Genomic DNA, 72,089 nt, shown 5'->3' with positions numbered 1-72,089 from the left:
TAGATAGATAGATAGATAGATAGATAGATAGATAGATAGATAGATAGATAGATAGATAGATAGATAGATAGATAGATAGATAGATAGATAGATAGATAGATAGATGAAAGGCACTATATAATGGAGTGATAGATGTGAAAGGCGCTATATACCAGATAAATAAACAGATAGCTGTGTAGCTGTGATACTCTCCAGACTTCAGTGAAATGCTTTTGTGTGTGTCTGACCATCATGCCACTTAAGACCACTCTCTGCCACCAAGCTAGAACCCCCTGAAATAGCCAAGTGAAACACAGCATAAAAACAAAACAGAAATAAAACCCAACACAACACATGAGTGGCTAAAGCCAGGGCTACATTGTTGGTGTTTAGCGCCCCCTGCAGAGCAGTTTATGCCTCTGCTGGGCTCCTAAAGTGAGCTCTGATGTCGCTGGTGTTGTCATTTGACAGATTGGTGGCACACATGATGTGATGACACTCAGGATGTCCTCATACACCCGATGGCAGTGTCGCCACCACTTGACGTCACTGGGGGGCTCCCGCCCTCACCTACCTGAATTAATTAGTTCTGAAAGAAGCTGAAGGAGGAGGTCTGTTTGCAAGCCCCTCTCTGTTGACTCCTCGCTCAGGCCGCCTCTGAGCAGGTGGTCCCACAAGCTGACCTCTGTCTGTTGTTCAGCAAAGGTTGCCTTCAGGACTTTTGACCTTTCCACAGGCCATCTCCATTCAGGGAGTGTGCTTAGGCACAGGGCTGCCATTGTGAGAGAGCTCAGCCCAAGGGTGGCATGCATGGTACGAGTGGGTGACATCTAAACGGGCTTTTCATGAATGGCATGGCGTGTGTCGTCATGGAAGTACAATGAAGTAAGGCCATGTGTGAGGTCTAAGGAGCCTCTGTAGAGCCACTCAAAGAGGGCATTCAGCCAAAATGTACCTACTGCACTTGTGACCTAAAATGAGCTAACTGGGAAATGTCACAACAGATGTCCAGTGTGACATCCATTTGGCTTGTGTGAGACAGCAGTTCGTGTTTCAATTAAACTTACACTCCAAGTTTTGTCAGATGGCCACCTCTGGCCCCGGGGTCCCAGTTTGTAACCCTGAGAGCTGAAGGTCAGAATGGTGGGCACATTTGGATTTTTGTTTCAGTTTGTGATGAGCCATGTGCCCTAAAGGTATTAGCGCCCAGGCATGGACATCAAGTATTGGGGCTGAGAACCAGTGGAGCAGAAAAAAGAGAAGAACAGCAGAGTGCACATCAAAAAGTAAGGACTTTATTGAGCAAAAATCGAGGACACAGACAGTCCAAGTGCGCGGATTCAAAGTCTGGTGACAAATACGCAGTGAGAGTTGAGCATGACAGAGTGGACAGTCCTGTTCAGGTGGGTGACAGGACAGGGCAGCAGTTGGTGACACCATTTCTGTCTTTTTCATTAGAAAGGAGAAACGTCAGCATGAAGAGGACTGACGTCACTCCCGCTCAGCCACCAAATCTGAAGAGTGAGGGCCCCACGTCACCTGGGAATGTCACCGTTTGACTGATGGCACTCTTAAAGGAGAAGACTGCAGTCCAGCCTGTGGCTTGACCAGATGTTGGTGTCGCTCTTCCACTAGTAATTAAAGGGAATCCCCCAGATGAGACCCCAAACATTTCCTGGTCTTGTGTCTGTCAAATTAAAATCTTAATCAAATGAAAAGATTAAAACAATAAAGCCTTCCTTTGAAAGTCCAAACCTGGAAGCTCCTGAAAATCCCTCTTTACTGTTACGGCTCCTCATTCACAGCATCAAGCGACCAAAAGTGACGAGTGAAACGATTCGCATGAAATTGCAGGAAAGGCCGCGGTTCTCTTCTCCAGAAAAACAAAAAAAGTGGAATAAGTTCCGTTTCGCTCATCAATTCCGGCGAATTCCCGTGCACTGAATTGTCCTGAGGAGACACCCCAGTAATGCACAGGATGAACTGTTCCGGTATGTCTTCAGATGGAACCCATGCAGCGGGACACATGAGCGACACACAGGCGGACACAGAACTGACTTTACCGGTGCGTGTAAATGACACGATTCACCCAGCTGCAGAAAAGAGCTCAGGTGAACACGGACGAGCAGCGCTACACCCCAAAAAAACTTTAAAAACCCCAAAATCCTTTCAAGAGTCTTGTGTTTCACAATTGCACAATGAATTTTAGAGTCCATTTCACAAAAACTGCATGCAAATTTAAACTTTCCAATGTCAGTTGTCACTAGCGACCGTCCATCTCTGAAAAGGACCACATCAGCTGACCACCTTCTTCTTGACCCCTCCTGGCATAAACTTTAAGTGACTAAATTCAAAGGGAGGAGCAGCTCTCGTGGGTGCTGCTGTTTAATGGTTTCATCATCATCATCATCTCACACACACGGACACACACACAGCCTCTGCAGGGCTCCTCAGGATGGCCCCACCCCTTCTAACATCATGCATGTGTGTGTGTGTGTGTGTGTGTCACTCCCTCTCAGGCTCCGCCCCCACTGACAGCAGCTCTCCCTCTCAGGCTCCACCCCCTCTGACAGCAGCTCTCCCTCTCAGGCTCCACCCCCTCTGACAGCAGCACTCGCTCCCAGGCTCCGCCCCTTACGACAGCATCTCTTCCTGTCTCTCAGGTCCTTGTGGCTCCACCACAAGTATTCATGCCAGTAATGCCACTGATTCCTAGGATGCCAGTTTTGAACTTTATGGAGCATCCAGGATCAGAAGACATGGACACTGTGAACACTGAGAACTTGCAGCCTTCTCCCCACCCTGAGTGATGCATGTCAGACTACTAAAGATTTAAAGAAATGGGGCTAACTTACCAATGATGAGGGCTGCTTATAACACTGAGGGACATTTCAGCAATCAAATGTGACAAACTAAACATCAAAGCCAACTTTAAGGGGACTCTGAGGGACACAGCAGGTAAGAACAATGCTGACAAAGAACACCAAAGATGACCAGTCACTTAGCAAGAGAAATGTCTTCTGGAAGCAAACAAATTACCACAGCATTACAAAAACATTGGCAAGTGCTTAACAGAGAGGCCAAAAGAGGTACTGCAACACGTGATGCCAACTACACCATGCCACCAAGTGCCCGGCACTGACTCTGATTCAGTCTGCATCAGAATAAAAGAGGAGTGGAGTGAAGCAGAAAGACAAAACTAAAGGGTCCACTTTTAAGACTGGCAGAGCCCAGTCTTGTGTGGCAGTTTGGAAAGATGGGCAGGAAAGACCCAACGGTCACCACCCGTCAGTTTATAAGTCCAGACAGCTTGGGTGAGCTAAATAAAAACCTCACAACGGCGGGTGTGGACTGCACGGCCAATTAACATGGCCACTTGCATGTGGCTTAGCACACAGTGGGTGGCACCATTTTAGAGTGGTGTAGGTCACCACGTGATATGTGCCAGCTTCATGTGCAGCTGGTGACCCTGGCATGGGCTCAAACCCGTCAAGCAGCCCAAAGAAAAGGGAAGCGGGGACAGACGGCTTATTTCCATCTTCCGGAAGGCGCCTTGGAGCAGCGTGGATGAACCGCTGAGCTCCACCAGGCCCGCCACGTCTGGGTGACATGCCAACGGGATTAGATGTTCTTGAGAGGAATTTCCCTGCCAGGCTACAGATGGCATACAGCAGGAAGACTCAAGAGATGGCAAGTCATCAGCAGGCAGTTGACTTTGATTTCTGAGAAGACGTTTATTAGTTGAAGTGTCTGTTCAGGAGCGAGGCAGACGAGCAGATATGCAAGTAATGGTCACCTTTGTCACCTCGGTCAACTTTGCCTTGATTAAAGGGGGTCGGCAATGAAGATTAGAAGCAAGGTGTGGACAGACAGACTGGTACTGTAGGGTTTATGACAGCATGGCATATTGAGTGGCACAGTGGTTAGTGCTCACATGGCATGGAACTCCCATGTCCTCCTCATTATCTTCTTGAGCTTTTCAGGTTAATCAGCAGCTCCAAATTGATTTGAGGCATGTGAATGGGGCCTGCAATGACAGTCCTCAGGGTAAGACACAGCTCACCCATGGAGCCATACTGAGGAATGGAGGTGGATGTCATGAGTGTTGGATGGTCCATGGACCTTGGCGCTAATGATGATGGTGACCGTCGATGAGTAAGTGTGACGTGTTGTATGCACAGCGGGACGCCTTCACTTCATTCAAAGTCAAAACGACTCTCGGGCTTTGACCCTCACCATGCTGTGCCCTCTCTCAGACGGCGTAAATATGAAAAGCGGAACCGACATCGACGCTTCTGAGCCAAAGGGCTGTGAACACAAAAACATTTTGGACCAAAGAGCCTCCAGTCCCACTGTGGTGCCCAGGTCACCTTTAAATTGTATAAATGGAAAGTGTGGGCACAGGTAAGGGAGTCGGCCTCCAAGCTTCACTGACATTCACACGGCTGGGTTTTCATTTTAAAAAACGGCGATTTTAAACAAAAATGACCTCCGTCCACTCCGGCGTTCTCACTTCAGTCATGAAAGTGTATCAGTGCACAATAAACACGCATATGACGAAGACATTCGCCAACACGGTTGGCACACACGCATCACTACAAAAATCCTTAAAGGGCTGGTGATGCCCCCGGCCACAGGACGTCTCACAGAGCGGTAAATGATTTGTCTTTGGCGCATGTATGGGGCACTCAGACTGTCGAAAACGCAATTTACACGCATGTAGGTAAGCAACACAACATAAATAAGGTCAGGGAACGAGATGTTAACACGCACAGACAAATCACACACTGCGACGCTGAGACGGCTTTTTGAGATTCTGGGGTGTCTCCGTTTTGGGGGTTATAACTGCTAGGGTTGGCGTTAACAGAGGCTAAAGCTGGCATTTTTAAATGAAATGTAGATGTGCGGACGTACCCTGAGGCTTGTGCCCAAACTCAAGAAGCAGGCTTCTGGCCTACACGGGTCCAACTAAGAAGGGTAACGGCTTTCAGTTCAAAAACTCTGAACTGGGGGAGAGGAACCACGAAAGCTCTGGCCCTCAGAAACCAAAGCAACAACTCTTTACAAATGAAGAGTTTATTAGCAGAACATATTCAAAAACAAAATAAAAAAAAAGGTGGCCTTAAAAGTGCAGATTTATGTAAATCTTAGTCGAAAAACAAAACCAAAGTCCAAAATCCAAAAGACCAGAAAATAAAACACACATACTATAAAAAAAAGGAATAATCCCGAGTCCAAAAGTGTGACGTGATGCCAGAGCCGTCACTGGGGCCGCAGTGCCAGGGGGTCCCGCCTCCCCAGGCTCAAAGCACTGAACTTCCAGAGCATCACTTCAGAAACAGAACACGTTACAGGAAAATAACGAGGACGTAATTACAGAAAGCCCAAAAGTGATAAAGCCAATGACATCAGACGGAGAGCCGGGCAGAGGCCTAAAGTAAAGTCAAACACTTAGAAGTGGCAGTTTGTCAGTCACCAGAGCACTCGTAACTGCCATGTTGTAACCAGAGGTGGTGATGTGTTGCGTGAGATTCTCTGTGACAATAAAGACTCAGACATCACAGAGGACAAAGAGCTGCAGATGGCCAAAGCCATCGGTCCTGGAATTCCGTCTTTTTATATCACGAGCCAGAGTCCCGCATTTTTACAAACGTCCCAGTGTGTTGGCGTACAGTAGGGCTGCCACTCTGGATGAACATGACCTCACTTGACAGCTGGTCAGCCGAAAGGGCGATGCCATCCACTTGATGACTTCAGCCCTCCCTGTCATTGCAGATATTCCAGGCCCGGACCACCCCATTGTTGTGCATCTGCCTATGCTCTTACATTAGACGTTGTTTTAATTGTGGAGGGAGTCCTGAAACTTACGGGAATCTTTGCCCTGTGCCCAGTGCCACCAGGCTGGATAAGAGGAGCAGTGCTGCCACCTCATGGACCCCCTGTTGTGGGTTCAGATCCTCCTCCTGCGAGCTCTTCCTTGGGCCAACAATAACGTGTTGTGCCCCCCACCAACCTCCATGACTCCAAGCTGGACTAGCAGGGCTTGAGAATGTTAGAATAATAAAATAGTCATACGGGACCACTCCTGTGGACAGTTAATGGGCAGTTTGGTGGGGATTTAGAGGTTTAGAGGCTCAGAAAAGCTGATGGAGTGAACATCTCGAGCAGAACATCTGATTGTTCTCTTTAACCCCCTCATAGTGTCCGTTATATGAAGTGAAGACTTTAAATTATGTTGCTAATGGTGGGCTCACAAATTGTGCACAATTTGTCAGCTCACCCACCACCTTCCTCCGGTGACTTGGGGTGGTCTGGCGGTGCCCCCTTCTGAAGAGCACACTATCCTGCGCATTAAAGATTTCTGTTTTGTCCTCATCTTAGAAACCTTTTCAAAGCCCAAAGAGCCAACCGTCACAGAATGCGATCTCTTTGTCAAACAACAGCAAAGTGCCCTCACAGAGCTGCCATTTTAAAGGAGCGGTGAGCTCGTTGGCACGAATGGCGCGTCTGCGGTGGTGCGCGGCCTGGCCGGGACGTCCGTTCATCGCAGGTCCGCTCATTTGAATTCAGGTGGCTGAGCAGTGCACCCCAGTGCCGCACCCCCACACACACCCCCAATTTCAGACTTACTTGTAATATTTCACACTGCACCTAGGCCCCCGCTTTGCACAAACTGTCGCAGAGCAGTGACAATGGCAGCATATTAAACCGCAGAGGGCCGTGGGCGGTGCCAGCCGTGCGAATTCTCGTGTCGGCACAAGTGCGGTTTCCAGATTCTCCGGCTTGTTTGTTTCTGCTTTCCAAGAACTCCGAGGCACCCGCACGAAGAGAAGCAGCTGTGTGGCTGCCAACGGCCGCGGCAAATAAATCACCAGAAGAGAGAGGAGCGCAAAAAGTGACACTGAGCTGTGACGGGGGGGGGGGGGGGGCGACAGGGAATAAAAAATACGACGGCCTCCGCACGTGTCGCTCTGCTCGTGGTGACAAACAGAGCCGGGCGGGCGGAGATAACAACAACCTTAGCGGGGGGAGCACAGCACGGACGACGAGCTCCTTCTTCTTCTTTTAATGACAGTCGTCTCTGGAGCTCAGCGTCATGAAAGTCAAAAAAGTGAAAAAACAAAAAGAGACTCGCAATGTGAGCTTAATAACAAATTATAGATACAAACTCCAACTGACGGGATGCTGGAGGTCCGGGACCCCCTCCCTATCGAGTATGCTGTGACCCCCCTTTACCCATCACCTCCCTGAAAATGGACTGAGGTGTCCGGGAAATGGTGGATGGGTGACAGCGAGGTGACACTCGCCGGATGTCCGGGACGGACGGGGCAGGGGTAGACTGTAAGATCGGTGGTCTCTGCTGTCGTCTCGTACGTCACTCGTGGTATAGGCAAAAGATCTTGGCATTGCTTTACCAGTCTTGGATATACTGGCCGGGATGCCCAGAAATCTTATTAAAATAAATGATATAATACTGCCCAGTCTACCTGAGGGTCAGGGTGGAGTCCATCTCAGCAGCACCGGATGAAAGGCAGGAGCCAAACCCCCGTAGAGTGCCAGCCTAGCACAGGGCACACTCAGGCTCACACCCTGATGGCGTTCTTTTATTTAAAAATAACTGGTGGGCTTTTTCTAACGAGTACATGTCGTGATTTGTGTATTTAATATGTTGATTCTGGACATTGGTGGTCGCACTGTGTTGACTTTTGATTGTCAGTTTTGTTGGTAAAGTGCGATTTCTGGAAGGGGGGGGGGGGTGAGGCGCACGTTAGGCGAGTCGTGCCCTGCAGATGGTGGCACCGCACACGTGCTGCACCCAATTAAGATGTTGTAAACTGGACACGTGACGACACATTGGAGCTTGACGCTGAATCTCATCTAATTAGGGCCGTGTGGGCGGGGCCACATTCATCATTGACAGCCCACTATAATCCTTTACGGAACACGAACTTGAAGTGTAATTCGATGAAAAGACCTTTCTGTCTTTAGCCATCTTCTGAATGTCATATTCTATCATCGCTTCGAGTTTGGCTTACGAAGTTTTTCTCCTTTAAAAACATTTTGAAAGAAACTATACACAATAACTTTAGCTTTGGAGACCCTCGTCCAAATCTTACCCGGTACTTGTGATTTCATGATAATGGCCTGCCTCATAACATATGTATAATAATAATAATAATAATAATAATAATAATAATAATAATACATTGCATTTCTATAGCGCCTTTCCATTGCTCAAAGTGCTGATTCTGTAAAAGGAGCTATATATCAAAAAGGCTGGTAATTCTTTTACAAAAGTTACATCCTATCACCCTTTTCAGTTTTACTTACATGAAATGGACCTTTATTGTAAACATCGTGAAAGGCGCTATAGAAATAATTTTAGCTTGTCCAAACCTTATCCCACATTTATGATTCCATAACAGATGTTGGATACATCCTGGTTATCTCAGTACAACAAAACTGGTGATCGTTTTACAAAAGTTTTATTCCATCGCCACTCTTTTGTTTTTCTTATATGAAGTTGGTCTTTATTACACACACCGTGAAAGGCACTATATACAATGACTGGGAATGTTGACATTCTTGTCCATATTTTACATTCTGTCACAGCATCGATTTACGATATTCCGTGAAAGCAGAGCTCCCATAACAAGTGAGTCCTGCTTTTGCTAGCCACGCACCAACGACTGTTTCTGTATTATTAATTATGATTATTGTTGGTTTTATTTTCCGTCATCACACCTCCTTCTGGTCTTACAACACCGGACGTATCTTAATATACAGGACCCACATCACCGTCTGCAGCTTTCAAACCTGCTTAATTCATTTCAGTTCGGTCAGGACCAGCCCTGGCCGGGAGGCCACTTCATCACACACACGCGCGAAGCTCGTTTAGAATCTCCGGCATGCCTGACGTGGGGACATCACGACGTTCATCAGAGTGCGACTGTCGCCTTCTAACTTCAAGATTCCTGCTCGGCCGCTGTTAGAAACGGGAGGAGAATCTCCGATTGCTGCGCACAGCGAGAATTAAAGAGCACGGGCGCAGTTCAGTGCGTTCAAACGTTAAGACTAAGAAGGCGCAAACTGGAGCAGAGGTGAAAGGCGCTATATAAAAGGCAAATATTGTAACCTTCGAGAGCAAAGCTTAAGCTCTGTACTTCTTAATTAAGCTTCAACTGCTGCAGAAAATAAGACAAGTCACAAAACAAAAGCCATGAGTTGGTTAATCCGCGTTGGCCCCCCATTCGCCCCTTCCGCTAGCCACGAGAGGCGGCGTTCGCGCGCTCCTACCTTCCAGCTCAGGCCCGGCTGCCGAATGTCCTCACCATGGCGTCGTCTCTCAGTCCCCAAGCGAATGCCCGCTGGAGCGTCACATTGTTTTCTTATTACTTCGGGGGGCCTGTACCAGGACACAACACCCCCCGTATGCAAATGAGGCCCCCCGCTCGGTGTGACAGGAGGGGTCATTCATAAATTCAGCACAAAGGCCGCTCTGTGTTGCGCGTCCGCACGGCGCTGTAAACATCGGAGGGGACAGGAAAGGCGACTTCATGTGATGAGCTTAGCGAGCGTCACGTTAGGACGGCGTGGGGTGAAGTCCGCCGGCCGGGGGGCTCAGCGCGGAGACTAATGGGCATCGAGTGTTGGGGTCTTTGTCGTGTCACCTTTTGATCCACTCGGTTTTGGTTGACTGTTCGTGTAATCGAAGTTGTATTTGAATGGCCGTCCGCTTTGTGATTTGCTTCACACCTCTGAACTCGTTAGGGCGCCCCGAGTCCGCGCTCCCTGAAGAAGACACGGAAAGAACGGAATTCAAATAAATGACAGCGCCGAGGGTCTGAGGCTGCCTTCGGACTGGGGCCTCTGTATATAGCGCCTCTCAAAGTCTTCAGACCCCTTCACTTTTCACACAGTTCCTCATTTTTAAGTCTTGTGTTGAAATAATTTTTCTCTCAATCATAACCCCAAAATGACCAACTGAAAACAACATTTTAGAAATTTCAGCAAATGTATTTCAAATAAAAACCTGAAATATCACAACGACTCATTGCTTTTAGCCCTTTCAGCAACCTGACGTCTTCTGAAATCTAAATAATCAACGTACGCCTCAGCATTAACATTTTCAGTGCACCATGCAATGCAGATGCCTCTGCTATGTGCCATCTGGTATGGGCTTTATTAAAGCAGTGTTAATGTTTGGGATGCACCATCTGTTGGAATGACAAATGCAATGCATGTGTCTATGTTATATGCCATTTGTTAAGGGTTTGTAAAGTCGGTGTTATTGTTTGTAATACGTCATCTGTTGGAATGACAAATGCAATGCCTTTTATTACTACAGATATCTGTGATGTGCCATCTGTTGGAATGACATTAATGTGGCCAGCAGGACACACAGACAAGACACACAGACACCTATCCTTGTATTACGGTGGATTTGTCTTTTTATCATTTATGTGAAATTATGTTTTTAATTGATTGTTTTCTTTTCTTATTTCATTTATAAATACTGTCTCCCTGTGCCCCATGTGTCTTGTGGGTGGTACCCCAGGAGACAGGGCCCCCCAATGTCACCTCCTCTGTGACGAGCCCGGGCCTGGTGCGCTGAAGTTGTTCAGGACGTCTTTGTAATTCTTGTTTTCTTGATGGGTCTGATGAGTGTTTGATTATTTCTGGATTCTGGTTTGATAGACTTGGACTACGTGGGTGGCCTTTGAGTTAACTCCACTTTCCATTTTTTAAGCATTTCTTGATTTTTTCAGCTCTCCTTCCTAAAGATTCCTTGCCTTGGTTTGTCTCTTCACACCAAATTGTTTGATTTTTTTTTTCTCTACAGCTTCCACACCAGAGAGAAACACCAAAGATCTTGCAGCCACCTCTGGGGTCCAAACATGAGAAGGAAGACCCCTGAGAGGGACATGCTCCTCCTCAGGTGACATGGACTGCCCAAGGGGCCAGGAATACCCACAGAAGCCATCTATAAAGGAGCTCATGAACAGCAGGGGGCACAGCCTTGGCACTTAGAGAGAACCTGAGACATGTCTTCTCACTGCTGGAGTCCATCAGCTGGTGAGCCTGAAATTTTGACTCTGGGCTGGCATACGGGGTCACCTCTGACCTCAGGTGAGCAGGGTGAGGCATGTATGATCGGGCAAAGAGATAAAGTGGCTGGACGTGTCACCGCTGGCAACCTGAGTGGCATGGTGCCTGATCAGTGCTGAAGAAGCCAATGGTGCTTTTAGGGCCAATGACCAGCAATGGATGTAAAGAGGCCAATTCCATTCCTCCATCATGGGTCGTTGCTGCATTTTAGAAGCCATCTGAAAATCTAAAAACCTAGTTAGGCCACAGCCTGCAGGTGGGAGCTGGGTGGGCTGGGCGGACCCCTTGAGATCGTGACCTGCTCTGGTGGCACAAAGCAACAAAAGGGGAGAGGCCTCCAAAATTGCCCACAAAACAAATCTCACCCCAGAGCAAGCCAGACCTCAGGAAAACAGGAGGCTTCAGGCCTGACGAGGCCTCAACATGAAAACATGAAGGTGGTGGAAAAAAAATGGTCATCGAGGGCATGGAATCAGAACTTCAGAACAAACTCGGCACACGAGCCATGGCGTCTTTATCAGAAGTGGAGCCGTCTGGCAGTGCCCGCGGGCCGAGCTCTTCGTGGTGTTTTGTCACCAAGCATGTCTGCCATGTCACGAGGACGTTCTTCTCTACCTTGATTTGTCTCTAACGCGCCTTGTCTGGTGGAGTTCGGACTTCCCTACAAATTGGGTTATGAAGGACCCACCTGCATGCCCACTGCAAGTACCAACGGTCTGTCACAGTCCACCCCTCCCCCAATCCTCTCATCTCCTTGCAGATTTTCTTCACTCCACAAGAGAACAACGAGACCCCCGGTGTGAGACAAGGAGCCAGCCATGACACACACTTACATCACACTTGTGAGTCAAGTGAGGGCATGGCATCATGGTGGCATTAGTGACCAGGAGGGCGCATGAAGCAGAAGTGCTGTGGATCCATTCTGCTGCTAACAATGAGGATGTGCCCGGCCGTCAGCACATTAGCTAATGTTCCACACAAAGAAGCTGCCAATTGTTTTGCTCTCCGCGGCCCAGCAAGACAATTATTTATGTGCGGGACTCGCTGGTATCTGGCCGGCCGCTCAGTGACAGGCCCCCGATTGTACCAGCAGAGAAGTGACAAAGAGCCCTGTGTGCGTGCGGCACATCCACCCGAGACATCAACCGCATTGTTGAGAGCTCTGAACGAGGCACGCTGAGGCGAGGGGAGCGGGCGGAGCAGGACCAGTACGAGGTGTGTGTGTGTGTGCGCACGCTTGGGACGGTCCGAGCCCAGGCCTTGAACCCAGCCAGGGCAATGAGGACGCAACATTCAGCAAGAGTGCCTGGCGCTTTTATTAACCAATCCAAAGTGCAGTGTGGGCTTCTCCACTTTAGAAATAAATCACTCCGTGATAACAACAAGCGCTCTGGGGGGCTTGAAAAGTCACAATCAATAAATGAAAATCCAAACCTGAGAGGTGAACTCCAAGACGGTCCTGTAAGCTCATTGCCATCTGCCCCATGGACCCCTGGCCATCCCGACCCGCCAAGTCCTAGGGCCCCATGGCTACTCCCAGATGCCACCGCGTCACAATCCCTCTACTTCTCTCTGTTCCCCCGCCCCTCTCGCCAGCTCCACCTTGTGGCCTGTCAGTGGACATGAGTGGCGCCACCTGTTGGAGCTCCTCCGGCCCTTCATCTCACTCCCTATACATAAACAGCGACATCTCCCACTGTGTCCTCGTGCCGCTTTATCTCTCGCCTCACCCCGACAAATGCCATGGACCCTCTCAAAGAAATCGAGAAGACAGTGGAGAAGGAGCGATGAAACCAGGAGTCACAATTATAACTCACGTCTAAGCCCAATCGTTAAACCAAAAGTCGCAACACCGATCGCTACGTTCGTAAAGTGGGGTCCTATGGAAAGCACAGACTCTACGAGGATAAAGGACTACAGCAGTCATGGACGACGTCGCTATGAATTCAGTCAGACACGCCCCCTAGCAACCAGTCATCGCATCGTAGTAACGGGACCCCAAAATGGCGACGCCCACAAGAAAACAAAATGGCGGCATAGGATTTCCAAAACGTAATGTTAATATAAAACGACAACTGTAAATGTAGAAAACGAAGGTCCAATCAGATCATCCAAAAATAAACATTAGAACAAATTTAACAAATGGTGTCAGCGTCAAATCAATTAAAGAAACAAAGGCTAACCTGATAAAATGTAAATAAAGAACAAACGAGGGGGCAACGCAAAATGACAAATACAAACTAAAACATAACAAAAATGAAAACAGTGAACAAAGAAACACGCAGTCCTGATAAACGGCGTACAACCTGTGAGAGAAAAAGAATCTGCAGGGGAAGTTTAGTCTGAAAGTGGGAGTCAAAGCGATTTGTCGTCAAGAACGCCGAGCCGTCAACCGAAGATCGATGAACAAATGACTTGAATCCAGAACTCGGATTAGCGGGACGTCTCTGAGGCGACCTTTACACCCTCTGACTCGTGACGTCACAGGTCATGACCTCTGCTCATCCTGCATAGCAACGTGCCTAGCAACAGTCAACACACACTAAACTCAAAATGGCCGCCGCCACAGAAAACAAAATGGCGTCACAGAGAGACGTTCAAATCTGTTGTTTGTTTACAGCCAAATGTTACCAAAGTAAAGCTTAGCAAACATCAAAACTTGCAAAGCCACCAAGAGTTGATGTTATTACTTTATCAGCGTCAAGTGGACAGGACTGGACAGGACCTTCTCTTGGGCTGAGCGGCCGCTCCTCGTCCAGATTGTCCAAAAGTCCAAGAAAAGATGAGAAAGAAAGCTATAAAAACGAGTTACAAACCCAGCCATGGCGGTTTACGCCTGACTTTGACTTCTGGTCCCCACTGTGATTCGTGTGTTTTGCGACTGCAGTTTGTCCTCCTTGTCCTTACGTCTGCTTGGGGGTGTCTGCTGTGCACCTTCCATTAAACCCAAACCCTCAGACTTGGTGGTCCGTGTTAGAACGAGATCTCATCACACAAGTTTAGGACTGACGCCCGTCTCTGCACTTCTTTACACAAAGAGTTGTGGGGGTCTGAGAACAAACGACCGAGTCATAGGGTTGAAGCGAAAACCTCTGGAACCTTCTAGAAGTATCTGGATGGACTGAGGGGTCTCCTCTCCTTGATCACATTTCTTAACGTTCTTATGATCCACATCAGGCTACATATCTGTGGGGGTCAGTTTAGGTGGGCTCACAGGTTCGCTGTCTGGATATCAGCATCAACATGTGGACATTCACAACAGAACTTTGTGACCCTCCAGATGCGATGATCGAATTTCAGTTCTTTCTCGTTTCAGAGCTACAAGGACTGCAGAAGACCTGAACTCAGGCCAAGGCGACCGTGCAGAGGCCCACCACTAACTTGAAATCACATAAAGAGTGCAAATCCCAAAAAGAGAGGAACACGTCTGGGAACAGCTGGATGGTCAATTCACAAAAGCAAAGAAAGAGAGAAGCGACAAGAAATGGTGGAGATGCCAACCTCATAAGGGGTCTGCCAGGAGAAAGAATAAGCATGTCCAGCTTACAAATTACGTGAATGTGTACTGAAATGAACGGAAATCCACCCTGAAAGATCATCACCATTAAGAACAGAAGATGTCTGCCGAGGCTTAGCCTGGACCAAGGGTGTCATTACAAAACAGCGCTGGCATTCCTAGTAATCAGCCTTGGAGTTACAGCCCTGGCATTGTCACGTGCCAATCTGAAGTGACTGCATGACAGTCCAAGAAAACAGTCAGCTTCATAGCAACACAAAGAATGTCACCAGTCACCGGACATGCGGCCACCTGAACACAAGTCCAGAACATTAAGTTACATAACATGACGTCAGATTAGCCACCCACTCTGTCACCTTGAATGGGAGTGGTGGCCTTGAGGATGTCATGTTATGTCACATTATTCATTCATATGCTAAACATACCTGTTCACATAACTGGGGGGGCTGAAGGCTCTCCTGACGAGCGTCAAACGAGAAACGGCACTGGAGGGGGTGCCAGCCCACTGCTCAGCACAATCTATCTATCTATCTATCTATCTATCTATCTATCTATCTATCTATCTATCTATCTATCTATCTATCTATCTATCTATCTATCTATCTATCTATCTATCTATCTTATATAGTGCCTTTCATCTATCTATCTATCTATCTATCTATCTATCTATCTATCTATCTATCTATCTATCTATCTATCTATCTATCTATCTATCTATCTATCTATCTATCTTATACAGTGCCTTTCATCAATCTATCTATCTATCTATCTATCTATCTATCTATCTATCTATCTATCTATCTATCTATCTATCTTATATAGTGCCTTTCATCTATCTATCTATCTATCTATCTATCTATCTATCTATCTATCTATCTATCTATCTATCTATCCATTTCTTATATAGTGCCTTTTCTAGCTGTCTCCAGTCTGTTATGTAGCGCCTCACCAGTCTATTACATCATATCCCCTCTATTTAAGTGTCCATTATATAGCGCCTTATCTGTCGATCTGTAATAGCCCAGTCCCTAACCCTGATGTAGTGCCTTTCCTAATGTGTGTGTATCCAAACTCTGAGACTGCTTTGTGTTCAGGGCCCCCCCTTGCTGTGTCCACTCTATAAAGCGCCGCTTGTTAAAGTGCCACATGAACGTATTCAACAGCAGTCCATCTGCTGACATTCAGTGACCACCGTTACCTAAAGAGATGTCTTCTTCTGTTTTCCTGCCCCACATTCACAGCTAAGTGTGCCGCCCCCTGAGCTCTCCATATTTCCTCTTTTTCGGGGGTCATTCAGACCTGGACTCGTATTTTCTTCCTTCCTTTGCCTGACATCTCATACCCCGGCATGTCCTCCCACGTCCCACTGTAAGGTTGACCCCTGAATCGACCATTCGACTGCCCTCCCGGCTTCGGCCTCGTAGCGTCCAGCTTTCTCTTACCTGAGCTGGAGGTCTTGCGTCGTCTCCCTTCTCCGAGAGCAGAGTGGATGAACGAACGACGCGCCTCAGTGAATCTCACACGACATCTGCTCCTCGCCGCTTGTTCCTGCTGCTCTGTGAAGCCGCTCTGCTCTGCTTGGCTTGCCTTTTGTTTTTTCCGTTGTGCCGCTCTGCGCTTCTTCTCTTCTCATTAACTCTCAGGATGGTCACCCCCAGCCAGCCAAGACCGCAGTGAGGCTCAGCCTGTCGGTCGATGAGGATGATGGCAGAAGACGAGGGGCCCTCAGGTTGGCCCAACTTCCTCTGTGATGAGAAGAAATAAAACACAGAAAACAACAATCAAAAGAAGAAGAAGAAGGAGGAGGAGGAGAACGAAAGACGTTTAGAAACCTCAAGGAGAGCTTCTGTAAAAGGTGAGCACCTCCTGTTACTTTACATTATCACTGGCAGCCCCCAAATGTCAGTGAGGAGGTTGTAATGACCACCAGGCTGTAGAGCACCCACTGGTGGGCATTGTCCAAACTGCTCCTCTCTTCACACCCCTCATGACCCTGCCAGTGCCACTCCAGTGCCACACTTCAAGCCAGTGCATTAGGCTGGCATTGCAGTGGCTGGTTTTAATGGCTGTGTGACGTTATCGAGACACTGCTGATGGTTTACAAATCACAACAAGCAGAATTCTGAGCTGGCCAGCCTGAATAGATAACCCTGTCTAGAAGTGCGGATCTTCCATGAGACCACTCAAAGTGCTAACAGACCAGCAGCCCAACTGCACAGACCACCCTCACTGGCTCCCTCTAGTGGGCCCTCTCCATGGTAGACCCCAGCTGTCTCTCCTCTTAAAGGGGCACCTCCCTGGCACATTGGAAATGAACCACCAGATTTATAGGGATGAGGGCAGTTCCTGGTGGGAGACCACCCATAAGACACATGGAACATAACCCTGGCAGCTCACATAGACAAACAAAGAATAAAGTACGTAATCAACACAAACCACAAATGAACAAAAGAGACATACAGTGAAGGAGGAACCCCGGCTGAGACACTTCTGTGGTGGGACAGCTCCTAAAGAGGGACGGCGCAGGGGGCCGTGTGGAGGATCAGCCTTGGGGGACAGTCGAGGAACAGGCCACGGTGTTGGCAGGGAACTTCCTGGATGGAGGGACATTCTTTGCTCTCCACAACACACAACTTTTGGAGGCTCGTTTGGAGATGTTCATCTTTCACAGCCGAGAAACTTCATGCAACGCGGATTTCAGGGGCAATTGAGTGAAATGGAGCTCTGCTGGCGGTCTAGCAGTGCCAGTGCCTTGAGGGGTCGGCCCACTTAGTCAAATGGCTGGCCAGCTGACTCAGGACGGCCACCATTTTATTTTCTTCGAGGCCATCAAGGGGCTTCTCTTGCCTCCGATTGTTTCTTGGCTTCCTCCTCTCCGTGGCGCCGCTCGCCATTTCGCATACGAGTTAAATTAAAGGCCGTCTGCTAAGTGAGCCTGAGCGTCAGACGAGCCGTTAGCCCACATAGTGCACACGCTCGATGATTATCTGCTCTAGCGGGCTGTGATCTGCCAACGTACAGGGCGCTATAAAGGCCTCGAGCACACCGCATGGGGGCACCAAGCAGACGTCTGCTAACAAGCGGGGGCCGACTGTCCGCTCACAACATCAGCATCAAAGCAAAGCCGCCAAGGAGGCCTCACGGGCGTCGCCTTCAGCTGCTGGGGTTGGCACAGAGGGCGCTCAGTTGAGGGGGGGGCAGCGATGTTTTTTTTTTCTTTTTTCCAATGCAGATTCTTCTTTTGATCTTTTTTAGGCACATCAAGTCTTCTCACGGCTGGCAGGCCAAACAGATTTGTGTGCCAATTTAAGCAACTTAAAGTCCTGAAGTGTTGGCTGAGGCAGCCTGAGCTAGCAAAGTGCCTAGTGGGTGTATATAGCGCCTCTTATGTACTGTGCCACGCAAGGCATCCCAGCCAGGCATTCCCTTTCCTAACTGGGACACCAGTACAATGGAAGGGTGGTGGGAGTAAGCCGGGTGGCAGCACTGCTCCGCTGGAGCTCCCATTTGGATGTCTGCAGGGCGGCGTGGGAGTTGGAGCCTCAGGAGGAGGACAATGACGAGGCTCCCCTGTCGTGTGCAGGTTCCACCTGATCCGGACACTGGACTGAAGAGGAGTTGGACCCGTGCAGGGGGTCAACACTTGGCTGGAGAGGAGGAGGAGGAGGACAATGAAGGACAGAAGGATTTGGGAACGGTTGGTGGTGGGAATGGAAGGCATCTTGATGGGCAGAGTGGAGCTGGTGTGTGCAATGCCCCTAATTTGAGATGGAGTATCGCCATGACTGCTGAAGGCCTGTGCACTGGAGCTGGGGAGTCCTCTACAGTGCATCTTCAACCTGAGCCTGGAACAGGGGAGAGTCCCGAGGCTTTGGAAAACATCTTGCATCACCCCAGTCCCAAAGGTATCACGTCCTAGTGACCTGAATGACTTCCGGCCTGTCGCTCTGACGTCACATGTGATGAAGACCATGGAGCGGCTGCTGCTCACCACCTGAGGCCACAGGTCCGTCACGCCCTCGACCCTCTGCAGTTTGCATACCAGGAGAAGGTGGGAGCGGAGGATGCCATCATCTATATGCTACACTGATCCCTCTCCCACTTGGACAGAGGCAGTGGTGCTGTAAGAATTATGTTTCTGGACTTCTCTAGCACCTTCAGCACAATCCAACCTCTGCTCCTTAGGGACAAGCTGACAGAGATGGGAGTAGATTCATACCTAGAGGCATGGATCGTGGACTATCTTACAGAGAGACCTCAGTATGTGCATCTCAGGACCTGCAGGTCAGCAGTACAGGAGCGCCGTAGGGGACTGTACTTTCTCCGGTCCTGTTCAGCCTATATACATCGGACTTCCAATACAACTCGGAGTCCTGCCATGGGCAAAAGTTCTCTGATGACACTGCTATCGTGGGCTGCATCAGGAGTGGGCAGGAGGAGGAGTATAGAAACCTCATCAAGGACTTCGTTAAATGGTGCGACTCAAACCACCTACACCTGAACACCAGCAAAACCAAGGAGCTGGTGGTGGATTTTAGGAGGCTCAGGCCCCTCATGGACCCTGTGATCATCAGAGGTGACTGTGTGCAGAGGGTACAGACCTATAAATATCTGGGAGTGTAGCTGGATAATAAATTAGACTGGACTGCCAATACTGATGCTCTGTGCAAGAGAGGACAGAGCTGACTATACTTCCTTAGAAGGCTGGCGTCCTTCAACATCTGCAATAAGATGCTGCAGATGTTCTATCAGACGGTTGTGGCGAGCGCCCTCTTCTACGCAGTGGTGTGCTGGGGAGGCAGCATTAAGAAGAAGGACACCTCACGCCTGGACAAACTGGTGAGGAAGGCAGGCTCTATTGTTGGCATGGAGCTGGACAGTTTAACATCTGTGGCAGAGCGACGGGCACTCAGCAGGCTCCTGTCAATCATGGAGAATCCACTGCATCCACTAAACAGGATCATCTCCAGACAGAGGAGCAGCTTCAGTGACAGACTGAGGAGATCGTTCCTCCCCCACACTATGCGACTCTTCAATTCCACCCGGGGGGGGGGGTAAACATTAACATTACATAAAGTTATTGTCTGTCTGTATACCTGCATTGTTATCACTCTTTAATTTAATATTGTTATTATCAGTGTGCTGCTGCTGCAGTATGTGAATTAATAAAGTATCTATCTATCTATCTATCTATCTATCTATCTATCTATCTATCTATCTATCTATCTATCAATTATATAGCACCTTTCATCTATCTATCGATTATATAGCACCTTTCATCTATCTATCTATCTATCTATCTATCTATCTATCTATCTATCTATCTATCTATCTATCTATCTATCTATTATATAGTGCCTTTCATCTATCTATCTATCTATTTATCGATTATATAGCACCTTTCATCTATCTATCGATTATATAGCACCTTTCATCTATCTATCTATCTATCTATCTATCTATCATATAGTGTCTTTCATATCTATCTATCTATCTATCTATCTATCTATCTATCTATCGATTATATAGCACCTTTCATCTATCTATCGATTATATAGCACCTTTCATCTATCTATCTATCTATCTATCTATCTATCTATCTATCTATCTATCTATCTATCTATCTATCTATCTATCTATCTATCTAATTTACCACGACTGCTTTTCAAATCTCCTGCCTACAGAGACTTCCATGCACATTGGACTAATTAACATATAATAAGAACTTGTACGTTTGTTCACGTGTCATTTCTTTCATATTGTCTTTCATATCTAATATATTTATCACATAAGCACCTCGTACTCGCAGGTCACATCTGTCTGTGTTTGGCCTTCTCCATCAGCGTCTCCAGGCAGCCACATCTGGACACTCTGGACAGGAACAGGCCATTCAGCCCGATGACGCTCGATGACAGTCAGTCCCATCCGCTTAGTCCTTCAAGTCGAGTGTTGGGGGTCCCTAAAGTCCTCCTGTCCGCCACACCACCTGGTCACATGTCTAGGGTTTTCTGTGATCCTCTTCCTAATGTCCCCTTAACACGTTTCTAGCTGTGTCCCCATGTAACTCATTTTCAAGTCACCATCTCCATCCGCTGCCCTCATTCCCTTCATAATTTTCAACACTTCAGTCAAGTCATCTTTTAGGATACATGGAGAACAGCGAAGGCGCACACACACGAACCAGGCCAGGGATATGGACCACGTCCCCTGGAGCTGCTGGGCACTCAGCCATCTCACCCCCCCCCCCCCCCCAAGAAATGCCAGTCATATATAAAAACATTCTCAGTGCCACTGGGTGCAGGACAGAAACCACCTAGTTCATCTGTGGGCACATCCACACAGTGCCAACTCCCAGCTTCCAGTTAGCCAGACCAATGCATCTCCATACGTGAAAAGCACCAGGAGAAAACCCCACAGAGAGACAGTCACCAACTGGGCACCAAATTCAAATGCAGGGCACAGGGTCGATGATGCCACCAGAAATGCCAGTCCCCATCCAACACGTGGGGCTGCAGGTCGGTGGAGCTGACCGATCGGTGACTTTCAAACGTCAGATGTGCACCTCAAGTCAGAATGTTTAAGTGTTAAGATGGGGCTTACAGCAGGGGTGCCAAGCTGAGCTCCCGTTTGGGGGGCCGCAGTGGCTAACAGAAACAAGAAGGCTGCATTGTGCTGCTTTTCATTATGAACCACAGCAGCCAAACAATAAGGAGATGTCAAGAGAGTCGGCGGATGAGTGGTCTTACATCTCATTTGCACCCGTGTCTTTCACAGAATATCAGTCTCATTAAAACATTTACAAAAGAAAACAGTGAAGGTCTGAGAAATACCAACCTGTACAGAGACCCCAAAGGCAAACCCTAAGCAAAAAGGAGAAAAAGAAAAAACCACAGATCTGTGGTGGTCTGCAAAGCATTTGGACTCGCAAACAAATCAGTTCTGCAAATGCCTGGGGTGGCAGAATGAGGGCACCAGGCGGCCACCGAATTAAATAATTAACAGATAAATAGGAAACTGAAAAGAGTCGCCCACCAGGACTGTGCGAGACCCCCGTGTCAGCTGCTCATTCATCGGCTCGCTTTGCATTTCTTTATTGTTTGGCTACTAGTTGAGGTAAAATAAGAAATAAAAAGGCCAAGAATTCTAAAAATGGCAATCGAAGTCTGAGGAATGAGCAGCCCTTACTGCTTACTAATTAAGGTTGCGGCTGGAATGAGAGCCCGCAGCCACTGAAGCCCACCAGGACTGCACTTTGACCGGACAACAACAACAACAACATTTATTTATATAGCACATTTTCATACAAAAAGTAGCTCAAAGTGCTTTACATAATGAAGAAAAGAAGAATAAAAGACAAATAAGAAATTAACGAGGACGCCCCTCGTTCAGATGGTGGCAGCGCCGCGTTAGTGCACTTGGAGCGCCATCTGCTGGCCCGACTCTGACTGTGCGCCAGTGATCTGAGGGCTCAGTCCGTGCGCTTTAATAAGCTGATTATGATCTGAAACCCGGGCTCAAAAGTGTCCCGTCAGCCCTCAGTCCGGTTGGGGACACCGCGTCATTGCTGTCTGCGAAGCCCGGTTAACACCTCGAACTTGGAACTGTCACTTTCAGCCATCAAAGTACCAGGGCTCGGTGATTGGCTGAGTGCTTCGGGGAGACCCGCCTCCAGGCGCTGCGCGATCCCCAAAGCCCGCAAAGCGCCCGTGACCGGCGGTGACCGCTGCTGTGGCCACACTCAGAGGTCAGAGCCGTCATTGACATAAAGAAATAAAACACACAAGAAGTAAGCAACAGATGACATTTAATTCGATGGGAGCGCGCAGGTCATTTTATTTTGTTATGAATTTATTAGAAGGGGGACCCGGCGCTGTCCGGTCACCTAAATAAAGTGCCCAGGAGTCCCCAAACCTAAACATTCCACTGACCAAACAAAACTCTTCTTTTGAGGAGGTGGGGTGGATTATGTAACTTTGCATTCCTGTGCCAAACTCCAAAAGCATCTCCTAGGGGCGCTAATCTCACAACGCGCATGCGCGCTCCCAGCCTGTGGTGCCCCCCCCTGTACTAATTGGGGCATCTGTGCGCTTCGGGTTGGCGTTTCAAAACACACAGAAACACACACGCGTCTCCAGGTCCTCCGGGCTCTCTCAGGGTCTTGTTGACTGACCACCTCCTTCTCCACTCCATGTCCTGTAATGTCGCCCGTCGTGATTTCGTTCTGTTCCTGCAATAAAACAAGGTGACGATTTCAAACGAGCTCTCCGCCTAATGTTTAGTTTTAACGACATTTTTATTTATGAATATGATTAGTGACATACAAGATGAATTCAACGTCTGGTGCCTGGCAGGCAGTCTCACGGTGGCACAGTGCTCAGGTCGCTGCCTTTGTCTCAGTATGTGGCATCTTCTGGCTCTCCCCGTGTTCCCGTGTCGCCTTTTCTTCAGGTCCACTGGTTCCCCTTTTGTATCCCAAAGATCTGCCCGTCCATGACCAACTCATGCCATCCAGTCTGACACTGAAGGGTGCAAAGACAGCATCGGGTTCAAGGCAGAAACCCACCCTGGGCAGCCTGCCAGTCTTTCAGAGGGCACACACAGAAAGTTCGTGCCCATGGCTTTGACACTCATGTGATGCCATTCTCTAACCCACTTATTCCAGACCAGGGTGGCAGAAGGTGCTGGAGCCGATCCCAGCAAGCACAAGACACAAGGCAGGAATAAACCCCGGACATGGCGCCAGTTCTTTGCGTGACAAACACACACACACACCAAACACACATGAGGACCTAATCAGAGTCAGCAGTTTGCCCACCCATGCCAGTCTCTAGACCATTGGAGGACCCACACAGACATGGGGAGAACATGCAAACTCCACACAGGGAGGACCCGAGATGTGAAGCTGGCACTGCCAGCAGTGTGCCACCCAACTGCCAAAAACATAAAAGTCAGCTTATAGTGCAGTTAACTGATCATGAGGCAGAGTTTAAATAAGCAGCGGGTTAACATCAACAGTAATAATAATAATAATAATGATAATGGATAACAGAATACAAAGAAAGAAAAAACAATACAGTCAAAGAAACGAATAGAAACCGAGTGCAATAATCTTAATTCAATAAAGTAAATGTATGGAAACATAGAAGGAACAACGATTAAAAAAAAAACACAGCAATACTGCAAAAGTACAAGAAAGGAATATCGAAAATAAACATAAATATAGATAGAAATATAAAGATGACAGCAGAGGAGCAGTGAAATAATAAAAGAAAGTCATTAAATACATTACACACACACACTTATATACAGTATGTGCGCCTGGGGGGATCACCACCCCAAACCAGGAGGAGGCGCTGTCGTTAATTGTCTCCCCTCTACCACCTGCAGCACTGAGAAGACATCCAGTGAGGGCACCGAGCCCACCCATTGTGCCCACAAGGGTCTCACATGAAAAGGGGTGTGTCCAGGAGGAGGCGGCTCATTTTGGACCCGAGCCTGGTGGAGGGCGGAGCTCCTGTAGGACCTCACTGGGTACCCCCGGCTGAGTGTTAGGAGCCCGCACTGCCCGTCTTTTTGTTTTTGTTACGTGGGGATGCCCAGCTGGCACCCTGGCTGCTCCCTGTGGGCTCCTCGCATTCTGTAGGTGATACAGTAACAATCTCTATTATTATGTGGTATATTATATGTGTGTGTATATATAAAATCAACCTGCTCCAATCGACACAATACCAAAATTCATTAGACAGCCCCCCACGTTCTTTATTAAATTACGATTCTTGTCCTCGTTTTACGCCCATTTCCTTCTTATATTCATTGTTTTTTCTCTGTGCTTTTTAATTTTGCTCTCTTTCATTCCTAATTATTATTATTGTTGTTGTTGTTCATTATCAGTAACACTGGGCGGCCAACAGAGAGGACACACCAAGAGGAGTCTCACAATCGGGGTGGGCGTGTTGGCAGTGCCCACACATGGACTGGCATATCTACTCGGGTTCGTTCAGCTCCCGCACCTTAGAGAGCAGTGAACAGTTGGGATGAGTTTTGAATTTCATCAAACGGAGACTCGCTCCAGGACCTGCAGGCATTCAGACGCAGCCTGTGACACCCGGAGGGGGTCTTAGCGTCACAAACCTGCTGCTGCCACATTTCAGATGTGAAGTCGGACCACCGTCACGGAGCAGTTTAACAGGGTTGGGGATTTTACGTAGACCTTCTGTTACGTGGAAGGTGGCGCCCTTTGTTTTATATAGCGCCTTTCATACCCATCATAGTAAGAGTATGTAAAACGTAACACGCTCAAAAGCTTGCAACTTACACTGAGGGTGCCACGGGGATTTCACAAATTCCAAATCGGGTGACATTTGCCACGAGCACGCTGCCTACACACATTGGAAAGCGGGTGACCAGAGATGCCCAGTGTCATGTTATCATCTGCTGCATGCCGTAGAGTCCAGTTGTCCGCTCCTGCACTCCGACACTCCAAGTTGGGAGGTCCACGGGTTCCCACGGTCGGGTCTGCGTGTTCTCGGTGTGGCGGCTCTGAATTTTTAACCGATAAACAAACAAACATCTTGACGTCCCATCGGTGGTCGTCTGTGCCCCCTCCACCTGAGCGCCTCGACCAGCAGCAGCAGCAGCAGCAGCAGCAGCAGGCGGCTTCACTCTCCGCCCCGGCTGCTCGGCTCCTGGACGCTGACCAATCAGACTTGAACGCGGGGCCGTCCAATCAGTGTGTCCGGCGCCGGGTCAGAGGCGGAGTCAGCCGCTCTCCTTGTTCCGGCCCATGTAAGAGCAGATGGTGGCGAGCGTGAGGGCGTTGAAGATGACGACGGTGATCAGGATGATGTGCTTAAAGAAGGGGAAAGTCTGGTCGGCGTGCTTCCGTTTCCCCCTCCAGAGCTTCACGAGGAAGATGCCCGTCTCGGTGCGATTGGCGTAACATCGGTAGGTGCCCGCGTCCGATGGGAAGGCGTGACTGATCCGGTAGATGGCGCCCCCCGTCACACGATCGAGGGAGTGCGTCCCGTTTACAGTCAGCAGCTGCAGGAGCGTCAGGATTGTGTCGTCTCTCTTCCAGTAAACGGGGCTGTGGAAACAACAAGAGGGGTCGGCGATTAGAGACCACTACACATGTCTAGATCGTCACCCGGGCACCATCAGTGGAATTAAGGTGCTCTGTGCTTGAATTCAAGAAATGAAAACTGAGACAGCAGAGAAAGAAGAGAGCAGGATGTGCCAGTCTCACCCCCTTACTTGTACACCGAAGCTCTCGGGCACCTGAGCTCGACGGGCTCCCTCAGCTGTGCCAGGAAGGTGTCCTTCAGCAGGATGGGGATCTCCTTGTCGATGCCCGCGGCCGGCACCCCCCTACAAGTCTCCATGCAGGTTTCTATCCTGAGCTCGGGGCCCCGGCTCAGGGCGGGCACGCTGTGGGCGCCCAGCTTGACCCTCATGAGACCACACGGCAGGGGCTCTGGCTCTCCGGGCACATCGCTGCCCCTCAACAGGCGGGCGTAACAAAAACCAAGTCTTCTCCTCTCCCCTTCAGCGTCACAGCGGTCACAGGCTTGCCAGCCGCTCCAGTGAGTGTACATTTCAAGCTCCCGCCCGTCATCAAGAGCCACCATCTCCAGCGGCCTGGTGTTCTGATCCAGGACTGCGTGGGACACGTGGAGCTGAAGGGCGTCCTGGAAGTCCGTCTCAAAATAGGCAAGGAGTCTGTCGCCATCTTGGCACAAAAAGATTCCCGAATCGGAAGTCTGGGGATCCTTCAACTTGAGGTCCCCCTCAATAAGCTCAGCTTTACCAGCCAGTTGGGACAAGCCAGGGTGTTGGAGGGTCTTGATGGCTCCACTGCTATTGATGAAGGGGACAAAGCTGCTGTTCTCCACACTCAAATTTAAGAAATGCCAGGAGATGGAGGAGTGCTGGGCACTTGGGCAGTCCAGGAAGACAGGGTTATGAGAGGCTAATGCAAGCTGGCATGGCCATCCCTCCTGGCAGGACCAGGCTGAATCACCCTGACCACTGATGGAGAGTGATGTTAAAAGCAGGATGGTGGCTGCCATGGTCACAGACACGAGGGACATGTTGGCTCTGTCCTCACAGCGTCCCCTACCAGGCTCTGGGTGGCCTTGACTTGGGTTATATCACAGAGGAAGGTCTCAAAAGTGTCCCTGAAGAGGGGGGGACTGCCACTCCACACAGTTGTCAAGGAGACAGGACTGGCAGTGTGGTCCGTACCAACTGTGGGCATGGAGGGGTCACCAGCTTATCGTGGTGACATCTGATCAGCTCACTCGACTGTGCAGTCAGACCACAGTGGCGCCTTCCATGACAGCGGGGTCTCTGACTCAGTCCCAGGGGGCCGCAGTGGCTGCAGGTTTTTATTTTTAAATGAGTCACCACTGATGGTGGCTTTCAGTTTTAGTGGATGTGCTGTCTAAGATTTAGAGGCCTGGTCTTTGTCACTTTTTGACTCTTCTTTGTCCTCAAGAGTCCCTTTAAGTGCCCTTTGGCCAGCTCAGAGCAGGACTGAGCCACCGTAGTCCAAAGAGCCGACTGAGCCGAGGGCTGTGCCAGGCAGGGATGCAGAGAGGCTGCTGAGGAGGTCGTGGTCTTCATGGACCCCTCTGTATTCGGCCTTGCTTCAATCCTGACCAGTCCCTCTCTTTACTCTGCCACCATCTTCTTCACCATATTGTGCCAGCTCTTTGTCAGACCTGGTACTTGGAGTTCTGTGCAGAGTGTTGGTCATTTTTCGTCTCATCAGACCAGAGAAGTGTTTCCCTCTGGGGGTCCTTTAAATGCCCCTGACTGCTGCCATTGAGCCGTTCAATCCCATAATCCCCTGGTGGATGGAGGGCTGCTCAGGTGCTCGTCCTTTTTCCAGGGTCTTCCATCTCTCAGCAGAGGACTCCTGAAGCTCGGTTTGAGTGACCGCTGGGGTTTTGGTCACCTTACTGACCGGGGCTCTGCTCAATTTGGCCTGACGGCCAACTCTAGGAAGCCCAAGCCTTATCCTGGTGGCTCCAAACTCCTTCCATTTCACAATTCTTGAGGCAGCCCAGAGCTTTTAGAGATGGCTGGTCGAGGCCTCACCACAGCTTGATTGAGGGCGACTGTAATGTGCCAGCCTGCTGTCCTGACCGTTTGTGGCCACAGCACATCAAACCAGAGAGGCGAGATGATCAGACCTTTGAACTTTTCTATCCTAGGAGATCAAGCAGACGGGACAGGCCTGATCACAATCTGCAGGGTGCGAAGCCTTGGATGGAGTAGAGAGTTCAGTTATTAACGTCATTCACGTGCAAACCTTTGTGAAGTTGTTGTCACAGGCGTCACTCTGGGTTATTGATTGATGGGCAGAAATGTCAAGCGTACCCGCCATTTCAGATTACAACTACAACACAAAGCAAGTTACGGGGTCTGAGCTTCATGGATTGAAGGTCCAAGTGTGGAGTGGCAGTGTGGCGTCACCTGTTTGGACATTCAGCGTCACATTGGAGGATCGTCCCCTCTATTGTGGAGTAGGTGATGTTGTGGCTGTAAGTTTAATCGCTCATCATCATCATCGTCAGTTATATCGATTACTGTAGTCATTATAATTGATCCCCATTCAGTCCAGTTCATGTGTGCTTTCTGGCAGGTCTCCATGGTGGGCGTTTGTTTGGCTTTACCACACAGGATGAGTAGCACTCGTTCAGCTCAAAACCAAAGCAGACCACCACTAAACGGCCAGTCCACTACGGGGATATCCATCTTACTTTGCTTCGCTTTCCCTTTCCACTCCACTGTAATCCAACCGAAGGGAGAAACAAACGTGAAGGAGAAATGTGCCGGGATTTTCCTCCCAGTGGGCCTTTTGAACTGTCCAGTGTAACCGTTTTCATTTTATAAAGTTGCATTTCTGTCTTCAGTGCCATTTTGCTGCTTGGCCACCGTGTGCCGCTCTTAAAGAGACCCCAAACCTGAGGGAGCCGGCGCCACCTGCTGGACACAGCACAGTCTTATCAAAGCAGTAAAGACCCAGAAATGAAATGTCAGCATAGCCTTCCTTCCTTCTTTCCGCTGGCTCACCAATCCTTAATGAAAAAGTGAAGACCCAAAGAAAGACAAACTCACAGATCCATTGAAGCTTCCTAAAAAAGTTTAATTCAAATTGAAAAAAAGGAAACGCATGTCATTCATAGCCAGTGATCGAGTGTGAAGGGAGGCAGGCACCTCACGTCTTACATCACATGTGCTTTACGAAACTCTGGAGGAGGAGACGCACGACACAAATGAAAACGGACGTCGGCAACGCCAAAGCTCATCATCATTCAAGTGACAACGCAGGCGAGGACGATGGAGTCACAGGGTCTACTAAGGAGGAGGCCGACACAGCAAGGACAGGGCGCCTCTCAAGATTTACACAAAATTATTTACAGTCGTAATTAAAAAGAGAGATAAAACACTCCTACACTGCCTCCATTCTCTTGATGAAATATTCTCATACAAAAACTAAAAAACGACTACGCAAACTTTAAATATTAAAGGCACTCCTCCCACAGCTCAGATTCAATTTTTTTTAACATTTTTTTTCTTCTGTACACATTTGAACATTAAATTTATTTTACAAACACATCCACAAAATCATTCGTAAAGGCCAAGCGGGCTCACACATTTACATTGACTGAAATGGCTGTCGTTCACCAACGTCACAGGGACAATCGACATTGGCACAGCCATGTCTGCACACAAAGAGTTAAAAGTGGGGGTCAAACATTAGGGTTGTACACACGTCTCTCTTTTTATCATTCATCTGTTCAAGGCAGGATGTCCCAAAAAATAATCCCAGCCACGCACTAATTTGTTTTTCTACACAACTCATCTTTAAGGTACGATTAAAGATGGCAGTCATCACACAAAAAGGTTTTTCCATCTAGCAGAACCTCCAAGGTACAAACAGTCAAAACTAAAGACACGTTGACTGACGTATGGCGGTCCTCAGGCCTGATTGGACGAGTTGTTATAACAGGACGGCTCTTCTAAACGAGCCTAACTGGGGAATTTGACGTCCAGACGCATTCTGCAAAGGTCAAATATTGAAGGAGTTTCACGTGGACTGCATCCAGACATGTGTGTCTAAAAGAAAATACGTAAGAAGGAAGGGCGGGCCATGTACTCACCGTACAAAGAAGGAAATGGAACGTAAACGCGAGGCAGAGAGTCAACTCCGGGCTAATTTACAAAGTGAAGAGTCGTCTTATGTACAATGAAATGTCCTGAAACTATTCTGACAATTATGATGACCATCGGCCTCGTAAAAAAAAAAAAAAAAACCCACGAGAGAGGACATGTTGTGAATCGACGTAACACGCCTCACAGCGACAGACTGGTCTCCTCAGAGGTGGAGCAGACGTTTCAGTGTAGTCTTAACTCCACTGCTCTTCCAGAACCCTGGGTGTATTCAGGCCTCATTGTATTAACAGTTCGCACATCTAGCAGACCACTTAAGAGTTGGACAGGACGATGGTCACCAATCCTAAACATACAGCAGTCCAAAGCCAGTTATCCTTGCATGGGGTGACAGGAAAACAAATCACACGACGAGACTCTCCCTGCTCACCGCTCCGTTCTGAAAAAGAAAAGAAGACTTTTCAGAGTCGCATTATATCACCATTTGAAGTTTAATGTAATAGAAGTATTACTAATAAAAAACTGGACCCAAAACCCTTTAACAGTTACATTTTTCCCCCAGAGAAGTAGTGCAGGTGACTTAGGCCAAGTGAACAGCAGGGATCCTCCCTGTGAATTTCAAAAGTGACCTGAAGGGAACTCATTTTTCTTCAATGGATGAAGTGAAGACAGAAACTAGAAGCCTGTTGAAAAGCTTCAGGCAAGAGGACTTCCAGCTCTATCAATGGAAGGTCCGTCTGGAGCAGTCTAGAGATCAGGAGGGGGACTACAGAGAAGGTGACAACGTTTAGAAGGCTGGAATTGAGCAATACATTTTATTACCAATCCGGTTATTTTTGTGTCTCACCTCGTAGAAATTAAAGCAAATTTTCAGTGTTATTTTCTGGCTTGAATATCATGATAGTATCGAATCGTATCGTGGTGTCCCTTAAAGTTTATCAGCCCTAGCTAGCGTTTAGATGTTGTATATTGCAAGACAATAAAATAAATAACTAAATAAAACGCAGCATTATCATATCGTGATAATAGTGTATCAAGGTTGTCCCTGTTCATACCTCTAGCATTTAGACGGCTAAAGGGCCCCCTGGACCCTCGTCTTAAACTCTCAACACGAGAACATCAAGCAGATTTCATTCAGCCCCCCTTGTCCAAGGCTGAAGCGGAGCCCAGACACCACGAGGCAGCCATCCGTCGCACTGCTGTATGGTGCATCTCTCGATCACCGAGGAGGATACTCAGCGTTTACTGCTAACGGCTACACTTTAGATGTTTAAAAACTTCTTTACTGAGAAAGACGTTACATAAAAATGCCCACCTTGCGCAAGTTTGTCTTAATTCCACGACTCTTTGAGGAAGGAATGGACTCCACATCAGAGTATGCCGGTGGGGGAGGCGGAGGAAAGCTTTCATCGTCAGTGTCTCTGTGGCGGTCGGCACCCCGACGGTTCCCTCCGGATCGGTAAGTGTTGTCGCTAGCGTTATCCAAGTTCTCGCGGCTTCCAGAGCGCTCTTGTTTCTTCCTCAGGACATCTTGTAGGAAAGTGTCATCGTACCCGCCACGCCTGGCAGGAGAATCGCGCTGCCTTTCCAGATCTCTCAGGTCATCCCGACTACGGCTGCGTCTCTCATAGTAGTCACCATTGCCTCGACGATAGCTCTCCGGAGAGTAATCATGTCGTCTGCGGTCGTCATCATAATCCCGTCCGCGCCATTCATTATCAGAGCTGAGGGAGTAAAACAAGCAGAATATTCAGTAAGTATATCAATAATGAAGAGGATCAAACATGCAGAAAAGGTTTAGAAGGACAGGACAGTTACTCAAATGTCTAATCATTTCAACAAATGATAAAGGTTAAGTAACGCAGAAGCAGACAGGGATGTGAGACAGTTTACCCGCGTCTTCTGTGGCCTTCCCTTGAAGGCCCACCCCGATAATTGCGATCAAGATCATCCAGGTCATCCATGGAGTGAGCCCGTCCTCGACTAGGCGGATAACCTTGATCCCGCCCACCACGACCACTGGCATCATCACGGAAACGAGGGTTCGCGTGACGAGACGCGCTACTGAAAACGCTCATGTCATCTTCCACGTCCGTGATGGGTGGCATTGCTTGGTTTCGTACTCGGCCCATTCCATTCCGCAGGTTTCCTCTTGGATCAGAGTTCTCATGAAGCGAGCTAATTTCACTCATTCCAGTCACTAGGAAATCAAAAAGAATCAAAATCATTAAGAAAATGTAACTGACAGAGACAAAGTAATGCTCATCCGCACAGTCAGAGGCAGGCCTTGGGTTTCAACCGAGTTCTGTCCCTGTGTGGGTGAATCCTGTGAAGATGTCTTTAGGATTTTGGAAATATCCATCTGATCATCTTAGACAACATGTACACTGAATTATAAGCATGTGGAGTTTGGGCACCGACCCCTCGTGCCCCACTGTTTGACGGGACATTTATAGAGCAGGCCCCTTGCCATCAATCAGAAGTCAATGAAAAGACACGCCTGTGCTCCCGGGCTGGTCAGTACAGTGGGTGGGTGGCACAGCCTGCACTCGTCACAATGTGGGGTGCACTTTGTACTGTGGCTACAAGTACCATAAACGCAGCCCAAGGCTGCCATCGCACAACAGTTAGTTGGACAGCATGTCAGATCAACGACTGCTGTGGCTGAATCTTGAAGTCTCGGAGGGCGTCAGTTTTTACAACTAGGAATTGCATGAGGTGGCTGGTTACATAACTCCTCACGATTGCTCAAAGTAATGCAGTTTGCCTGGTTTTAGTAGGCAGTCAACGTCAAGCACGCTAAAATAAGAAATGGAGCAGCGCGTGAAAGTAACTGAATCACCAAGCAGGTATCTGCGCTGGCGCTGCTCCATTTTCAAAACACTCGCCTTCCTTCTTTCACTGGAGTTCTTCATGGCTTCTGGGGAGGGGACTGTATGCATGGTACTTCTGGCTGAGCACTCATTGGCTGTTAACTCCCATACATGACAGCCCACCCCCTACTACCAAGTGACGAAACTTCAGGAAAGAAAAACTTAAAAGAACGCTAAATTACCGACTGGCACATGTGACACTCAACGGCAGACGCCACTTACATTTTTCAAATTTCCCACTTGTATCACCAGGACGCGTCGGGTCGAAATTAGTTAGTTCCTTCTCCATGTAGTAAAGGACCCTCATTGAATCATCGGCTTGGTTTGCCTGAATTCGGTAACCGCTACGCACTGAAAAGTCAAAAAAAGAGTGCAAGACATTTTACTTTGAGTCAACACAAGTCCGAAAACTCTGACCAGCCTGAAGTCAGCCACTGGACGAGCTCACCTGTCCCCTCCTATTCATCTCATGTTACCCGTCCTGTCCCAACACTATTTAACCTTCCATCATCATACCTCCATGTTCAGTATTTTCCCTGCACGGTGGGACCGTCCGACAAGTGAGCGCTTCCTTTTCCTTTCAGCAACACTAGTTAAACGGAGGGGTTCTCTGTGGTCGGAGCCCAACTTGCACTCCCCTTCCACAGTATCGTACCCCTTAAGTAACTCACAACCTTGTTGTCTGTTCATTTTAATCCACATCTGCTCACAGGACTACTTTGATCTTCCAAGTGTACTCACGTCTGATCCTGGAGGTCTGCAGCGGCTGCAGGTTTTTGCTTTAACCAAACTTTTAAATTACTTAAAGTGCCATTTATTTTCTATTAAAGCTTAATGTTAGTTAACTCATTTGATGCAATTCAGGACACTTAATGGCCTATTTTAGTTTTAAACGGGAATATTTGGGTTTTAATTGTTGTCCGTTTTCTTAACCAGCCATCAGTTAATAATGAAGTGCAAATGACAAAGAACCCAGCAGCTCTCCAGACAACGTGCTTCCATTTAAATGCAACATCTCTCTATTACAATAGAAAAATCCTGCGACAAGACGTGACTTTTTGAAGAGACTTTTGGAAAGGAAGTCCTGCGAGATGGAGACTTTTGCCATGAGATTCTTTCAAGTCGCGCCCTACTTACGGCTATTTTCAAACAAGACCACAGTCATCAGGTGCATTCCGGCACTTAACCTGGACAGACACCAATCCATTAAAGGGCTTACTTATGAACACACACACACACACACACACACACACACACACACACACACACACACACACACACACACACACACACACACACACACACACACACATATCACCCATTCATCTAAATATGGCAGCAAGAAACGAAGTCAAACGAATTAACGTGAAAACTGTTGATTGGTTACACGGCAAATTGATTAGATGCGTATCAGTAGAGACTGCTGAAACAGCTGGTGGTGATGGTGCGGAAGATGAAAACATCAATTTACAAAATCACAAAGAATATCTACAACCGTTAACACCATCTGCTCTTCCACCGGCCGAATTACTGTTGAAAGAAGGACGTATCGTAATGCTATTGTGTAACTTACATATGAGTGATGTGCGAAGCAATAGGACAAGATTAGTTGTATTCAAAATTGTTCAAACAATTCTGACATGTAAAATTTGAACAGGCGACAAGAAAGGTAATGTAGTCCATCTAACATGAGACACCAAAGGAGATCTCGATATGCCATTCGTATTAAGACATTAACAATTTCCCTGTTAGAAGAGCTTTTGCTATGACAATTAACAAATCACAGGGACAAACATTTAAAAAAGTCGGTTTATTTATTAGAGAGAAAGAAACGATATTCACTCACAGGCAGTTATACGTTGCGTTGTCATGATGCAAGACCAAACACAGAACCAAAATTAAACGTGATATTGACAAAAAAGTTAATTCCAAATGTTGTTTTAACTGAAGTTTTAAAGTAAAAGTCAAAATGATGCATATGTAACAATACCCATAAAAATAACAATCTCTGTAAATTGTATATCCGGTTAACCAAACCTGGGGGTTGGCAAGTGAAGTGAGCAGAGGCAGAGCCCCCTAGTTTTTAAATAAATGAGAGAGAAGCAGACCACCAAGATTAATATATCTTCTCCGGACCTTAAAACATATGGATAACGTTCTTAGAAGATTAAAAACCTACAATGTGATAAAGGTTTGTCTTGGAGGAGTGAAAGCACCAACAAGCCAAAGAACTATATACCAAGTTTCATTAGGTGCTAGGCCAGGCTTCCAAGAGGTTAGAATGAAAATGTGCCGCCTCTACGGACCTCCAGGACCCCTGCTCTATTCACTACCGCCATTGCAGTTGGAAGGTTTTCAAATCCTTATTTCTATTTTCACGATTTCTTCTTTTCTTTGATTTGTAACACTAACGGTGCATTTCCAACCATCGCTGCCGCTACACGCACTGCAAATGTACGCGATTCACTCCCACAGATGTGCAGTTGTCGCCTCGTGGCAGCTTTACATTCTACTTTTACAGTCAAGACAACCGGAAAAGCTCAGCGAACACGAGTCTAAATGAGGACCGTGTGCAGCAGCAGTCGTCGTCGTCTTCTTCTTTCGGCTGCTCCCGTTAGGGGTTGCCACAGTCATCTTCTTCCACAACTGCGTGCAGCAACAGTAAAAGCACAAAAAGCCTGAAGTGCAAACAAAGTGAAAAACACAACTCAAGCAGCTCAGTTTAGTCTACGGCAGACATGACAGAGTGATGGCCTTCAGCTTAGAAAGCGAGCGCACGCACACACACACACACACACACACACACACACAGGGCGTCCTGCATTAAACGTGTCCCGTCTACACTCACCGTCATGTCCTGGGCCGTACACTTTGTGATCCACACCACCTCCGTGAGCGCTTTATCTCCCAGTTTGGATGGTGAAGCAGATCCATTAAGCACAACCACTTAAATGAAGACAACAGCCAAGTGTTGTTTTTTCCAAGCCCACACCTTCATTCATTTTCACATTTATAAAAGTAACATCTGTTAACTAGCGCTGCACCACCAGGGTCATGTGTGGCCCACCATCTGTTGGAGTTCAGCACCTTTAATGCTAATTCACAAGGCTAAGCACACCAACAAATGAATGTCAAATGAAAATCAAGACTGGGGTAGCTACAGGTTTTGGGACCACTCCCTTATGGAGACACACTTACCTGAATTAGCATCCTGATCATGAAGAAGCGGCACTTGGGAGCCATGGCCCACTACAAAAACAGAAAGGCAAACCTCTGTGAGTTACAAGACTAAACACAGGACAGGCTGTCTTAGCAGCACAGAACTTGCCCAAGAGGCTCCTCTGCACAACGGAGTGAATGTCATGCAGCAAGCACCTAACATGGCCTCACTTCCCTAAATGAATACCTTTGCCTTCTCAGATTTCATAAACTGGTTTTTCCAGTCTGAAGAGAAACTCCACACAAACCTTAGTGTACAACTCTAAATCACCACAAACAGTTGGAAGGCTGCTCTTCCATGTTGATGGTGGCACACCACCCGCTCATGGGTGCCCTCTGGCCATCTCTTGTGCTCTTCCTGTCCTTTTCCTCTTCCATTGGCCCCACCTTCATAGGTCACTTTGGTCCGATTCTACACATTAACAATCCTTCACCCATCTCTCTGATGCTCAGAGAAACCCACTCAGTCCTTTCATAATTTGCTTCAGATTTCATTTTCTTCAGCCACAGCTTGCCCTTCTCCATAAATCTCTTGACAAAGTGTTCACAAATACGACCCTTCAAGATGAGGCAGGGCCCTGATTATCTGCCCTGTCTATCACCCAACGAGTTGTCACCAAACTCTACTGCGGACATGAAACAGTTTCTGCGTGTTAATCCAGCAGCACGTGCACTCTGCTCTGCTCGCTCAGTCCACACCACACGCCACAGTGAGTTCCTGCTTTAAGGCCTACGTCTGTGACATTCACACCTCGTCCATGATGATGGCTTTCACTTCCATTACTGTCCACTTTCAGAGAATGTGCCATTGACATTTAATTTTTCAGAATTCTCCCACCGATTGCTTTCCTTAAAGAGAGGACACCTGATCATCAAGACAGGCCAGAGCTACTGCAGAAGTACTCCTAGATGTCCCAGTAGTGCAATGTGATCCCTTCCTAACCTTAACATGTCCTAAACGTAGCTGTTGATCTCTGGATAATCTCCAACGTGACCTCAAGTGGCTCCTCTTCCTCCAACACAGGATCAAAGCCTTTGAAGTAAAGAAGCAAATGGCAGAGTCTGACAAGAGCAGTAAGGCAGGATGAATCTCCAGTCATCTTTTTTGCCATCCAGATAAGAGTCCCAGAGAGTAGAGGGCACAAGACTGATGCCAGGCCTGGACTGGAGGCCTCTCCATTTCAAGACACACGTCTGCTCAAAGTGTCCAACCAACACACCAGTATGTCTTTGAACTGAAGGACAAAGTCCGAACAAAGTGGGTATCAAGGCAAAGTCCAAGTGGTGTGAGGGAACAGTGCTGTGCCAGCCTTGGTTTCTACCACCAACACACACAAATTCTGCTTATTTTGTCCAATATAAGAACAAAATATGACCGGCTAAGTCAGCGAGTACATTTAAAGAATAAACACACAAAATAAAATGAAATCAAAAAACATCATGGAAAGAACAATACCTGAGCTGGCACCGTCATATTCTGGTATGTATCCATTGTAGCCTGGGCCGATGGGCATCATAGGAATGCTGGCTCCTTGAGGCATCAGCTTCACTTGACTTGGGTGAGAGTACATACTGGGGGCATAAACGCTGGGGGCATAAACAGAGGGCACCCCTGACGTGGCAGCCTTACCAGCTTCATACACTGCAAAAAGAAGGAGACAGAGGGGCATGTCATTTGGACAGCAGAACCGATTGTGTGGCTTGAAACAGGACTCTAGTGAGCAGCAACAGACGCCATGAGTATGGAGATGAAAATCAAAGAACTCAATCCCACCCAGGCTGGCATCTCAGTCGGTTATCACCATCATGGAGACGTCAACAGTCACTAAAATGGAGGGTCACTCCACTTCATACACTGATGTCCTTGTTTGATCTCCTCCTGCGATTCACGTGCGTCTATATCCACCCTAAACCGAGTTTATTTTGTAAAGACTCGATTAATAGATTACCAAGTAGGAGTGCGGTCTGCGGTGTCTCGTTCTTTTATATATTTGTGTTCTGTGCCATGTTGCACTATTCACTATGACTGAATACACAGGATGGTTTGGGATGGCAACACGTAATGAGCCACACATAACCATGAGAACGCCAATTTGTCTGTGATCTTCAGTGGTTTCTGTTCAAACAGAAGACTAAAAACTACTTAAGAAAACGGGACCCTTAGTATTGTGTCTTTTAGAGGCCACTGTATTACTGAAGGAAATTAGGCGGCTTAGTGCTGGTTTGAAAAGTACAAATATAGACGTCAAAGAAAGGAAAGAAGAGAAAACACAAGGTTGGAGAAAAATCAGAAGCAAGGCGGAGGAAACGCAGTGGATACCAGTAAAGTGGGGTCAACTTTGGGAGCTTGAACAGGACTCGACGTCAGCCAATTTGTGGATTACTGGAAGATATCGGGGATCATTAGGAAGAGGATCCGTTTCCAGGACACAGAGAGAACTGGGGAGCCATAAAAGTTTCCTTTCTTGAAGACGACACTGACTGGTTAAGCTTGTCCTGTGGTGACAGTTGCCTGTTAACAGAAATAACCGAGAACTAAACTGGATCGTCGACTCCAAAGTGAACTGTGCGTTTTGGCCTGTATGTGTAATGCAACGTCTCACTAAAAAACTGCATAGGAATGGGCGTCTGGGGCTTGAGGATACGCAAGTATTAGAACTAAACCTTTCAGTCCATTTTAATACACTAAAAGCTCAGGAAAGCTGCATGGTAGCCTGGTCTCCATTTCATCCAAGGAGTTACACGTGTATTGCATACGGTGCTGCTAATTGAATTTAATGTCTTATGTGGATGAACAGACGACTACCAAGAGAAGTCCAAATTCAAGCTCAAATCACAGCGCATTACACACACAAAATGGGAAGAGAAAAAGAAATTAAAAATCGAGAGGTGAGGCGATGGGCTAACATACAAAGTATACAAAAAGTAATGGTTGGCATCTCAGTCTCTGAAGATTGGCGCATACAGCTCATAACTCATCTCAATCCACCTGCTCTCCTGACAGACAATGTTTGCCAGTCTACCGCAACTCCAAACACACCATGCCACACCAGCTTTGTTTAACGGAAATGCCCACCTTATGCCCTGGTCAAGCTTTTAAGCTCACTCATCAATTATAAATACACACAACATCTCAACCCCACTTAATCCACGATGGCAGGGAACACACAAGCACACGGCCAGTTCAGAGTCACCAGTTCACCAAACTGGAGCATCCAGAAGAAAACTCGAGACACACGGTGAGAAGACATAACGCCAACCCCAACAACCACTTGGCGCAAAATTTGAACCCCAGAACTATTTTACTGAAATGGTACACCCTAGGGTGCCTATTTATTAATTATTTATCCAAGAGAACATTTATGATATGATTGGTTACATTTCTTTTTGATTTTCCAATTGGAGCACTGGCAGGTCAAGTGACTTGCTCAGGGTCACACTGGTGTCAGCAGTGGGATGTGACGCCACAACCTCAGGGTCCGAAGTCTAAAGCCCTAACCACTACACCACACTGCCCGCCCAAGTCTCCTGACTCAAGCTGCATTACCCTTCGAGCATTTAGGATGTGAAGCACTTCTTTAATTAGAAACAAACTACCAAGCCATGGAGTTGAAGCAGAAGCCTTGGTGACCCTTAAGGAGGATCAGAATGAGGCACTGGGCCAGATTAGCTACTTGAGTGATGGTGTCCTCTCGTTTGTCAAATTTCTTATGTAATGCCATTCACTACTTACGGGCGCGAGGGCAGCAGCACTTCTCTGGGCAGCAAGGACAGCTGACATAACAGCAGCAGGTGTGTGGACAGCACTGGCACCAGCAGATGCCAATGAGCAGCAAAAACAGGAGAGCTCCCATTATGACGAGGACCACCAGCAGCCAGTCTAAAGAGAGAAGACAGGGTTGTCAGATCGCTGGAACACAAAAATGACAAACTTAATATGAAGTCTAAAGAAAGGAAACAGCAAGTTCATTTGGTCAAAGAGTGAAATAAAAAGCAAACGAGAAGACAGAGGAGTGGAGGTCATTCAGCAACGTGACAAGTCAAACCAAACGGGTCGTGCGCTGAGAGGCCAGTTTGTTACTGAAGACCCTTACCAATGCAGCCGACATCAATCTACGGCACTTTCAAGATGCTTTAACAACCAAGAGAGCTTATTTGTTCCCAACAATGACTTTTTGTCTGCGATTTCTAGAATTTGCGTGTAGCTGTTTGTGTTCTTACAATTTGTATGACAACTGCGAGACTCTTCACATCAGTGACACCCGTGGGGACAAGGACAAAGGAGAGTCCTCTGTGCCGAGCTGTGCTATTCAGACGGCGAGAAGCTTAGGGGGTCTCAGAGATTTCTGCCAACTACTTTTAGAGCTGAGGAACACCAGCAATGCTTTTAAAGTACAAGCACATGCTGTTTATGTTGCTATTATTTTCTAATTCATAAGGAAATGCGGTTTCATCTTTTTATTTCACGGTTACAAAAAGTTGCCACAGGACTGTTCCGAGACTTGTGCTAGCTTCTGTTGTCAGTTTGATTGTTCAATTCAGTTTGTTTTGCACGTTAAAACCTTTTGCTCTTCCATACAAACAGGTCTGTATTTTTTTTTTGCCGTTTCACTGCTCACGCTAGCTTGACTGGTCATCTGAATTCTCACTGAATCAGAGGACTTGCCGAAAGACTGAAATGTCATTAAACGTAAAAAAAGCGATGACACGAACAGCCAGGTTTTGTTTCCCATACAGTTTTCTAAAAGTAAAGCTAAAATTCACTTGCCATGCAGTTTCACAATGACAAAGTGGAAAACAAAGGGCTATTGCCACGCCTCTCCTCTGTCAAAACTCTGTGCTTACCGCTGCAGCCGTATGACGCAGTCAATCCACGGCAGGCCACTCGGGTCAATTCTGTTTGATCGCACTCTTCATTACCGAGGAGTGCAGCATGGGTTTTAAAGATGCTGCATACTTTTCACACAAAGACAAGCCAAACTGCACATTAATGTGTCCTCTCTGTACAAGGAAAGCCAACAAATGCCCTTTCCCTATGAAGATGAGAGCGGGGAGGTCCAGACCTCAAGCATCAAGGCATGTCAAGCTTCATTTCTTCATCTCAGACATCTTTAAGGTTGTAATTATCAATACGGTGACCATAATTGGCAAAGCAGGTGTGGAACTACCAGGACAATCACAACACACGTCTTACTGCCTTAAATGTGCACTTGTGACAAGAATCAAGTCCAGCAATTACTTTATGTCGATTTGAACCCCCCAAACCCCCATTAGAGACCTTCATTTAAGCACTGAAGGACTGGCAGACACTTGTGCTTTCACTTCCCGGTTCCTCCCTGTGTGGATAGCGCTTTGAGTACTGAGAAAAGCGCTATATAAATGTAATGAATTATTATTATTATTGTGGCCATTCATGCAGGCAAACCCTTTCAGACAGGAGCTAAACAACTAGTCCTGCATCAATGGCGTCAACGTTGCTGATTTCACTCCAAGTTTCACTGTGAATTCAACTTTGAGCCAATCGTTTCCCTCATCACTACTAAAAAATAGCATGGGGTTTATGGGCCTCATGAAATTTATTACTCAATATTTGACAGCGCACTCTTTATAGAGGACGAGGAAGACCATCGTGCAACATGAAATATAAGGGAAAACATAAAAACGCACCTTCAACGCTAGACTCAAGTGTGTACCACCACCATATACATGATGTGTGTGTGTCGCCCGTCTATGGTGAACACCTCCGCTGCTCTACTAATGCAAAGCATTTTCCACATTCCTCCATTGTGAGCCCTGGAAAGGTTCACAGTCCATCATCCTGACAAATGGACCACATAGCATGGCCAGCTAGTGGGCACCTGGCAGATCTGAGTGACTGCCTGTAACTTGTGCCTACCAGCTATAAAGGAGACCTCACTGAGAAACATCGACGCAAACAAACAAAACAGACAAAACGTCTAGTGTGGCAGCAATGCCGATGAGAGAGTTTCTACCAAGTCCACTGGTTTTAAACAAAAGGGGCTTTACCTGCTATGCCCGCTATATCAATGCCTGGCAACAGGTCTGTGGAGTTTGACGTCTTCCCTACGGACAGAAAACAAAAATAAAACAAACCGACAATTACTGAGGTGCATCCGGCCATAAAAAAAAAAACAAAAAAAGACCAACTGGCAACAATAATGGGAGCAAGAAAAACACAAAAAAATACAAAAAAAAAAAAGAACACAACATGGGGCGGACTGAGTCGCGATCGTACAGGAGCTCATCAACTAGCCCAGAAGACATTGCAACAGGAAGCAAAGTAAGGCAGCAACCGTCAAAAGAGTCCTGGTGACACTGTGGCACTCAGGATAGTGACAGTCTCAAACAGCGTTTCAAGTCAGGCTATATTAAACACTTCACACTCGGGGGTCACTTTCTGTAAAATACACACACTCACTCCTGGAGGGCTTCTTCTATAAAACGGCCATGTGACACAGAGGAGCAACTTCATCAAGTAATTTAAAAGGCCATTAGCAAACCATGGAGTGGCCTTGTGGTCAATGCACCTTCTGTAAAACTCAGGTTTATGGACAAGAATGTTCAGACCAGCATGCACTGCATTCCAAATAGGAATACTTGCCTTTAGAGGAATAAAATACACTTACGGCAAAGGTCAAGAAGGAAAATAAAAAGGACAGTCGAGAAAAAACTCCACTCATGATCAAGAATATTTGATATGTTGTAAGATAGCCGGCAGAAGGCAACCTTGAAAGTTGGCTCCTCATTCAAAGCAAGAAAAAAAAAAACAAATTAGTACAAAAGACGTGGGGTGTCTAAGACCTCAGGAGGAGGCTCCACGTTCACTTCTCTGCGATCAGGAAGGCCCTTTCTCTCCATTCATACGGTTGTTCTATTCCTGGTACAAATAAAATTGAAAGCATCAAATTCTCAGTCGATGGCTCAGTCTTTGTTTAAACTAGGGGGCTTCTCCCCCTGCTCACCAACCCCCTAACCCACCACACTCCACCATCTTGCGTCTCTGCTGCTCATGTTGGGAAGAGGGGGGCTGGACGCACCACAAGGAGATGTGATCGCACCTCCAAACCCCCCTCTTAAACGCTGATACAATGGGAAACAAATAGGTTTTTTTTTTTTTTTTACCTCCTCTTTGCTTGATCAGTTGCTGGCTTGCTGCTGCTGCTGCCGTGTCGCGTAATCTGCATCTCGTGCGTCATATCACCTATGTCCATATACTCGGTCTCTTCACTTTTACCTTTTCGTCAGTATCACATTGAATTTTGATTCCGTGTTTGCAATGACATCGTGACAATGCAACGTATAACTGCCCGTGAGTGAATATCGTTTCTTTCTCTCTCTCTCTCTCTCTCTCTCTCTCTCTCTCTCCAAGAAATGTGTCTGACAATAGCATTCACACAAATGAGAAATGATTGGACCGTGTGTGTGCTTGAAATTTTCTCACGGGATTTCACTTTCACCAAACAGCAAATCTTTTAATTCTCGTGGATACGCCTCTTCATTGGGAAGAAACGCTACTTTTTTTTTCCCCCCTGATGGCAACACGAATTAGACAATCTACAAGTTTCCAACTTAAAGTTTAAATCCGAACAATATATTCAATCTCTTTTCGCTGTTCCATTATTCCAAGTAATAATTTCCGTTTGTTTGCGCTCATGCGATCTTTCCTATCTTTTTTTTGAGACTTCTGAATTTTTGTACTTTCATTGTCTCTAACCTGCTCTGCATGTGTATTGTGCCAACGGTTTTGAATTCTTTATGATGTTCTACTTTGTCTTCTACTCTGTCTTATTTCCGGTCCCAGACGTGGCTGAATCTCTTGGCACAAAGTCCACCAGACAAGAATCTTGTGAAAGCATCTCTCTGAGAAAATCACATCTCATCTCCTTCCAAGATTTTTTTTTTTTTTTTTTTTATAATAGAGAGATTATCGTTTTATTTAACAAACCATTTTTAGTCATCTCGTCCTGTGGAATTCATGAATGTTTGTTTTTGACATGGCTACATATGCTTAGGTTTCTTATACCATTTCCGTTTCGGTTGGCCTTTTCTGTGAAGTTTGCTCTATTGCTATACACACACACTCACAATATTACATTGTCAGGTATTTGTTTTTATTTTGTCAGCGACGGCCAGAAAAGCATTTTAGTGACCATGAAAGTGTAGATTCCAAAGACTATAAAAGAACATGAGAAGCACTGGTGGGATCCTGGGCGCTTACAGTCAGAGAGACACAATGCCCATCACCATCCCAGAAGAAACACACAGACAGAGAGAACCACGAGAGCACACATGCTTTTGGTTGTAGATGCAACATTTCCATTACAAAAAGTAAAAGGAGCATATCACACCGCACTGTGCGCCATCAGCCTACCAACACATCTACAAGCAGAAAAAGCCATCCAGCTACAAGCAACACCATCAGTGACGGCTGGCTTTTGCTGCTTTAACTAACATTGACAACAGTTAATGTATGTGATGTTAAATGCGGCTTGGGTACTCGCCATATTTTGCTCCGAGTCCAAGAAAGTTCTGACCCTTCTTTTCTTAAGGGGACCCTAACCACGCACTCCAGTATCTCCGTCTCTCTACTTTGTTTGCATGTTGCTTGACTACAGCCTTCCTGCTGCTTCCATACCATGCAGGTAGAAGTTGTCATCATGCACATAATTAGAGAGCATAAAATGAGGATGACCACCGAGGGTCTACAACCCATTTGAACCAGTTAGTTAGAAGTCACATTATTCTAATACTTGATTTGATTGTACTGTGCAAGTTGATTTACAAACTGCATGTCAACACTCCAATGTAATCTTGTCTTCTGTAAAGCTGATGTCTGACATACTCCACAACTAGCGGTCTCATCACAGGACCATGGAGGGTTACACAAAAAACAAAACTTCAAGACTCATGCAGACCTTCCAGCACAGTCCTGTTCAGCCCTTGTTTTTGACAGCCAATAACATGCAGTCTAATGGAGTTGGGTCTGGATGAGGGGTTCAGAGTGTGAGCAGTGTGGACCCCAGACACACAAGACCCAACACAACTCCGGGTTCAAATTAAGGACTTTTAATCCACACATCTTAGAAACAACAATTACAGACTTAACATTAGAATTACCAGAGCCTACGAAAAAACTTGTAGATCCGGCCCACCTTAAATCACTTTGCACCTTTCCATCAGCATCTTTTGTCCTGTAAATGTGTCGATAAGAAGCAAGCAGCCTACTATCACATCCCCCCCACCGCTGCACAGTTTTTTCAGCTCAAGTCTGTTTACCTGATTACCAGTCAACAGCTGATACCGTTGCGTCACCAAAGCGATCGCACCCTAATGCGGGTTCTTTTTCTGCAGTTATAGTCTTGAATAGAAGCGCACTTGTTCTGTTCTATTTGTACCTTTTGTGAAAGTATTTATTTGACATTTGGACTTCAGGCTTCACACATTACACACTTAATGTCTACATTTTATCAATTATTACTAAAACATGAAAAACGTTTGTTTTAACAATGTGTTTATATAAACATGAAATGCATGTGTTCCAAATAACGATATAGTATTCATAAAAGGTGTCATTTTGCTTGACTTCTCACTCTACACAGCTCTAAGCAACTGACACACAGGTAAACAGACTTGAGCTGAGAAAACTGTGCGGCGGTGGGGGGGATGTGATAGCAGGCTGCTTGCTGCTTATCGACACATTTACTGGACAAAAGACACTGATGGAGAGGTGCGAAGCACTTTAAGGTGGGATGGATCTACGAGTTTTTTTGTAGGCTCTGGTCATTCTAGTGTTAAATGCGCTCTCTCTCTCGTCCCGCTCCAGTGAGTTTACGCTCCTTTTAAGCTGGACCCGGGAGTACTTCTGGTGGCTCGTTGTGGCTTGTTGGAAGCACATAAACTGTTCCCTCTATTGTCCCCTAAAGACCCCTACATGGCTGCACTTCTTGACTCCCAATTCCCATGCAGCCCTGCGGTGTCCAAACTGGGACTACTTACGAGAAACACTGCCACCTGCCACATATGTTTTAGATTTTATTTTGGGAATGGACTAATTTTATTTCCTGCGGTTATCACCTTTAAATTGACTAAACTTTTACATGTAATTTCATTCACATCCCTTTTCAAGAGCAGGGTGCCCAAAACATTCTCCACCGAAGATGACAGGAGTTTTATCTGCTGGAACCGTGGAAGAAGAACTTCACTGACTGATGTTACTGAAATCCAGAATAACACAGAACTTTTCTTTAGTGACCAGCAGCGCTGTGACACAAACTCCAACATCCCACCCAAGTCCTCACACACCACATGAGTGTCTGTGCTTTAAACAAAGCTCCTGCTATTCCCCAGATAACCAGGGCAGACCACCTGGTCTGACGCCACCGGACTTTTTCTATTTACATTAAAAAGGAATCACCACACGAGAGCACAGACACAGACAGGCAGATAGATAGATACGCGCACACACACAATCGTCACACTGAACGGAGCTTTGACATTTATACACCGGGGCACCACGTCTTCATTCAGGTATGTGCTGCATGTACACGTCTGATAGTTTAGCTCGCTATATGCCACCATTGACAACACCCCTAAAATGAGTATTCCACTACATTACGCATTACTTTCATTGATATTTTTAAAGCTCGATTTTGTTTCTGGCCCATATGTCTGTGAACGTCCCCTCCCAACGTGCACAGCCCAACATGGCACAGCTTTCACGCTGTCACTCAGCGATGCTAAAGCAGACTTTGAAATCGTACAGCACTGGAGCTGCTGGCCACTATCAGATACCAGATCAAACACTGCTCACTCCACAAATTAAATATTAACCTAAAAAAAATATTAGCTACATAAAGTGACTTACACCCAGCAAACAATGCCAAGCAAACTAAAAGTTTCACTCCAGCAATGGGACATTTTGAACTTTAAAAATAAAAACCACAAAGCTACAAAAGTACACGACCAGAGTGCCTTTTAGGCAGAGCCTCCGCAGCTCCTCCACATTGGCAGGTGCCATTTTAAATCAATGGGACCCACAAATTTGGCAATGACAGCCCAGCGCCCACCAGAGTGTCGGCCCATACGTACCGAGCACAATCAGCTGTGTGTAGTCCTCACTGGTGCCCCCCAGGTCCTGAGATGAGATCACTGAGCAGTAGTAGACTCCTCCGTCGCCCCAAGCGGTGCGGTCGATACTCAGGTCGGCATCTGTGGGGCACAAACACACAAGCATCAACAAGGAGACCAACGCTCACTGGACAAGCAAGTCGTGAAGTCGATGGAACAGAATGCCATGTGAAAGGTGCTATATAACACACAAGTGGGGCTATGCCGTCTGTTACACACGGCTGCCTCTCAATCCATTTAGATTCTAGTCTGGTGGACTAGGTGTAGGTGCCGCTCTCACACGAGACACTCTTTGACAACTGGGGACAAGTCTTACCGTGCAATGAGTGCAGCCGAGCCCCCACAAGCACAAACTGGAATAAAAGAGTTCTGAAACACAAAATGGCTGGCTGTGGCTTTATTGGCTAAGAGAGCAGCCTTAGAGCTCTAGAGACTGGGGTCCAGATGGCTGTGCAGACCTGACGTCCTCTTCTGATGTCCATGCAGGCTTTAGTCCCACACCATAGAGACCCCATTAAAACTTCTCTTGAACTTCCCTCGGCACCAATAAAGTATCTTATCTATCTAACTGGTGACTGACTGGCGTCCCGTCCAGGGCTGGCTACTACTTGGCACCCAATGACAGCTGCGGCCCTTTACAGTCCAGAGTGGAAATTAGGAATTCACAAGAATGGACAGATGGAATTTTAAATTGGAAAGGTTGGAAAGAAAAAGAAATTAAATTACTAAGACACCAGTTTTATCTAAAAACCACTGAAATGATGGTCACTGTGGCCAGCCAAATAACTGGGAAGACATCAGCAGAAACCAAACAGGCATTTTAGTTGCAGCTGAGGACTTGAAAAGGCAAAGGATAAAATAAATAAGTTAGGCCAAGTAATGGCCACTACAGTCAGGTGGGCTTTACATGACCTGCATACCATTGACGATGGTGATCTGCCGGCCCTGGTAGAAGTTCCCGAGGGTGACAGAGGGGCCCTGTTTGGACGCCACAATACGGATGGTCCTGCTGCTGTCCGGGCAGTCGGTCACTGGGTTGTAGTTGGGGTTGACCTGAGCAATCTGATTACTGGCACTGTTGGGGCTCAAGGCGGCCGTCACGGGGTCTTCGCAGAAGGACTTGTAGCGCCAGGTGATTGTGGGTGGAACGCTGGACGACGTCTGGTAGTTGCATTTCAGCACCACAGGCTGGAACAAGATGGTCACGTAGTTCCTGACGGGACATGTCACTGATATCCCAAAGGACATACCTGGTTTGATGGAGAAAGAATAAAAAATGAAGAAATTCAGGAGATGAACATTTAAAACAAAGGAAACTGGTAAAAGAATGCAGCAAACAGAATCACCTAAAGGGGCTTCACTTCACCCTCATCAGCACACAAAGGACGTCGTTTTCCATTTTGTTCCCCTTTACCACAATCTGCGATTAGGCCAGAAAAGTGGAAGTCACGATGAGAATGGCGCTTCTGGGCTGTGCGTTTTAAAAACAGTTCCCGTTTACTACAATCAGAGGCTCTGTCGACACTTCAGGCTGACCCGTCGAGTTATAAACACACACACACACACACACACTTTACAAGTGATGCTTAAATAGTAAAAAGGAGCAGAGGGCCACTACCCTGTGTGTTCCATCTCACGTACCGGCAGTGTGTCGAAGGTCCTGACGAGGCTTCATCTGCGCTAAAACATTTTAGTTTACGAAGCCAAACATTAGTCTCCATTTTTGCCTCTCGTCCGCACTACCGCAGTGTTTTTAACCCCTGAAAACGGAGACTTTTGAAGATGCTCCCCTGAGACGGCACTGCAGCGTGGACGGGTGAAAAGAAACAGCTTTGAACGCACAGACTATTAACTGCGCTCTGATTGGTTCGTGCTCATCACATGGCCTTTTCCAAATGGGGTCCTACGCATTACAAATGTCTCGTTCCCAAAATGGCGGACACAGAGGAGATGCTTTCCATGGCGCTTATCTAAATTGTGCTTTGTGAACTTTAAAGACGCAAAAAACAAACAAAAGACAAATAAAGGGCCCGATAATTTCTGCGATGTGGAAAACACGGACGGAATCACAGAATTAACACTTAGAAATGGATTTTAGATTTGAAAACGGAAATGTGCAGAATTTAGAGACTGAAAGGGTTGCTGTTACAAAACTTCTCAATAAACTGAACGACTGAATACTCTCTACTTCTATTAGTCAGATACCATTTTCTAGTTTGTTGTTCATGAAGCGAATGCAATTCTTCATAGAAATCCAGCCGTGCCTCCATCTGTTTGTGCGCGTTTCCTGTACGTTTTGTCATTAAAGGCACCTGAATAAGCTCACGGCACGAGACAGAAATGTCAAATCGAGCAAAATCAGACACCCCAACTACGTCAAAAAAACTAAGAAACATAAACTTAACTGCAAAACTAAGGGCACAACAATAACCCGGCGACTTTTACAAATCTGAACAACTTTTTTGCAAGCTTTGCCAGCGTACCACAGACTGGACACAAAAAGATCCTTGTAATGACCAGGTGACACCTAAAACCCATCTCAAGAAGAAGGAGACATTAAGATCAAAGAGGAAACAACTAAATCGTCAGATGCAAGATTGCCAGTTTGTGTCCATGTGAGTCAGACGTACCGCTCAAAAAAATGACAAAGACGCGTCCTTTCTTTATTAAGCATTGGAAACAGGGAGGTGCACTGCCAGAAAACGAGAGCTGTCTTCGTCAAACTCACGTTCTTGTGTGTGTCTTTGAACAACATATGGACGCCGTTCTTCAAAAGATTCGTGACAAGAAAATAAATGTATGTTGTAGTTGATAAAAGCCCAGATAGGTGAGAGCACAGCGTCCTCATCATAGCGATAGGCGAGTAAACATCTGGCTGTGTGGTGTACGCAGTTCTAAGTGTACGTGACGTATTTACTGTGAATCACTTAACCGATTACATTACAAAGGTATTTCTACAGGAAAGACTGTTATTACCAGTTAAATATGTTATTAGTGAAGGGCACTGGTTGTTAACAGTTTCCCTTTCCAAAATTAACGATGTTTCTGCTTTACTAAATGTTTAGCCTGGTAGTGACGAGACACGTGACTAGGGAATCCGGATTCCCAGACATTTTTCATTCCCGGGAATGAAACTGTTGTAATTCCCGGGAAAACGGGAACAGCCAAGCTCACATATGTAGCGCATAAAAGTGTAAAAATTGATCAAGAAATAACAGTTATAGCTGAAAATAATTAAGGTGGCGCCATTGCTGCAGCTTGCACACCATCAGACAACAGTAACTTGAAATTGCAATGCGTCAGTCTGTTGCATCCGCATTATCTGTGCCAAGAAACTTGCCATCACAGAATGATGACAAGAAACTGGATGCATCAGTAAAAGCTGAAATGGCGGTGTTTCAGAGCAACAGCGAGCGCAGGCGTTGTTTAGAACAAGTGTATCGGTATCTGATGATTGTGCCGCCTACTTCAGTGGAGGCAGAGCGTGCTTTCTCAGCGGCTGGCGTACTCTGCATGAAGGTGTGTTCTCACCTGGACAACTGCACGCTGGACATGTTGTGCTTTCTACGCTCTTATTACTGCAACTAACTAGATACATGTACTTTTATGACAGCATGAACTGCTTGTAGATAAGGCTAGTCTTTTATTGGTGTCAACATATTCCAGTAGTTTTATTAAAAATGTGTCGGTTGTTCTAACACCGTTCACATGTGAGATTCCCGTGCACTCTCTCATCCCAGGGAGCCCGGGATTCCCGGGAATGACATGCGAGATTCCTGAATTCCCGGGAATGGATTCCCTACACGTGACGTCCACATTTGACTCTTCCGTTATAAACTCGGCCCTACACACCTGGGCAGAAGAGCAGGCATCTCCTCAGATGCCACGAGCCTATAAAAGCGGGTCACTCACTCTTTCTCTCTTTCTTCTAAAAGTGAAGTTCACCTTCATCTCAGAAGAATTCATCAAACTAGTCAGAGCTCTTAGAATTCTGGGGGGCACTCGCTGTCCTGCTGCGGTCTCAGCGTCATGGAGGATCTGGGCTCCTACCTGATGAATGGAACTGCAACATAAAGAGTGTGCCGATTCATTCAAAGGAACTAGGGGGCTTTACTCACCAACCCCAAACCAGCGCTATGTGCCATTATGAAGTGGGGGGCTGAACGCACCCCAAGGAGACGCGGATGCTCCTCCGACACCCCCTCTTAAACGGGGATACAATGGGAAACAAACAACAGTTGCTTTTTTTTTTTTTTTACCTCCTCTTTACTCGATCAGCTGCTGCTTGCCGCCATGTGATCTTCATCTCGTCTCTTCTCCCCCAGACAGCCTCAAACACTATTCTACCTCTTTTCGCTGTTGCATTATTTCCCCGAGTAATATTTTCTGCTTGTTTGCACCAATGCCAACTTTACTCTCAATTTTTTGAGACTTTTGATGTCTAACCTGCTCTGCATGTGCACCACTGGACTGGCTTCCAAAGCTGGAAGTATGACGTGACCTGACCGTCTCGCGGGAGGTGAAAGGGTCTCTCTTCAAAAGATTTATAACAGAGATGTAAAGTGCCGCTTCATTAGTGCTGGTTTTGTTGTAGCTGCTGTTACTACTTGCTTACAATAAAAAAAAAAAAACAAAACATAAAAATCCAAAAATTGGAATCAAGGAAAAATAAAACAGTGAAGACCAAAAATGGAAAAAAAAAAAAATGGATTCCATAGGGCCCTTCAAACCTGTCATCGTAATTTACTGTTAGTTGGCCAGTGACGTCACCATCTCTTCACTCACATTTCCAAGTTTACTTTTATATCAAAATTGTGCGGCTTTTAAGCATAACTTAGGGACAGGAAAATGAAATCATTGTAACCAAACATAATAGCCTTCTGGACAGGACCACAATATGGCATTGTTTAAAGCTAATGAGTCTTCCTCCACAAAAGGCGCTATATAAATAAAATGTATTATTATAATCAGCGTACAGTAAAACACACAGACGTCCGCCTAGACCGGGCACACACGCGTCATTAGAAACTAATATTATTATAGCTACTCGAGTACTAAGGTGGGCGACCCTGTTAGCCATTATGGATGTAATGACAAGTCAAGCTAAATGACCGGCCCACTCAAAAGCTTTCAAGGCAGCTCAGGCCCCTTCTTCACACTGCATACTGTAATCTTTTGAGGGAGCCCATAATTGAGGTCATTTAGCTCGACTTCTCACTATAGTTACTTGATAAAGAAAGGTGCCACATACGATACCAGGTCACCTAAAATCAGGGCCCTCACAAACGCGGCGGCCTAACAGATGAAGCAGTAAACAACAAGGCCGACCAACAGCCTTCCACAAGGCACAGACAAGACAGTAACAAAGAGAGAAGGAGCCACACTCTTCATAAATGATGACATCTTCCTCAACTCTGTAATCCACGGGCATCACGGCACCAACAATCAGTGGGCGACCAGGCAAACACGAAATGTAACTGCAGAGAACAAAAACCACCCAAGAGGGGCAAAGTGCAGCGGGGCTCGTTAAACAAACGGAAGGTTTAGCCAACTGATGGCTGCCTGGCCTTAAAAGTAAATGGTGGGCGGCACACACCGAGGTCACCGGGAGACACAGACACTGCAGTCGTGTGACCATCTGGAGACGAGGTGGGATGAGGAGGCCTCCGTGCTGAATGGACAATAGCTGCCATTGTAGACGGGTGACACGCTTCAAGGGTGCAGGAGCTACAAAGAGCTGGCAGAGTGCGCCGCACTTCTACTCGCCTTTCACGACTTTACGAGACTCGCAGTCCACACAAACTCCCTATAAAGCTCGAGACAAGGTGGACCCGAGGGCCGCGTCCATGTTTGTAGGATGAAGGCAAAACACAAGAACGAATCTGACAAAGACGTCAAGTGCAGGCACTGGGAGCGCTCTGTGAATTACGAGTCTATCTGGCAAGTTTCCCAGCAGCCCCGGACCTGCCGTTCGGCATGAAGCTGCTCACCTTGACCTGGTGCTACAGCTCACACACACACACACACACATACATGAGTGTTTGTCACAACATTACACACACACACAAGCTCCCTGCTCCACCTCTGGACGTGTCCCGACTCATCTTCAGAAACGCCTTTCCCAAACCACTGCCTGTGGCTGACAGTCTCGGATTGCAGCCTGGATTTAAACATTGAGACATCCCTTGCATTTAAAATGACACAACAGTCACCACCTTTGAGTGACTCTGCTGTTAAAAATACGACGAGACACGTAAGGTGGCCACAGGCACGATCAGCATCTTTAAAGCCACTAAATCGTCTGCAGGTCAGATTTAGCTCACCCACTAAGTGACTAACGACCCACGGGGCACAACAACCTAACACTTGGCAGGAGGAGGCCACTGTGTGTGAAATGCAACATGAAGACTCACAAACGCCCGCACTTCAAGCCCCTTCTCACATAATAAACCTGCCAGGGATAAGAAGTCAACTTGAACTGCATGTTTGCCCCCCAAATCTGCTCGAGCCTCTTCAGCGTACGGTGGAATCATCAAACTGATTCTCCTTCATCTGCGTCTTCCTCACCTGAACTCCCAGACCTCCAACTGTCCCCATGCCAGTCAAGGCCAAACAACGGAAGAGGCACTTTGCGGTCTTCAATGGCACCGAGCCCCAGTGCCACTTCCTAGAGTGAGCTGGTGACAGGGAATTATGATCAGGGTGGGGATGGATGGATGGATGGATGGATGGATGGATGGATGGATGGGTAGATAGATAGATAGATAGATAGATAGATAGATAGATAGATAGATAGATAGATAGATAGATAGATAGATAGATAGATAGATAGATAGATAGATAGATAGATAGATAGATAGATAGATAGATAGATAGATAGATAGATACTTTATTAATCCCAATGGGAAATTCACATTCTTCAGCAGCAGCATACTGATACAATAAATAATATTAAATTAAAGAATGATAATAATACAGGTGAAAAAAACAGACAATAACTATGTATAATTTTAAATATTAACGTTTACCCCCCCTGTTGGAATTAAAGAGTCGCATAGTTTGGGGGAGGAACGATCTCCTCAATCTGTCTGTGGAGCAGGACAGTGACAGCAGTCTGTCGCTGAAGCTGCTCTTCTGTCTGGAGATGACATTATTTAGTGGATGCAGTGGATTCTCCATAATTGATAGGAGCCTGCTGAGCGCCCTTCGCTCTGCCACAGATGTTAAACTGTCCAACTCCATGCCAACAATAGAGCCTGCTTTCCTCACCAGTTTGTCCAGGCGTGAGGCGTCTTTCCTCTTAATGCTGCCTCCCCAGCACACCACTGCGTAGAAGAGGGCGCTCGCCACAACTGTTTGATAGAACATCTGCAGCATCTTATTGCAGATGTTGAAGGAAGCCAGCCTTCTAAGGAAGTATAACCGGCTTTGTCCTTTCTTGCACAGCGCATCAGTATTGGCAGTCCAGTCTAATTTATCATCCAGCTGCACTCCCAGATATTTATAGGTCTGCACCATCTGCACACAGTCACCTTTGATGATCACTGCGTCTATGAGGGGTCTGGGCCTCCTAAAATCCACCACCAGCTCCTTGGTTTTGCTGGTGTTCAGGTGTAGGTGGTTTGAGTCGGACCATTTAACAAAGTCATTGATTAGGTCCCTATACTCCTCCTCCAGCCCATTCCTGATACAGCCCACGATAGCAGTGTCATCAGCGAACTTTTGCACATGGCAGGACTCCGAGTTGTATTGGAAGTCCGATGTATATAGGCTGAACAGGACCGGAGAAAGTACAGTCCCTTGTGGCGCTCCTGTGTTGCTGACCACAATGTCAGACGTGCAGTTCCCAAGACGCACATACTGAGGTCTGTCTTTAAGATAGTCCACGATCCATGCCACTAGGTATGAATCTAATCCCATCTCTGTCAGCTTGTCCCTAAGGAGCAGAGGTTGGATTGTGTTGAAGGCGCTAGAGAAGTCTAGAAACATAATTCTTACAGCACCACTGCCTCTGTCCAAGTGAGAGAGGGATCGGTGTAGCATATAGATGATGGCATCTTCCGCTCCCACCTTCTCCTGATATGCAAACTGCAGAGGGTCAAGGGCGTGTTGAACCTGTGGCCTAAGGTGGTGAAGCAGCAGCCTCTCCATGGTCTTCATCACATGTGATGTCAGAGCAACAGGCCGAAAGTCATTCAGCTCACTAGGACGTGATACCTTTGGGACTGGGGTGATACAAGATGTTTTCCAAAGCCTCGGGACTCTCCCCTGTTCCAGGCTCAGGTTGAAGATGCGCTGTAGAGGACCCCCCAGCTCCGATGCACAGACCTTCAGCAGTCGTGGCGATACTCCATCTGGACCCGCTGCTTTGCTGGCACGAAGTCTCCTCAGCTCTCTGCTCACTTGCGCTGTTGTTATTATGGGTGGGGATGTTTTTCCTATGCTGGTATCAGCAGAAGGATGTGTGGAGGGTGCAGTACTCCGAGGTGAGAGTGAGAGTGGGTTAGGGTGGTCAAACCTGTTAAAAAAGTTGTTCATTTGGTTTGCTCTCTTCACGTCTCTCTCAATGGTGGTACCCCGCTTCGAGCTGCAGCCAGTGATGATCTTCATCCCATCCCACACTTCCTTCATGCTATTATTCTGCAACTTCTGCTCCAGCTTTCTCCTGTACTGCTCCTTCGCCGCCCTGAGTTGGACTCGGAGTTCCTTCTGCACGCGCTTGAGCTCATGCTGATCACCGTCTTTAAAAGCCCTTTTCTTCTGATTCAAAAGGCCCTTGATGTCACTTGTAATCCATGGCTTGTTGTTAGCATAGCAGCGTACTGTTCTTACTGGAACTACAATGTCCATACAGAAGTTGATGTAGTCAGTAGTGCAGTCAACAACTTCCTCAATGTTCTCATTATGAGATCCTGCAGGATATCCCAGTCTGTAGTTCCAAAAAGTTCTCTCAGAGTATTCTCAGCCTCCGGGGTCCACTTCCTGAATGATCGTGTGGTTACAGGTAGGACTCTAACTTTTGGTTTATAGTGAGGCTGAAGCTGATCCAGGTTATGATCTGCTTTCCCAAGCGCAGGCAGCGGGGTGGCGCTGTATGCGTCTTTAACGTTTGCATACAGTAAATCAATAGTCTTATTTCCCCGGGTGTTACAGTCCACATACTGGGAGAATGCAGGTAATGTTTTGTCCAGCGTCACATGGTTAAAGTCTCCAGCGATTAGCACAAGCGCCTCAGGGTGCTGCGTTTGTAACTTAGCAACAGCGGAATGGATGATGTCACTCGCTGACTCCACGTCTGCCCGAGGAGGAATGTACACGATGACAACAATGACATGTCCAAACTCTCTGGGCAAATAGTAGGGACGTAAACTTATGGCCAACAGTTCGATGTCCCTGCAGCAAGTGGAGATTTTGACGTTAACATGTCCAGAGTGACACCACCGTGTATTAATATAGAGAGCGAGTCCTCCTCCTTTGTGCTTCCCACAGGTACTTGCATCTCTGTCCGCTCTAACTGTGCTAAACCCGGGTAGCTCCACGTTGCCATCTGGGATGGTGTTATTTAGCCACGTTTCGCAAAAACACAACAAACTGCATTCTCTGTAGGTCCTTACATTTTTCACCAGCGCAGCCAGTTCGTCGATCTTATTTGAGATTGAGTTTACATTCCCCAGAATCACAGAAGGCACCGAAGGCTTGAAACGCCACTTTCTCGCAAGCCGCTTCTTTTTTAGCTTAGTGCCCGCTCTGCTGCCACGATACCGCCTTCTTACCTCGTCGGGTAAATATGGAACCACACCGGCACTGGCATTTGTTCTCAGCGCCCGAAGTTGAGTACTTGAATAGGCGAGTCTCGGCGTGTTAAAATCCATGCCCACGTTGTAAAAGTAAGTGTGTCCAGGGAAGGAATCCACATAAAATAAAGTGGTAGGAGTGATCAATAAATAAAAATAGAAAAATAAAAGTAGAAAAGTACACATACATATACAGTCATACACGGAGCTGCTGAAAAGGCTGCCACTCACGGCGGCGCCGGATGCATCAATCATGCATTAGTCATGATGGCCACCACCACCGCATTTGCCATCCTCCTCTTTCCTGCTACTGTCTCTAATTTTGACTCCTGTAAGGTCAGCAGCACATTATGTGACTTGGAGTCAGAAGGGACGCCAAACTTGGCAAATGCAGTTGCTGGACCTCCAGGATGTCAGATTACACGATTAGGAATCACGGGGTGACGTCACTGACGGCTAACCAATGTGCTCCCTTAGCCAGCCACACACACACACACACACCCCTATACAAATGGCCAGACATGGGTACCTGTATACGCTCAATTGCAACAAAACACCCCCATCAGCAGATGCCACTTACGCAGGACAATTCAGGCCTGTGCACTTCTGGTGGTCCCGCCAGCAGCTACTTTCAAGGGCGATGTTTTGAGTGAAGACTTGTGTGTGTGTGTGTGTGTGTGTGTGCGAGATATAAAGCCATTTGCAAATGTCCAGCTTGTGCACATCCCTTTCACGGTGTTCCAGTGCGGCCTTCTCAATTACAGATGGACTGCTGGGCAGCAGACCTCACTTTGGGACCAAACATGGGGGAACTGTTCATTTTCAAAGCCCACATGTCGATCAGCCCTTCAATCGCACAACCTCCACATCTCTAATGAGCCATCAGCTCTTTGGTTACACTTTAATAATCTTGGAATACAAGACAAAGGACCTTCTAAGTCACAAGTGAGGCCGTGTCATCGTTTTAGGGACTTCACACAAACTCCAGAATTAGAAGCCACAGCCCCGATTACCAAATGTCCTGGTGTGCTGCTTATCATCAGCCCAATGTCTCACAGCCTCTCACTTGTGCCCCCCCCCCCCCCCCCCACACCGTCCCAACATCCTACTGACTCCAAGACCGCCAGGGATGGCCACCAAGGTGATGTGCGTCTGGGCCTGGCAAACACGGGGCATCCCCTCTCACAAACCCCACGGCCGGCCAGAACAAACCTCCAGATACGTCAATTCACAAAGTGAACTTGTCACCCAGTCACTACTGTTTAAAATTGTATTCATGGCGTCATTCAAATGGATCTGATGTCCCAATATGCTAGCCGAATAGACGGCACACACTGCAGTGCACCTAATCTGAGATGTGATTAGCGTGTTGGCAATGAAGGAAAACAGCAGCAGCAGCCAAAGGACACTCCCAATAATAAAACACAAATACAGTGTAAGCCTGCGATAACATCAACTGGGAAAGAACACAACCATCAATGGGCCGCCCTTCTGCCCACCAGTGACCCAACAACCAGAGCCACCCGTCAGCCTGAACTGAGATGGTCCTCAAACGAGTGGTGTCATCAGTCATCAGCATCATCTCCATTTGATATCCTAACTTAATCATAGCAGCCAACACCTACCTGAATACAATGCAGGAGGAAACAACCAGACAAGAAAACTGAATAAATCACCGATAATCAATCAATCAATCAATCAATCAATCAATCAATCAGCGGCCCTTCTGCACAGAGCCTTCTGTTTCGCTTTTCTCTTCCCAGTGTCATCAAACTGCACCTTATGATGTCACTTCAAATGGCCAATTGGTTTAATTTTCAGAAGCCCCCACCCGGGCCAGGATGGGGGTATTCTGCACTCAACAGGCCAGGCACCAAACGAGTCTCGCCTAAAGTGGACACGGACCACTTCCAGGGGTCTCACCAGGGTCGCGTCTAAACTGGGATTCCTTTTTTTATTTTAGATTTGTTCCTACTTTATAATTTTACACCCAAACTGCATGCAAGACAAGCACCAGAGCAGCTTTAGGTGTCAGGATGAGGCCCAGGACCACCAGGGCTGTCCTCCATGAGAGGGAATGAGCAGGGCAGCGTGAACTTGGACGTCTGCCCTCGAATGTCACCGGAGACGTAGTGGGGATTATCGCAACACCAGGCCTGCTTACAGTTTCTCTTTCATTTAACGTTAAACATTCCAGGCCCTCAAGTTAACCTCCAGCAGTTTCAGCTCCATGGCGCTGCTTCTTCCACACGTCAGCGTGGCCTCGGTCTCTTTAACTGACAATCAGTTTTATTTATTTATTACTTAACTTTATCACTTTGAACACTTAACTATTTTTAAATGGTCGACTGGCCCAATTTCGTGATGCCAGTACCAGGAGGTAACGCAGTGTTTTGCACAAATCCGCCTCCATTCCATTACTTTATCGGTCGGCGCCTCACAATGAGTCTGCATTGCCTCTGTAGTCCTACGAAAGGCGCTATATTAAAACAGAATGTCCCACTTCCGCCACCCATGAAGCCTTCACGGTGCCAAAGCCGCTCGAACACCGAATTCAACTGAACGCCCATCACTGCCTTCCACAATCGGACAAGCGTGACAAACGAGAAATCGACTGAGGCGGAACTCGGACCGACCCCTCGGAAAAGGAAGATAAGGAAAGGAAAGGAAAGCCCCCGCATGTCCGTGGAGCGCTCGGTCGGCGCCGTTACTGAAAGGTGAAACTCGCACTAAAACTGCGGGACGAGTTGGGTGTTTGAACGCTGAAGAGGCTCCAAAGTTTAGACGCTCACCCGGCCAGCCGCTCTTGAATACATACCGGGGGGTTAACACGATGGATAACGACAAACAACCCGACGGCCTTACCTAGAAAAGGTACGATAAGCAGGAAAAGGCGAAACATCGTGCCGTGCGCCCGCCGCATTCTCTCCATTCGTCTCGCCGATTGTGGACAGCAGCGGCGCGGGCACCCCGAGTGGGCTCTCTTCACCTAAAGTTGGACCCTCGATCTGTTAGTTTTGTTTTGTTTTCTTTTGTTTTTAGCGTCACACTCTCCGGTCGTTTTCCATTGGCACAGTTTCGTCGAGAGTCGCTGAATGACTCAGAGAGCGAACGGGAAAAACAGGCGCGGCGAGAAGGCACCTGCGCGGTCAGGCGGGCGGGGAGGACAGCAGCAGCTGGTGCCGCCATTCCGATCCAAAACATCCCCAAAGAGGCTTTAAATTAAAATTTCGATGTTTTTGTGTTTTTGTTTAGAAATCGGTGTGCTTCGTCGTGTCATTTACTGAATCATTGAAGCCATTTGGTAGGCCTATGAATGAATCCCCCCCTACAGTGTTAGTGGTATCGCCCATCCAGGTATTCTTTAACCTGCAGGATGCGCCCGAGAGAAACTCCACCGAAACGGGGGTGGGGTGTGGTGTGGTGTGGAGGTGAACTGGGGAGGCACACGGCTAGGGACGTCGTTTATAAAATACTGACAGACACCCCCTGTGTTCCCAGATTATCGGGACGCCTGCTGGTTTTGGTAAAGCCGTCGTCTCCTGATGCCTGGCGCGTCTCTTCTGGTGACTTTACGGCGACAAACAATTGAGACTCCCCCGGGCATGTTTGGGACATTCCAAACCGAAAGGCGACGGTCATCTTGTTGATTTAAACTTTTTGAATTGTCGACGTTACTTTTTCAAATTCGTCCAGGCTGCCGTGGTTTGTGTGACCGCAGATGATTCATTGACCCGCTCGGCTATTGGCCACCTGCTAGAATCCTGGCCATCGCAGGCCACCACAAGTAAACGTTACGTAAGGGACAACGCAGGCGTACGTGGAGCAAATCCACTCAGACATGGGGACAGTGAGCAGTGACCACGACGCCAAGCCAGGACAGTTGATATCATTAATATGTACTAACTGTGCTGCCTGTTTGAGACAGGTTGAAATCTTAAATGTATTTGTATTTATGTAGTTATTGATTGATTGGCTGTATTATCTGTCCCTTGAGTCTGTGTTCCTGCTTCTTATGTCCTGCAGCTGCAGTATGCTTTTGAATTTCCCATTGAGATTAATAAAGTTTATCTAATCTAATTAGTCAACATAGACCTTGGCATACTCGGTGGTAACGTTTGCACTGCACCATCTATTGGAATGTACAAGGGGGCTTCGCCCCCTGCTCGCTTCGCTCGCCTACCCCCGGCGTTTTGAACCCGTGCCCGCTGGGCAGCTACGTGTCCGGATGACGCACGTTTAATACGGAGCGTTTGCCCGTGTCATTCTGGAGTCCCCCACCGGTAATACAGAGCTTCGTCCGTACTATTACGTGGTGCATTATGGACTACTGCGGACCCCGTAGTTTTTCTCGTTTCAGTTTGTATCTGTGGTCAGTTGAGCTCATGTTTTTCAAGCTTTTGAATTCCGGTCTTCATTATCTGTAACCTGCTGTCCATGTGCGTGGCCCCCTTGTTCAACCTGTTTATGACGTTTTACTTTCCTTTGTACTCTGTCTTTAATTTCTGACCGTGCTTTATTCTGGTTTTGTTTCAATGACACTTGGTCCGTGGTGATTATATGTAAAGGAGGCAGTCTAATTTTCCCCTTTTGACAGCAACGTGTAAATTCATTATTTGTATTGCCAGTTGTTTCTTCTGGGAAGTTAAGTGAATGACAATGATTGCAAATAACATTCGTTAATCCCAATGAATTTTCCTCAATAGTGGACTCATTATTGAAGGCGTTGTCAGCCAAGTGGCGTAAGCATTTAGCAGGTGTCTGGCGTTGATGTCCGCGACGGGCATGTTTTGCTTGTGGCGTTTGACTGCCGCATTGTTGCATGTACATTATTTGTGACGCACTATTTTGTAGTTTTAATTGATTTGCAACCGCTTTGCGAAAAGTCCGTTTCAGTCTACGTCGTGCATTGGATAAGTAATAAGGAGGATCGCACTCACTGTTAATATGGAGCCTTTTCTGCAGTTGAACGGTTAATAGTGCTTTATTGTAAGGAGATCCACCTATGCTCACACCTATGCTGCCTAGTGTGAAGGTGTTCAGATGACGTATGTTTAATATGGACGTTTTCTTTAGAAATGTGGTTTTGGGTGTCACTTCTTATTGAGGGGGGGGGATCGTTGTTGCGCGAGCGTCTTCTTTCTTTTTGTGTTCCATGGGCTTGACACCTATGCTGCCTAGTGTGAAGGTGTCGACGTTCACTTTAGAAGATGTGGCTTTGGGTGTCACTTCTTATGGATATGTGGGGGGGATTGTTGTTGCGCGAGCGTCTTCTTTCTTTTTGTGTTCCTGTGTCTTGTTTGAATCCCCCTCTTTGTGTGTGTCCCGTCCCTTGCTTGTAGGGTCTGTGGGGTGGTTTTGTGTTCTTTTTTTTTGTCTTCCATGGGCTTGTTGAATCCCCCTCTTGGTGTGTGTCCCGTCCCGTCCCGTGCCTGTAGGGTGGGGGGGGGGGTGTGGTCGTGCCTTGCTGTTGTGCGCTCGTCTGTTCTTTTTTTTTGGTGTGTTTAGTTTCGTGTGACTCCTTTTTGTATGTGCTCACTCCTTTTTTCTGTGGTCTTGTCCGCCACTCGCGGCCCCTCATCCGCCTTTGTCGCCCTCTTTTGTCCGCCTTTCTCGGCTCCTCAGCCAACTCTCGCGGACTCTTTTTGCGCCTGCGCAGTACGTCTTTTTGCAGCTACGGCCCTTGGCCGGATGTGCCTGCGTCCATCATCCGGTTTAGCATTCTCGGTTAGTAATATAGATTTTGTATTGCATGTAGTAATAAAATTTATTGCACTATTCACTCCAACAGATGGCGCATCACAAACATGAGCACTTCCTTTACAGATGCTGTTTTAAATGGCTTATAACAGAGACAAGGCCCCCCCTTGGATGAACACACGCTTGTGGATTAATATGGTGGGGTTTGTGTGGGCCTTTTTTGGCATTTTTTGGGGTGCAGAACACTACAAATAATGTATGTTGCAGTATTTTGTTTTTAGTTGTGAGTAAACATTATTGCTAAATAATATTTTTTTCTTCATTCTTGTCTTTGTGGCCATTGATTTCCAGTATGGTAACTCAAGATGCCCATGTCCACAATAAACCGTTTTCTCTAATTTCATGAACACTTTTGACTGGCAGTGTTTGCAGTTTTCTTGGTGTGTGTAATCAGGGCTGGTTTAAGGGTCCATTGCGACCCTAGTCAAGGAGTCCCCCTTTAGGACGCGCACAGTTGGATCCGTTACTGTAATTGACAGAATTAGGAGAAGAGTCCCCTTTAGAGGTGAGCCCCCGTGGAGACTGGCGCCTACTCGACCCGTGTAATGGATGCCCTGCAGTGTTTATACAGTATGTGCTCTGCTGTGTGTGTCCTGCTGTGTTTGCTTTTAAGCACAGAGAAGGTGTTTTGGAGTGGAGTCCATCGTTTTATCTTGACAGACTTGAATGTAGTGTTAAGATTTGCTTTGGTGTTTAGAGTTTTGAATAAAAGAGAGACAGGCTTCAGGAAAGGCATCTTACTAAAAGTGCTGCAACATTCAAAGCCCTTTGTTGTCTTTGTTTTTTTATCCCATAAGCAGCAGACAGACCATCATGAACAGCAAGAGGAGGACAACCTACAAGAGGACAACAATCTATCACTCAATGTTGACAAGACAAAAGAGATCATCATGGACTTCAGAAAATCACATCCTGACCACATCCCACTCAGCATCAATGGTTTAGAGGTGGAGACTGTTAGGAATACCAAGTTCCTCGGCGTGCCCATAACTGATGACCTTACGTGGACACCTAACACCTCATCACTAATCAAGAGAGCCCAGCAGAGACTACACTTCCTGAGGCGACTGAAGCCAGCAAGTCTTCCTCCTTCCATCCTCGCCATGTTCTACAGAGGCACCATTGAGAGAGTCCTGACCAGCTACATCACAGTCTGGTATGGCACCTGCAACATATTCGACCGCAAAGGATAGTGAAGACAGCAGAGAACATTATTGGGGCGCCTCTCCCTTCACTACAGGACATATTTTACAAACACAGGGTCCGCAAGGCCTGCAGCATTGAGCAGGACCCCTTATACCCCTCACATGGACTTTTCACACTTCTGCCATCCAAGAGAAGATACTGCAGCATCAAAGCCAGATCTGCTGCCAGGCTGCCAGGAGAGTTTGTACCCCCAAGCTGTTAGACTCCTTAACACCAGGCTGCCCCCTGGGACCTTCCACACGGCCTCAACCACCGCTAAAAACAGAACTTTCATACATGCGAGCCACTGTCCTGTGAAGACGAGTGTGCAGGGAGAGAAGAACTGAACATCTCATACTGACCTTTAAGGATTTGGACATTCTTGAGATCCTTCTGCTGTGAAACATTCTGACCGGTCACTGTTTACACGTCTTAAACAACTATTAGCATACACTGAAAACTTCTGTATTATCTACATCTATTATTTATTATTTATTTATTATATTACATATCTGACACATCGATATTGCTGCTACTTCTTTGTCCTGTCTTTGCACAATGTCTTGTCTTGTTTGTGTTTTTAATTTTTAAATTTAAATTTTAATTCTATTTTTAACTTATTTATTTGCACGTCATGTTGTCACACTATGGACCCTGAGCTTCGTAATTTCGTTTATCTGTATACTTGTCTATGGTTGAGATGACAATAAAGTTTACTTTGAGGAGACAAATCACTGGATTTGGTGTAGACAACCTGCAAGGGAGCCTACAGCGCCCCCAAGGGGTCTCTCTGATCACATCACCATCACGCTGAGACCTGCATACAGCCCCAGAGTGAGATCCATCAGACCAACACAAAAGCAGGTACGTGTGTGGCCAGAGGGCGCCTCCAGTGCTCTACAGACTGGAACATTTTCAGACAAGCAGCCCCTCACAATGACCTCACAGACATTGAGGAGTACACTGAGGTGGTTACAGCGTACATTGCAAAATGTACTGATGATGTCACCCATTACAAAAATATGACTGTGCTAACCAGAAGCCATGGCTGACATGAGAAGTCCACAGGCTTCTGAGGATCCATGACGCAGCCTTTAGGGCCAGTGACACTGCAGGACTAGCAACAGCCAGAGTCAACCTGTCACGTGGCATCAGGGGAGCAAAAAAGCAGAAAATCTCTGGACGCTTTAGCAACACCACAGATGCACAGTCTCTAGTCTCTCTGGCATGGCATCCAAACCCTCACTAATTACAAACCCCCAGCACAGACCTGTGAAGGTGCCATCGTGCTGCTTAACTGCCTAAATGGCTTCTTTGGCCAGTTCGAGACACAAAAGAGCTCACCAGCACAGAAACCCCCCCCCCCCCCCCCCAATATGTCTGGCCCCAGCCAGCATGAAGAGACCCCCCTCTAGGATCAACTGACGGAAGGCAGAACTACACGGGAGGAGCTTGTTGATGATCTGAAGGCAGTTGGGACCACCACAGTCATCAAGAACACCACTGGTAACTAAAACACTGTGCCATCATGGATTGGCATCTTGCAGTGCCCGCAAGGTCCCCCTGCTCAAGAGACCCGGACATTCACTGGCACACCTTGACCCTGACGTCCTCTGACTGCTCTCTGGTGTTGTAGCCCACCGAGGTGGAGAGGTTGGAATGGAAGAAATGGATTCTGTGGACAGGTGGACTTTATACACATCACAAGTTGTGATCAGGAGGATCTGTGATTGACTGATTGTAATGTGTGTGCCACGTGGGCACACTGCCAATCTGTGGGAGCCAGAATTCTGGGTTCTGAGTTGTAGGGGATCAAATCCTTATTTCTCTCAATGGCATGCAAATCAATGTATAACTTTGATGTCATGTGTTTTTATTCCGTATTTTTGGTTGATCTTCTGTCTCCCTCTCCATTCCGATGAAACGACCCTCAAACTGAGTGGCGTCTCATTTCACTGCTAGTGAGCAAACATACAAATCCAGCAGGGCATCACATTGCTATTACCCCACTGTCACTGTGTGTGCCTCTGTGACTGAGAACAGAGCGGGCGCACATCACACTGCATCTCCTGACCGTCTTGGAGGTCCACTCCAGGGCTGAGAAGGAGAGGCCATTGGTGAGGTGCGACTTTACTTGTGGGACAATGACGGCCTCCACTGGCCAAATGTCCTAAAGGAATAGTTTGATGCCCAGCAAAGGATGCAGATGGCGTTCCTCTCCCTGTACTCTGGGACCCCCACTGAAGCTCTCCAGCCCAGGATATCTCAGCCAGCCTCAGTCCAGTCCAGCCTCATGGTGAGCACCAGAATGTGACAGGTGTCCTTTGCCTCACCTTCGTGCTCCTCATCCTCTTTTGCCATCAGACACTTGCCTTTGGTGGGTATCCATCTGAGCAGGTCCCTCCAGTTTTGGATGTCGTGTTTTATTCCTATTGTGCCCTCGCCTTGTGGGTGTCCAGTATATGAGAACGCTGTGGCGAGTTTGAGGCCGTCGATGGCCCTGGTGTCACAGCTTGTTCTGAGGTGTTGGAGCCACCCCTGCTAAGTGACGTTCCAGCAGTTTAAACGGCCTTTGGAGCAAAGCCACCTGAGCACGATCTGTGAAAAGAGCCGTCAGGGTCTCGTGTTTATCACAAACGAAGGGACCTTGTTACATTTGCTGATTTACTCCATGACTTGAAATCTAAATGTGTTTCAGAGTAAGATGGTCCTAATGAAGAGGAATCCACTTCAATGATCGTGGCGTACACAACTGTGCCCAGTCACAGAGAATCGTAGTTAACGGATAACCGGACTAAAGCATTTGTCCTTTTTGAGAAACAGTAAGAAAGGCCATTCTGGTGAGCAAGTGACCTGACGGCGTGGAGGTTTTCACATTGGGTTTCAGGAACCTCAACTGGACTCTCACTACATGCAGTCACACAGGCCCAGGGCGGGGTCTCTCCATCTGTTTGTGTCCTGCTAGGTAGCCAACATGCACATTAAAGGTTTCAGGTGTTTTATATTTTATTTTATTTTTTACTTATTAGGAAGTTGTTCAAAGCACAAAAGAACCGAGTTAATATGCACAGATCCTGTCCCTAAATGGAGTGGCCAAGCAGTGGTACTACGGGTGGTCAGATAAGCCAGTGAAGACCCTCAGAGTCCGTCAGTCAGCATCATTGGGCCTGTTTGCTGCGCCATTGCGGTGTCCTCTCAATTGCAGGCGACTGGCGACACCTAGCGGCCGATTCCATCGGGTAGAGGCGGCGGCCGCTGCCGCTTCGACGCGTTCATTAAGAAGGTGTGTGGGTTTCTCACTTACTGCTTCGTGGTTTACGTGTAACTCCGAGCTTTTCTGGACAGTCAGTGGACGGCTAGTGTTTGCTTTTAATGGCGCTACTTTAGAAACGCGTTGAATCGTTGAGGTGTTAACAAGCCACAGACAACGGTCCATATCCATGTGCTTGGTTTTCTTTCATGTTAATCGCATTCGCTCAACAGCAAAAGATAACACCGTCAGCTTGGAGTCACCACTGAGATTAAAAACACGTTTACAGGAGGAGAACATGCTATGGCCAATACGGCACCAGGCCCACTTGAATTGGAGCCGAGAGTGGGCTGACCACTGCGTCACCCGGCTGTCTATGCAGGACTCGCCACACACGTGGGGGGCACCAGGCCACCCTAAATGGAGGTCGGTTACACAGCGGGAGGGGTTCGTGAATCAGTATCCATCCATTGATCCATCCATTTTATATCACGCTTATCTAATTCAGAGTCGCGTTGAGTCGGTGCAAAGCGGACAGCAGACCCGCACGACACTCCAGTGCCGGGTCTACTCATCCCCCTAAAATGGCGAATTTACAGTCGCCAGTCTGGGGTGTGGGAAAAAAACGAGTTGAGCCACAAGCTGAGTCGGCACTCCGGAGGCGAGTGTGTGTTGCAGGGAGTCGGGCTGACATTGCGACACGCGTCTCAAGCGTGTCACCATTACAAAGATGAGTACACTGCGAAATGTCAGAGCGACTGTCTGACAAATACAGTAAGTACAGTGGCGTACCTCAAGCGCTTACTGCTCACTTCATCAACACATTTACCGAATCCGCCATCTAAAACCGGTCCATCGGCTTCGGTCGCATCCCCTCATCTGGCTTTTCGTGCGCGCGCCTCGGGGGCTCTTCTAATCCAGGTGGTCGCGCCTCGCTGCTCTTAATCATCATCATCATCATTAATAATACTTTACATTTATATAGCGCTTCTTTTTATCCAGGGGCTCAGCTTCCTCGCGCCCCTGCCCCGGATAAGCGGGTTAGGGAATTAGATGGATGGACGGGTCGTGCGCGCGCCTCGCTGCTCTTCATTTTACCCCATGTGATCGATCGTGCGCACATGAACGAGCACGAGCCGTTAATGGTGTCCAGGCGACCTCGCGCACGCTCTTTACCCTTTTTGGCGCCCAAATGACTTTTTGTGTAATATTGAAGTGCCGTGCCCGATCGTATGCGCTTGCCCTCTGTCCCTGGCACCCATTTGATCGTGCACGTACGCGCGTTCTCGCCTTTCTTCACGTTCCATGCAGGGCTCCTTCACCGATCTTCAGCCTGCACGGTAAAGCGAGTTGGCCCCGTGTGTTCCTCGACTCTTGGGTGCTTTTCAGGACTGATGCGAGCGACCTTCTTCACTGGGCACTTTTCACCTTTCATTGGCAAGTCTAACATGTTGGGTCTTCTGCCAGTTGTCGGTGAGTGTCGTTTGTCTTTTCCTGGGGCTCAGTCCTGCTTGTCTTTGGGCTTCTTCTTAATGGGGCTTGGTGTTATTTCAGTGTTGGTTACGCAACTGGCGGACTTTCGTGACTTTATCGCGTGCCTGCTTTGAAATAAATGAATAAATAAATAAGTTTAGCACCGCGCAAAATAATGAACAGAATCTCTAAAATGACGGACAGGGGGGCATTCACTTTAGTTACCCTGAAATGCTTATTTGGATACAACTGATGAGATAATTATATATACGATTATGAGAACATCACTGTGAAGGAAGAAATACAGTTACGTCCATTCACAGAAAGCGATGTCACCGAAGCAGAACAGCAGGCGCTCACCAAAAACAAACTGAAGGACCTGAGATGGACACGGGGGGCCACCTAGTGCGCTGCACATGGGACCCTCTAAACTACACACTCGATGGGGGAATCAGGTGCTCAAAATTGGCAGCTCCGTTGGGCTAAACGGCATCTTCTCGTCCACAATGAAAACGTCAAATTCGGTTTATTATTGAGCGAGGCGAGGCCGATCCGTGCCGGCCATGTCGTTTACATCATGACAACTTCGCACCCAATTGCACTCCTAAAAATGGAGGAGCGATGCCGCCAGGCAGAGGGTCCCAAACGCGGTCCTCGGGACCCCCGGAGGCTGCAGGTTTTTGTTCCAACCAGATTCGCAGTCAGTGGTAATAATGGACCCCCGTTTACTTAGCTGGTCGTTTTTTCTTATCTCTTATTCTGCAGTCAGAAAACACAGCAGTGTGATTTTTACATTATAAGACATTTAGAAATATTTCTATTTTTTTTTTTGCTACTGCTTTAAATACTTAATTCTTGTTGTTTTCTGATTTTTCCCCTCCTTTTGTTTTTTCTGCTCCCTTCATTGTATTATAATAAGTGACAACTAACAACAAGCAAAGCAGACCCCCGGCCAACAAAACTAAGGGGTGAAAAGCTGCAATGCTGCAGGGTCGGACCCTCTGATTAGTCGATAATGGAGCTCAGAAGGAACGTAAATATAAAAGATAAAAACACACACAATATCTATCTACACCTAACGGCTTCAGTTGTATTAAAATGTGTTACCTCTGTAATCTCTTCATTGACCCCAAAACACAGAAACTGGGAAATAAGAGCTCATCTAATTCAACTAGGAGTTCAACTTTGAGCAGTGAGAAAATAAATGTATAGAATATAGAAATGTAAATGTATAACTGTAAGGAATGATGATGATGATGATGATGATGATGATGATGATGATGATGATGATTAACTTAAAACAGAAGTTAGTTGGAACAAAAATCTGCAGCCCCTGGGGGTCTCCTGCAGGACCGAGTTTGGGAATCACTGCTGAGGACACCATTTTTGGTTTCCAAAAGATCCAACCTCGTGAAGGACGCAGAAAGAAGCGTTTAATCTTTAGATCTGTAAAAGGCGCCATGCTGTCCGTAACCACCAAGAAATGAGTGAGGCGACAATGGCCCCCAGGACTTCACGGGGACTCTGTGCTGCATTCGGTCGCACAGCAGCCTAGCGGGTCCTCTTCGTTTGTTAGTCATATATTAAAGATGTTTTGTTGTTGTTGTTGTTGTTTGTTTACATATTAAGAAGTTTCTCAATACACAAAGAACCAACTTCTCGTACAGGGAGCCTCTAAGGAAATGGCGCTTTGTCAAGCAGTGGCTCTCCACACAACCCAGTAAAGAAGCGGCCTTTATAAGGGAGCGCACCCCCACTTACCAGACCAGCTGACACGTTAGGCCTTCGAGCGTTGCCATAGTAATAATAATAATAATATATTTAATTTATATAGCGCCTTTCCCCACCTTCAGGCATCTCAAGAACTTCACGGGCGTCGTCTGGTATGTGAGTTTGGGGGTCGCCCTTTTCTGGTGTGTTTTTCATATTCTTCTTGAGTCTCCTAAAGTTTAATCTTTTTCCAATTTAAAATCTAACTACAAGGAAAGTGCAGTTTTCACATCCTTTTCTTGTTCTTTAACAAATTAAACTGTATATTTATATTATGACAAGGTTAAATATTTTGAATTTGTTAAAAAAAAATGCCATTGAGACCCCCTGGAAAGAGAAGATACAAGCGCGGCGTGGAGAGAAATCCACAAACCTCCGAGGGGCGAATCTTACGAGAGGCCGTCGAGACAAACGCGTTTTAAGTGAGAATTCGAAAGGGATTTGGGCGACCGGCGTGGGCCTTAAACACTCGCGGCCATTTCCAGTAAGGCGACGGTGTTTTAGATAAAGACCACGGCGGTGTTTTTTTTATTTTTTCTTATATTCATGAAGTATATGGAAAAGAATGCATATAACTATAATGATCGTATATTTATTATATGAAACAGCTCTAAATCGAAACTCCAGATTTGAAATTCTTTCTTTGAGTAAACTGAGTCATTTTAATACGCTCTGACAATAAACAGAGAGCTCCATGGCCAGATGACGGGATTTTCATCTTAAAGACTGTGATATTCCGAGAATGAAACGAGAAATGACACATCAGAGAGTCAGTCATGCGCAGTCCTGAGCTAGGAGTCCGCACAAGTGCCGAGTGATGGAAGCGGAGCGGGCGATGACGGGAAGCTGAAAATCAAATTGAACGAAAAAATCAACGAGAATTGAAAGCTTTACTGCTGTCGGGTTTACTTCACCCTTTAAATTATTAGAACGTGCAGGGGCTCAAGGACTTCAAAAGATTCTTAGTGCTGGGAAGAGGCGGATACATTACATTTTCATTCAAATCATTTTTAATATTAAATTACGTTCTTTAAGTCATAATACTTACATCACATTTGTGTGTTTTGCAACTCAAATTGTTAACTTCTCATGACACATGATTATTAAATACAAATTGTTCTGATTTTATAATAATCTTATACTATTTGACATAATAAAGATTTGATTATAATAAAGATTTTTTAAAAATATTACACAATGCCAATCCATCTATAGATTTTATGTGCCTTTTGTGAGCACTAGGGGGCATTGCAGCACCCCAAACCCCATACACAAGTCCCGGGTGCAAATACTCATTTTATAATACAAAATACTGGACAGAAAGGGCTTCCATACAATAGTGGTACAACACAGTTCTCTTTCTTTCTTTCTTTCTTTCTTTCTTTCTTTCTTTCTTTCTTTCTTCTCCTCCACACTTCCAGGTCAAATGGAAGCCCCTCATAGTTGGGATTGCTCCCCCAGCAGCCCCCACAAAACCCAAAAGGGCTGTGTTATGGGACTACATGTCCCAGCATGCCCTGCAGGTGTCCATGAGGGAGTCGTAGCCTATGATGCTGCCATCTAGCATATCACGGGAACATGCAGGCCTGATAGGTTGTCCCGGCCAGGTAAGGGCCTTCAGTCCATACCTGCTGAGAAGCCAATGTGCCCACTTGTTTCTCTGAATTCTTTATCCGTCTTCTGGGACAGGCAGGGAACATCTTGCCCTTCTCTGTGTCTTCTCACTGTCATGGCCTCCAGGCCAGGTAGGGGACTGGAACCCATCATGATAGGGATGCCAGCACATGCGTGCCATCCATCAAGTCCTGTCCTAAAATAAATAACAATAATGA

General features: G+C 47.0%; 2 protein-coding genes across 4 annotated transcripts; both read right to left on the bottom strand.

Moving 5' to 3' along the window:
• Positions 1-25,363: 25,363 nt before the first annotated feature.
• LOC114668083 (protein FAM187B-like) lies at positions 25,364-26,694 on the bottom strand. Its single transcript, XM_028823708.2, has 2 exons — positions 25,859-26,694; positions 25,364-25,691 (listed from the first exon to the last, which is right to left on the bottom strand). Exons 1-2 carry the CDS (start codon positions 26,692-26,694, stop codon positions 25,364-25,366), a joined length of 1,164 nt encoding a protein of 387 aa, XP_028679541.2.
• Positions 26,695-28,736: 2,042 nt separating this feature from the next.
• On the bottom strand, positions 28,737-59,935 carry lsr (lipolysis stimulated lipoprotein receptor). Of its 3 annotated transcripts, XM_028823528.2 has the most exons (11): positions 59,685-59,934; positions 47,946-48,275; positions 46,987-47,106; positions 41,905-41,961; positions 39,611-39,757; positions 37,334-37,519; positions 35,857-35,907; positions 32,881-33,009; positions 31,679-31,985; positions 31,101-31,509; positions 28,737-30,224 (listed from the first exon to the last, which is right to left on the bottom strand). In XM_028823528.2, the coding sequence occupies exons 1-11, from the start codon at positions 59,749-59,751 to the stop codon at positions 30,189-30,191; spliced, it is 1,839 nt and encodes a 612-aa protein (XP_028679361.1). In that variant the 5' UTR covers positions 59,752-59,934; the 3' UTR covers positions 28,737-30,188. The 3 variants fall into 3 exon arrangements, with proteins under 3 accessions (XP_028679361.1, XP_028679363.1, XP_028679362.1); XM_028823530.2 differs by lacking the exon at positions 32,881-33,009 and having other exon boundaries at positions 59,685-59,935; XM_028823529.2 differs by lacking the exon at positions 41,905-41,961.
• Between the last annotated feature and the right edge of the window lie 12,154 nt (positions 59,936-72,089).

The sequence above is a fragment of the Erpetoichthys calabaricus genome, chromosome 17 (genome assembly GCF_900747795.2).
Source record: "Erpetoichthys calabaricus chromosome 17, fErpCal1.3, whole genome shotgun sequence".
Taxonomy (NCBI): domain Eukaryota; kingdom Metazoa; phylum Chordata; class Cladistia; order Polypteriformes; family Polypteridae; genus Erpetoichthys; species Erpetoichthys calabaricus.
Note: the sequence above shows the minus strand (reverse complement) of the source record. Positions and strands in the feature narration are given on the sequence as shown.

Bases quoted from the DNA above. Each gene is read 5' to 3' on its own strand.
- LOC114668083 (XM_028823708.2), bottom strand. From the start codon at position 26,694: ATGTCCCTCGTGTCTGTGACCATGGCAGCCACCATCCTGCTTTTAACA. The intron at 25,692-25,858 runs GTAAGGGGGTGA...TTGTTTCCACAG, and splicing joins CCGAGAGCTTCGGTGTACAA to CCCCGTTTACTGGAAGAGAG.
- lsr (XM_028823528.2), bottom strand. From the start codon at position 59,751: ATGGAGAGAATGCGGCGGGCGCACGGCACGATGTTTCGCCTTTTCCTG. The intron at 37,520-39,610 runs GTAAGTAGTGAA...TTCTTTTTGCAG, and splicing joins GTGCTGCTGCCCTCGCGCCC to TGTATGAAGCTGGTAAGGCT. The intron at 30,225-31,100 runs GTGGGCATTTTT...TTTCTTTTTCAG, and splicing joins TTAAGACAAACTTGCGCAAG to AACGGAGCGGTGAGCAGGGA.